Genomic DNA, 72,089 nt, shown 5'->3' with positions numbered 1-72,089 from the left:
AGCAATTAGACAGGTACTTAAAGTGCCCTAAGGTGTGAAATACGCCCTGCTCCTGTAGGAATGAAAAGTAATATATCATGCAGGGCTCATAACAAAAGAAATAATTACATCCTATCACAATAGGCCCTGCTCCTAGGATGAAGGGAAAGGGAGCAGAGCAGGCAATGCTGTGACGAGGTAAATAAAAGGGGCGAGACAAACGGAAGAAGAGGAGGGCATGTAGGTGTGTGTACAGCACTGAGACAAGAGTTTCACTTAGAGGATCAGAATCAGCAAAAAAGAGTAAGAGGATCGGGGAAAGGAAGGCGGGGAAGAGGCGAGGGAAAATCGATGGGAAGAAACTGGGAGAGACACGAGGTGAAGGGCATAGCATGCAAAAGAGAAGGATGTATTGGGGCAGAATCCATTCAAAAAAGGTTACAAGGGCGGGGGGGAGCTGGGGATCTTTGAATGAGGTGGGGCTTGAATACCTGGTTCAAAGAAAATTGAGCAAGTGAGACAGGCGAGTACGACTCCCTCTTTGGGGGTTACAAAGACATTGTACCCAGAGGATATTTCTAAAAACAGGGCTAACTGGTACAGTGTACAGCACAAATATCACACAAGTTGGATGAAAATACCAAGTTCCAAATTAAATGTGCAACAACTTGTGGTGTGCCAGGCAAGCCTTACCACTCCCAGAGGTTTGTGGGGTTCATACTTTGAAAGAGGGTGGTAGGTAGTGTTTTTAGCTCAGTTTCATTCTAAAATATCCAAACAGCTACATAGGTGATCCATTCTATCCAGTTAGCACCACTTTCCTGTGCCTCACTTTCTTTGTGTAATCATTGCAATCTAGTGTTCTGCCTTCTCCCTCCTGTAATCCCTACTTTCCTATGTGCTCCATTTCTTCTTTCAATTCCCCCACTTTCCTGGCTTCAACATTCTCCACCAGTAATCACCCCTCCCAAGTGTGTACTGTTCTGTGGTGCTCAATGATCTGCTCTCTATACGCCTTTCTCTTAGGTACACCATTTTAACCCCCTGTGTACCCTACCTGTATTGTCTCCTCTCCACCTAGGGAGCGAACCAAGAGCAAGCAGTATTTACATGTGGGTCTTAATAAAACGCTAAGGCAAAAGGGGTGAACATTGTTTTTGCACCTACTTCTATCATACCTGGGTCCAGTTTACCCTGGCCAGCGAGGATGCTGACAGTTACCTCCGTCTGGTCTGGACTCAGCATTATGTCTGTATGAGACTGGGGAATCATCCACGAATATGACATTTCAATTCACATCAAAATGCGGGTTTGAGTAGGGAATAGAACATATGTAACTGTAAGTTGCAATGGTCGGCAGCTCACATGGTTCAATCCTGACAAAACCAACTCAGCCACTCTCCCTTCACTACTGAGAAATAGAATAGTTTAAAAGGCTAAGACTATAACATATTTAATACAAGTAAAAGTGTGATATTAAGCACTATATAAAAATTGTTGTTCAATTTCCTTCTCTTTGCAAATGAATGAAGTATCGGGACAGACAAGGGTAGACTGCCAGGCTAAAGTAGTTTCAGCATATCAGTATATCAGCCCGGGCGTCGAGGCAAGGGCGGAGAGGACAAGGGCAGTTTCCTTTTTGGGCCTGTTTGGGACAGGTAGGGCCTGGGCCAGAAATACTGCCCAATTCACTATGGGCCAGGATTGATTTCAGTCCCTACACATCCATCAACATGCAAACACATTTTCTGCAAAGACATCCAACTCATGCATCACAAATTGACCACAGACAGATTGCAATGTCCCATCACCCAACACAATACCCATTAAACAACACATATACACATATCCTCCACAACTACAACAGTCAAACACCTGCATTCTCACAACAAACACTACTCTGTCCACTCCCACTAACACAACCTGGCATCACCCACACGACACAAAACCACGGTATACATTTCTCTCAGTCTCAGCCTTCCGGATACACACTCTCTGCTCATACTAACCAACAACACTATCCGCTGTTTGCTCCATGTAGGAAAGTACCATCTTGCCTGGCATGTTACCCCCATATTTCACTGTATATATGTTGTTTTAGTCTATGTGTCACTGGGACCCTGCCAGGCATGGCCCCAGTGCTCATAAGTATGTGCCCTGTATGTGTTACCTGTGTGATGCCTAACTGTCTCACTGAGGCTCTGCTAACCACAACCTCAGTGTTTATGCTCTCTCTGCTTTCCAAATTTGTCACTAACAGGCTAGTGACTAAATTTACCAATTCACATTGGCATACTGGTACACCCATATAATTCCCTAGTATATGGTACTGAGTTGCCCAGGGTATTGGGGTTCCAGGAGATCCCTATGGGCTGCAGCATTTCTTTTGCCACCCATAGGGAGCTCTGACAATTCTTACACAGGCCTGCTAGTGCAGCCTGAGTGAAATAACGTCCACGTTATTTCACAGCCATTTACCACTGCACTTAAGTAACTTATAAGTCACCTATATGTCTAACCTTCACCTGGTTAAGGTTGGGTGCAAAGTTACTTAGTGTGAGGGCACCCTGGCACTAGCCAAGGTGCCCCCACATCGTTCAGGGCAAATTCCCCGGAGTGCGGGGACACCATTACACGCGTGCACTGTACATATGTCACTACCTATGTACAGCGTCACAATGGTAACTCCGAACATGGCCATGTAACATGTCTAAGATCATAGAATTGTCACCCCAATGCCATTCTGGCATTGGGGGGACAATTCCATGATCCCCGGGTCTCTAGCATAGAACCTGGGTACTGCCAAACTGCCTTTCCGGGGTCTTCACTGCAGCTGCTGCTGCTGCCAACCCCTCAGACAGGTTTCTGCCCTCCTGGGGTCCAGGCAGCCCTGGCCCAGGAAGGCAGAACAAAGGACTTCCTCTGAGAGAGGGTGTAACACCCTCTCCCTTTGGAAATAGGTGTGAAGGCTGGGGAGGAGTAGCCTCCCCCAGCCTCTGGAAATGCTTTGATGGGCACAGATGGTGCCCATCTCTGCATAAGCCAGTCTACACCAGTTCAGGGATCCCCCAGCCCTGCTCTGGCGTGAAACTGGACAAAGGAAAGGGGAGTGACCACTCCCCTGACCTGCACCTCCCAGGGGAGGTGCCCAGAGCTCCTCCAGTGTGTCCCAGACCTCTGCCATCTTGGAAACAGAGGTGTTTGTGGCACACTGGACTGCTCTGAGTGGCCAGTGCCAGCAGGTGACGTCAGAGGCTCCTTCTGATAGGCTCTTACCTCTCTTGGTAGCCAATCCTCCTTCCTAGGTAGACAAACCTCCTTTTCTGGCTATTCAGGGTCTCTGCTTTGGGGATCTCACCAGATAACGAATGCAAGAGCTCACCAGAGTTCCTCTGCATCTCCCTCTTCACCTTCTGCCAAAGGATCGACCGCTGACTGCTCAGGACGCCTGCAAAACCGCAACAAAGTAGCAAGACAACTACTAGCAACCTTGTATCGCTTCATCCTGCCGGCTTTCTCGACTGTTTCCAGGTGGTGCATGCTCTGGGGGTAGCCTGCCTCCTCTCTGCACCAGGAGCTCTGAAGAAATCTCCCGTGGGTCGACGGAATCTTCCCCCTGCAACCGCAGGCAACAAAAGACTGCATCACCGGTCCTCTAGGTCCCCTCTCAGCACAACGAGCCTGGTCCCTGGAACTCAGCAACTCTGTCCAAGTGACTCCCACAGTCCAGTGACTCTTCAGTCCAAGTTTGGTGGAGGTAAGTCCTTGCCTCCCCACGCTAGACTGCAATGCTGGGTACTGTGTGATTTGCAGCTGCTCTGGCTCATGTGCACTCTTCCAGGATTTCCTTTGTGCACAGCCAAGCCTGTGTCCCCGACACTGTAACCTGCAGTGCACAACCTTCTGAGTTGTCCTCCGGTGTTGTGGGACTCCCTTTTGTGACTACGGGTGGACTCCGGTTCACTTTTCTTCTAAGTGCCTGTTCAGGTACTTCTACAGGTGCTGCCTGCTTCTGTGAGGGCTCCCTACGTTGCTGGGCGCCCCTTCTGTCTCCTCATCCAAGTGGCGACATCCTGGTCCCTCCTGGGCCACAGCAGCATCCAAAAACCCTAACTGCAACCCTTGCAGCTAGCAAGGCTTGTTTGCGGTCTTTCTGCGTGGGAACACCTCTGAAAGCTTCCTCACAACGTGGGACATCCATCCTCCAAAGGGGAAGCTCCTAGTCCTCTTTGTTCTTGCAGAACACTAAGTTTCTTCCAACAGGTGGCAGCTTCCTTGCACCCTCAGCTGGCATTTCTTGGGCTCCTGCCCACACTCGACACTGTCGCGACTCTTGGACTTGGTCCCCTTGTCTTACAGGTACTCAGGTCCGGAAATCCACTGTTGTTGCATTGCTGGTGTTTGTTCTCCTTGCAGAATCCCCCTATCACAACTTCATGGCTCTCTGGGGATTGTAGGTGCACTTTACACCTACCTTTCAGGGTCTTGGGGTGGGCTATTTTTCTAACCCTCACTGTTTTCTTACAGTCCCAGCGACCCTCTACAAGCTCACATAGGTTTGGGGTCCATTCGTGGTTCGCATTCCACTTTTGGAGTATATGGTTTGTGTTGCCCCTATACCTATGTGATCCTATTGCAATCTACTGTAACTTTACATTGCTTGCATTACTTCCTTTTGCTATTACCTGCATAATTTTGGTTTGTGTACATATATCTTGTGTATATTTCTCATCCTCATACTGAGGGTACTCACTGAGATACTTTTGGCATATTGTCATAAAAACCAAGTACCTTTATTTTTAGTATATCTGTGTATTGTGTTTTCTTATGATATTGTGCATATGACACCAGTGGTATAGTAGTAACTTTACATGTCTCCTAGTTCAGCCTAAGCTGCTTTGCCATAGCTACCTTCTATCAGCCTGAGCTGCTAGAAACACCTCTTCTACACTAATAAGGGATAACTGGACCTGGCACAAGCTGGAAGTACCTCTGGTACCCACTACAAGCAAGGCCAGCCTCCTACACTCCACACAGACCACCTTTCATCATAACAATGCCAAAACCCAGCCTTCCAACACACCATCTACAAACATCCTTCCCCTCTCTTCACCAATTACACACAACCACACAATCCCCACACTTCACTCCACCACACATATTACCTCTTCCAATCATCACAACTAACACTAACTCCCCTGACACACATCCATCACCTCTTACACACCTCGTATATTAATCTCCAAAACACATCAACATCCCATCTAACACTCTAATTCCACTCACCAGCACTATTTCACATACAAATCCCTCACTAAAAACAACTACACCAATATCCCCTCTCACTATTCCACAAACACAATACAGACCACACACATCAGCACATCAAATCAATACAAACTCTCATTACACTTATCGTCACACCCACTCCCACCCTCAGGACTACACAAAGAATGCAAGTCCCATCCTACCTTTACCCCTACTTTCTCACTCTTCACAAACACCTACCACAAGCACCCCAACCCAGCAACTTTCATTCACTCGCCTCTCCTCCATTGCACAATTTAGAGCCTTACATCATGATCCACATGCTCCTTCACCACCCCTAACCCATACTCCATCCACACTAAACAGATGCAAACAAAATAAACAACATGCCACTCTTAGCAACCTCGCATCCCCTTGCTATTACATAATAAGACTACCCTACAAAAAACAGTACACTCTTCATGTCTCTCTCAGCCACCAAGTCCACCACCCACATACACAGACCCAACAAAATGCCTCCTTAACCTGCTGGAAGAGGAACACTATATTGAAAAGCAAGACTATTGTGAGCCTCAAACACCTATCACAACTAACAACACTCCTGCTTCAAGCTCATATTATACTACTTACCCTTCTCCTAAACAAAACAACACTATCACTAACACACATTTTCTAAACTGCCAGCTCATAAATGCTCAATCACTCTAAAAAAACAAGCACCACATCTACGACCTGCTCACAGGCACACAACCAGACTTACTATTCATAACTGAATCCTGGTTGGGAGATGACATGGCCCCAATGTTGCATGAAGCCGTTCCTCGGAGCTATCAACCCATCACACAAAACTGTATAGGCAAGAGAGGAGGTGGACTAGCTATTATATTCAAACAGGCAATGAACCTCAGTAAAACAGACATCATCTCCATACAAGGTTGTGAACCCCTCCTCACCAGATGCCACCCTACTCCAACTTCCTCCTGTAACTTTCTCCTCCTTTACAGACCTCCACCTAACAACTCCACATTCCCAGATGCTTTTCTAGATACAGTCCCAAACCTTATTACACTATACTCCAACCTATGCATTCTTGGGGATCTAAACATTTGGTTTGACAAACCCAATATGCCCATCCAAAAGCTATCACCACTGGCCTAGTCACATTGAACCTACATCAGATTGTACACAATCCCACACACATTGCTGGACACATCCTAGATGTCATTTTTGCTAAGCCTGAACTAGTTACCATTCATAGCATCGCGCCAATCACTTGGTCAGACCACCATTTGATAACTTTCCGACATAAAACTCCACAAATCAACACACCCCACAACTACTTACATACATGCACCTATCGACCATGGAGAAAACTCAGTTTTGATGACTTAGAAACACAACTAACAGCCAACACAGATCTAGATACAATTAATGATGTGCCAAAACGTTATGAGTGGCTACAGGAAGCTTTTGATATCCTACTAACACTCAGAAAAACTAAACACGACAAAAGAAAACCAACACCTTGGAGAAACACAGAACTTAAAAAGATAAAGCAACAAATCAGAAAGTTGCAGCAGACCTGGCTCAAAACAAACAACAGTCAAGACAAACTGCAGCTACACAAACTTAACAGAATATACAAATCATCAATCAAAAAAGCTAAAAAAACGTACTATTAAGACAGAATTCAAAATGCTAAATCTACAACCAAGGAATTTTATAAAATTCTCAATGAATTTCAAAAACCTACATGCAAGGAAGGAAGTCATCCCACTACTCAAGATTTCATAACCAAATATGGAACTCACTACACAACCAAGGCAGACACATTGGACTCCTATTTAAAACAGAAGAAAACCATCAGCACCAACCCCTTTCCTAAAATACCCTCTAAGGATAAACCAACCCAGCCTCTACAGTCCTTCCAACAAATATCCCAAGGTGAATTTATGGATTTGGTCAAAGCAAGCAGACCTTCTGGTTGCCCTTCTGACCCTTGCCCACCACAAATCTTCAAGAACCTTCTTTTATCTACTTCTGCTGCCACACCTGTAAGAAGAATCATCAACAACTCTTTAACTACAGGAACTTTTCCTGTAGGCCTGAAAAAGGCATACATATGACATTTGGTAAAGAAAACAAACCTACACCCGCAAGACCCCAACAACTACAGACCAATCATAAATGGACCTTTCCTGGGCAAATTGATAGAAAGAGCAGCATTCGCCCAGATGTCACAATTCATTGAAGACAATCCTATACTTTCAGACTTCCAAACTGGATTCAGCTTGTTCTTCCGAGTTGCTGCACTATTTCTCTTGGACCTCTTGGCTGCCTTTGATATGGTTGACCATGTCACCCTAATTCAAAGACTCCACGAAGCTGGCATACAAGGGACTGCTCTCGACTGGATTACTTTGTATCTTCAAAAAAGATCTATTATCATCTACTCTCCCCCCTTCTCGTCCAAACCCTACCTCACAAAAGCAGGGGTCCCCCAAGGATCAATCATCTCACCTTTGCTTTTCAACATCTACATGATATCATTACCAGAACTGATCAATTACTTTCATTTCACATGCTACAACTATGCAGATGATACACAAATACTACTTAAATTAGAATGCCCCAAAAACATTGAAAACTCAGAAATCTTCAGTTGCCTCAGAGATGTTGATCAGTGGATGACCTGGAGCCATCTCAAACTAAATACCTACAAAACAGAAATACTCATATGTGGTGACTGGAAAAGTTATGACCCTCTGTGCATCTGGCCTGATGATCTCGGACCACCTCCTCAATTATCCAAGGAAGTTAAAAATCTTGGAATCACCATGGCTTCCAAGTTAACTATGAATGCCCAAGTGGACACACTTAACACAAACAAGCTTCATCACCTTGAAGACTCTACAACTCATCTTCCCCCACCTCGGATTTCCACCCAAGGTGCAAGCTACTATCTTGCTTGTACTATCCAAACTGGATTATGCCAATGGCCTCTACCATGGATCATCTCTATCTATTATGAAAAAACGACAACGTAGTCAGAAGTCTGCAGCCAGGCTACTATTACATGTAAAGCCACAAGCCCACATCTCCCCTGCCTTGAGAGCACTACACTGGTTACCCGTTGCCAGAAGATGCACTTTCAAGCTGCTTTGTATCACCCACAAAGCTATACATGGAACAGGACCGCTTTTTATCAGAAACAAAATAACCAAATACATCCAACAAAGAAATCTCCGCTCAAGATTGGCACCCCACCTTAGAACACCACCATACAAGAAAAAGACTATAGGTGGTACTTCCTTCTCCGTTCAAGCAGCCAAACTATGGAATTTATTACCCCCAACTATAAGAGCCACAGATAACTTTCTTGTCTTCAGAAAACTACTCAAGAGTTGGCTCTATCCTTCATAACCACCATATTCAAACAACTATGGACTGCATATGCCTATGTTGATAAATATTTTTTTTCTGATTATGTGTCTATTTCTAGTTATGTATAGTTCTTTAGAAAATATGTATCGCTACAATGTCATAACAATAAAATACACACACACTCTTTAAACCTGTTTGACTAAGTATATTTACCCATGGTTCTAATTATATATTGTATGCACATATATGTGTGTGTATTCATGTATGTATGTATGTGTGTGTGTATGTGTGTGTATATATATATATATATATATATATATATATATATATGTGTGTATGTTGTTCTGTGCTTGGCATGTTCTTGGGTCATTGCATGGCTTCTGGGTGGGTTGTTATACTAGATATCTATGAATCCCTTCTCTCATCTTATCACACTTATCTACCCATCATCATATGTCATGTCTCTATCAATCTAGCCTCCATTCCCACTCTGACTCACCCCAAATCCATTCTACTACTTTCATCTCCTAAATAACTCTGCCTAAGCTGTTCCCTCCGCTTCCACATCTAACTCACCAAACCTCACTCTACTACCATGACCTCCCAAACAACCCTACTAAATTCTCCCTCATTTATCTCACTCTGCTACTATGATCTCCCTACCCCGTCCACAGACTCTAACCTCCTCCATACCCTTTTACTCATCCCAAGCCATTGGGGCGGTGGAAGGGGAGAGGTGGACTTAAAGGAGGAGAGCATGCAAAACAAGATAAGAGATGTGGGAGAAGAGAGTGATGATCAGCACATGGCGGTGAGAGGTGGATATATATATATTATATGGTTGAAAGAGAGACAGAACCAGATAAAGTAAAAGGTGGATGGGAATAGTGGTGAAGAGCAAGGCTTGCAGGGGGTGAGGTGTATCATAAGGTGAGAAGGTAATTGACATTCCTGTGACTTCATGTGAGGTTACAGTTTATGCAAATTATAGGGGCCTCACATGATCCTATTCTGCCCGGGGTCCCACAATTCCTGGAACCGGCCCTTCCCGGTGCAGTAAAGGCCTGGCAGTCCCTTTTGATTTCTCCTCTTCACACTGTTGATGATTGCCTGGTGTCCACATCTTCAGCACTGCAGTCGCTGGTCGACGGAAGTCCATACTGCTTGATGCACTGTTTGACTCCCCAATTCAAAGCACTGTAAGAGGACTGCATGCAGTTGGATGGCAGCGCCCTGCTCAGGTGGTCACCGTCTCCAATCGACAAGCATTTGCATTGAAGAACATGTCAAGGAAATGAAATTTGTCTAAAATGTACTTAGATATAGTGTCATTCACCCACCACAATGGCTTTGCTGGCTGACTCAAAGTTAGACATTAGGAAGGGATGGGTTTTTAGAGTAGACTAAAACAGCCAAAAAACATTATAAAGTGTTAAGGATAGTCTGACTTTTTTATTGAAATAGTTCTTTACTTTGGTGAAATACCATGCATCCTGATTTCCTAACTGACACAAGATTTGACATTGTTAAGAGTTTTTCATTTTTAGGGATGAGTGCAAAGCGCTCCATCCCTCTTCTAATCTCTCTTTAGGGGGATTTTAACCACGGCCATATTACGTCAGTCACTTTCATTGGCTCGTGGGCTTGCCTTTTAAAATCTGCTTGTTTTCATTCGTGAAAGGCATACATACGTCATGCCTTTACAGTGTTTAGCCCTCCCCGAGGGCGTCGGTAAACTACTGGAAACATTGGAGGCTCCATGTTTTCCGTCTTGTTTCTGGACTACGTTTTCTCTTTATTTCGCAGCATGATCATGCTGTGTTTTACACAGCGCAATCACATGTTTTTTTTTTCATTTAATGTGGCAAGAAATGTCCGGTTAGGGGTTAACAACGATAATAGCTCTAACTCTACGTAATGCGAGACCCGTTGCATTGCAAATACTTGTTAGACTAGCATTACGTGGAGCAAAACACTGGCAAATCAGTTTTACTAAATGAGCCGCAGAGCAAAGTTCAGAGTGCAAGATAATGGGGCCTATTCACAACCTGCATTTTGTACGATGTTTAATAGTACTACAATGGTACCACTGATGTACTACAAAATGCTATTAACAAACCTCTATGTGGAAGTTTTTGCCTCTCCTGTCTTTACCGTGCAGAGATCTCCACCCGACTACAGAGATCTCCACACACGTACACCTAAGTTATAGTAGTAACTGTAGGAGGGACAAGAGGAGTGGCTGGGAAAAGGCTCTACTTACTACTAAATGGGAGGAGTTTCGGGAGGAGTAAAGAGAGGTTTAGGGAGGGACAAAGAAGACACACAAAAGAGTATGAACATTGCTCTTCACAAACTGCACTTCTCAAGTTACTGCAGTCAAGATGGGCATAAAACAGTAGTAAATGTACTCCAGCTCAGCCTGGGAGTAAGTCCAGCACCACATATGGGCAATCACTGGTACTACACCACACTCACATAGAAAACGTTTGGGCTTTCCTGTTTTTAGTTTCTATTTGTTTTGAATGCTGAAGGTCTTTTTCAATGTTTTCCAATGCCTTAAAAATAGTGAAAATCAATTGTTATTAACGTTTACTCTTTTTTACTCTATAAAAGATCATGGGGATGGTGTTTTTCCAGTGCTTATAAAAAATGGTGTTTTTATGTCATTCCTTTGCTTGATCATTACTATTGTCCTTTCTTTCTTCTTTCGTGTTCCTAATTCTTCTCTTTTGTTCTTGAATATGCTCTTACAAGTACCTTTTCAGTAATTGCCTCACTTCCCCTCCTTTCTCAGTTCCATGCACTCGGTCTTGTTTTACCAATACTCCAATCCCACCCTAAGTCCTGGATGTGCAAGGATGGGGATATTCATGCTTCTCATTTAAATTGAATTGCAATGCTGATTTACCTTATCATGGGATGGATGTCTGTTAAGGGATTAATATAAATACTATTAGTTATGAAGTATTTTGTGAAAACAAACTTTGCTGCTGTCCAAACAAGCTGCTGAAATAGAAAAGAAATGTCAAGACTTGCTGGATTCCTTGGGTTGTTTGTCTGTACAGTTCACACAGTACATGTTTTTTATTTTACATTGTTGAACCATGCTTCTGGGATTTGGTGCTTATTTGAAGCAAGCACATCGATTTATACCAAGCATGTGGGCCATTCTTTATTTGAAATCATTTTTTTAACATGGAAAACGTAGTATAAGTTATGGCATCTTATCACATTCTGATTGTGGGACAGTAAGCAGGAAGCACTCCATAACAAATGAGCTGGAGAACATCCTGTCCATAACACAATCCATATCCCACCTGCACCCATCCACCAAAGGAGGACCTCTTCAGCAATAGTCAAATGTATCCGTTGTCACATGATGCACACATTTGTATAGCAAACAAACCATAAATCTAAAAAGAAAAACTAAGCAGCAGCAGTGGATCTCCAATGCAGCAGGTGAGAGGTGGATCAAAGGGGGTGGAGGCAAAGGGGGAGAGGAGGTGGGCCAGCAAGGGGAAAAGGAGAGAGGGAAGGACAAAGCAAAAAAGCAAAATCCTCACTCCCATGAGTCGCGATAACCAGTCGCCCGCACGCATATCTGTCCACATCCAGGGGCTTCCCTTGAGGGTGGAGGGGGAATTTCCCTACACATCCATAACAGGCTCTGCTCCTCCTGGGTGACCAGTGTGGAGGCACCCTTCAAGGGCTCTACCCTGCCACTGCCAGGCCCTTCACACCCCACCCCACAACTCCAGGTCCAGTTCTGCATTCATATCAATGTGCACCGCCCATTACCGTCCTTCTGCTGCCACTCACATTCACTCATGTCTGCCATCCATTTTTGGGAAGTCGGCAGGCCAGACTGTGCCCAGTGGATAGCTATATGTCACTTAGCTAGCACCAGCCTCAATAGAGCAATCAGTGCCTCATCGTAGCCCCTCTCTTCGGGGAACGGGAGTACCCCTGGTAGACATTGCACAACTGAGGCATCCACTGGAATACGTGAAGCCTCTCGCAGTGCCTCCAGCACCACTTCCCACTAACTCTGTAGTTTGCACCATTACCATGTCATATAGAGAAACATCTGGGACAGGTGGCTAAACATTACTTGTTGATCCTATGCAGCCTTTGAGGCATGAGATAAGTGTGATACAAGTAATAAAACTAGCTACTGCTTGGACCTGAGCGCAGGCTCTTTTACAGGCTCCCTCCGAAAGTGGTTTTAGTGAGTCCTCTGTCCATCCGCCATCCATCTTTTCTGGACTCTCGTCAAATCAACCCGTCGATCCCCTTTGAAGGCTTTGTAAATACAGGAGATCAACCCCCTAGAGGAGCTAGGGTCCAACAGGAGTTGTAGTGTTTGGGACTCCACAGCCTCTGCTGAGAAATCCGTTCAGATTTCATGTGCCACACGGGACATCTTGGTATATCGTAGGAACTGGCACTGCCACAGCCAAGTCAGATCTCAAACCTCCCCATTGTGAGGAAAGTGCCTTTTATGTACAAATCCCCAGCCATGTAGCAGGCCCATCAGACCACTGCTTCAAATTCATTACTGTCTGTATCTGCTTAAAGAGCTTCAGCCAGCTAAGGGGTAATAATTTTGCATATGGCGCCCTTCGCAGCACCCGTATGACCGATTGCTCTCACACCTTCACCTCTTGCTGAATGATAAAAGGAGAATTCTGTGGGACACCTGCATGAGCTATCGTGGAAGGACCGCCGCAGCTCCCTAGTCCACAAGCAGGTTATTTTTCCTCATTTGGACTATCCATGCACCACTGTGCCGCATACTGCAGCATACCCGCAAAATAGTACATCTGCAAATCCGGGAGCCACAGAGCCCCCAGCTCCGTGTCCAACTTCAGTATGTCTAACTTTACCCTGATCCTCTTATCATCCAACACCAGGTACACTAGCAGACTGTTCAGTTTAGTAAATGTCAACCTCTGGATAGTACACATGGCATTCTGTGGCACATACAGGCATCACAACAGCAACACCATCTTACAAGTAGCTACTCTGCCCATCACAGACAAGAGCAAGTAAATCCATAAATGGAAACAGACCTCCAGGCCCTCCAGCACCATTCCTATGTCAAGCCTGTAGCGAGCCTCTTAAGCGTGAGCTACCTATATCCCCAGGTAACTAAAATGTTCTGTCTCCCATAGAAGTCCTGTCATCAGGAGGCTAGCCTGGTCTGCATGTGCCAGTGCCCAGAGGGAAGAGCACTGTTTTGTTTTTGTTAACCGTAGGCCCGACACCACCCCAAAATCAATCATAACCTGCAGCAATACGCCCACCAACCTCTCCGGGTGAAAACGTTAGACCATGGCATTGTCTGCATAAAGCCAGAAGATGTGAGTGTTGTCCTCCACCTCTATACCCCACGCGGCAATGTCTTGGCGCAGCCAATTCACTAAAGGTTCCATCGCCAAGGCGAAAAAGATTTCCAAAAGGTAGCACCACTGTCTCCCGCCTTTTCCAATGTTTATGCACTCGGACACTTCTTGTCCTAATTAGCTACTGAGTGTAGCACGTGAGACAGTCTCCATAAGTTCATGTGGGTCCCCCTACCAGAGATAAAAAACCGCACTGGTCACTGTGCACCAGGCTAGTTACCACCCCATTCAATTGGGTCACAAGGTCCTTCACCAGGATCCTAGTGTGCATCTGGTCTAGGTTCCTTGTGATGTGCCATCTCTGGGGCAGCTTCCTTCAATTCCTGTACCTTAAGCACACCCTTCTGCTCCTCCATGACACTAGGAAGTGTCAGCCCATCCAGAAAATGTCTAGTCACTGCCAATCAGTCTCGGGTCACCTTGCTATAGACAGTTGTAAAGTGATCCCAGAGGAGGGTATTAATGCTGCTCTGCGTCCCTGTAACAGTACCATCCTGGTGTTGCAGTGAAGGGATCATTGGGGTGGGCATTCCCTTTTAAGGATCCATGCCAGGGAGCACCCCAATTTGTCCCCCTCCCCATGCAACAGCAACAGCTGGTGGTAGATTTGTCGGACCAGACAATCTAATCTGTCCCAGGTCTCCCCTACTTTTCTCTGAGGTGTCAGGCACACCTCCCGTCTCTCTCCCAGGACATGGATCTAATGTTGAAGACTTGCCATCCCCCCTTCCTCCTCAGACAATGTCACCTCCAATCGGCGTCTAGTGCCGCTGAATCAAGACATTAATTCCTCATGCCTCACCACTTTGAGCACCCCCCACTCTGTCCCCCTCCACCTCATCATTGACCAATTAGTTTCGAAGTACTCTGTTGTCATTGTCCTGAGCTCTCACAGAACATAGAGTCCGCCAGCATCTCTGGGCATAGGGGCACTCACACCCCATTCCCAGAGTGGCAGTGCATGATCCGAGAGGAACCCACCCAGTATCTGAACTCCCAGCACCTCTGTAAAAAGGATCTCGGACACTAGAAAGCGATCAAGGCAGCTATATGTGTCATGTGCCGAGGCATAACATGTACATTTCCTAACCCCTGGAGGAGTCTTATGCCATATATCCACACAATGTAGATACTCCATTACCCCTCTCAGTGTGGCCGACTTATTTGGTTTTGTGTGTGAGATGGGGGATGTCTGCTCCACTGCCCATTTAGTGTGCAGTTATAATCCTGAGCCCACAGGAAGGGCATCCCAACATAGGGCAGTAGCTCATGCTCCACCTCCATGCAGAATACCCCATCGTCTGTGTTGGGCGCATATACAATCAATAGGCAGACTTCTCTCCCATCTAATAGTCCATACAGCAAGAGGTATTGTCAGTCAATATCAGCCTTAAATCCCTGATCTTTAAAGGGGACCTGAAGGGCGATCCATATCAAAATCCTCTACTGTATGTAGAGTATGTGGCAGAGTACAGTTGCAGCCCCCACTTCCTCTGCACCTCCTGTACTTCACCCTCCATCAGGTATGTCTCCTGTAGTAGTGCAATGTGTGCTCCCTGTCTACGGAGGTATGTCTTCACCCTATACCGTTTAGTGTAGAAACTGAGTCCCCGAACATTCCATGCTACCAACGAAAAACTGGCAGTCATCTTACATCACATTGCATAAAGCCCTCCCTCAACAACCCCCACCCCAGCCACTCCCACTGCTACTACTGCATATCAAACTGCAACCAAACTCCCCATCCCACCACCTGGGTAGGCACACAAAATCAACCAGTGTCTCCCCCAACATCTCAGCCCCAATGTGCCTACCCTGTTATGAAATTCTCACACTGTACCATAACCACCAAGGCCCAAACAATATCCCACAGCCAAAATCCAACTCTCAGTCTCAGTAATAATCTGGGGAAGGCTGTTCCAATTACCCGCCACCTATAGCACTGTAACGAAACACTGCACAACCTCAAGTACACGCTCACTTGCATCAATTGAACTCTTACACCATCAACATTCTTCATCACTGTCACAGGGAGCCTCTATACACAAGCGCCACCTTCGCACACCATTAACCACAATCACTCTATAACGAAATCAAAACAAAACTACTACTACTATGGGGGAGGTGTGGCCTACCATATTTATTGGCACATGCCATTCTGCCGTGCATAGCCACATTTTACTCACTGGACTCACTGATCAGATCTCCAAGCCACTCAAGCGGGAGTTCTGCAGACCCCCAACTGTGTATCCCACACAGTAAATTCCTCATTCCACCAAGTTTGAGAGGTCCATTTGGCACCCAGCCAAAAATATGTGAGGTGGAAGGGTCAGAGGGGAGAACATCAGTGTTATCGGTTCATGTGCAATATCAAGTATTTTCTACTTCAAGGTATTCTTCCACCACAACCCCTGTGCTCTCATCCGAATCACCACTACCACCATCGCTCTCGCCTCCTCCCTCTCCAATCTTTGCAGTCTTCCAGATCAAGTGTGCCATTTTGTCGAACCAGCACTCATGAGGGAGTTTGCGAAGTTCCGCTTCCTCTGTCACCTTCACCTCCCCTCCCCACCCGCCATGGGCACCGCTGACCCTGCAATCATGCTCCAGAGCCCCGGGGAGCCAGTGCTGGGATCTGGCCATCTCCTCACATCTCCAGCTAGTCCCACACTGCCTCTGGTGCGGTAAAAAAGTGTGTATGATCATTATGTATTATTTTCATCTTCGCTGGGCAGAGGAGCATGTAACTCAGTCCCATGGCCCTCAACTTTTGTTTCACACCCCCAAATGTCATTCGAATCTACTGAGCCTTGTGTAGTCGGGAAAAATATGAATCACATGATTTTCCTATGTGTGGGTCCCCTGTTTGTCAGACCGCATGAAGGATGGCATCTCTGTCTCTATTTATTTGAAATAATTGTGGGAACTGTGATCCTTACAGGCATGGATGACAGGTGCAGATAGCACTTTACCTTCATTTTTTGTGCAGCGTTCCCTCATTTAGTATATTTCCCATCCTAGGTAAAGGACAAGCACAGATCAATATGTTTTCATTAAATATCTTCACTGTAGTTTGTACAGATGTTTTTGCCAAATGTCTAGATTTGTTTCTGCACTACAGGTTTCAAGCTTTCTTTTGACATGGAGTAAGTGGGAATAAAAGTCAAACTTAGTGATCCTGGGGCTGTATAATGAACCCATTCTACTTCTATATGCAGGCCTCGAATGGGTCTTTCCTCCTGTTTTTACTCAATTTGTGCTTTCTGCTCACCCGTAATAGGAAACACAGAGCAGTGGCTATTCTTTATGTTTCTGAGCTGCATTGTTTGCAGCTCACAAAATATCCTGTAGATTTAATGAGTTAATATAGTCTCTGCAGGCACCACAGCTATAGCAAAACTTGCATACACCCCCTTTTTTGGGGTGGTGAATGGTTGCTGAAGATGTTCATGATATGGTCCTAGTCCTTCTGTAGGAGGGGATGAGGCTCCTAGAGGCATTACACTAAGAACAAGAGTGGATACACTAGTTAAAGCAACATCCAAGTAGGACAGTAATTCCTTGTCGACTGCCGTTACTGCTATGAGAACGTTTAATCATACTGTGACTCCAAATTCGCTGCCATATTATAGGTGAGGCATGACAACCACACTTTCAAAATATATTCTACCTCAATAAACTGTAGCAACCATCAGGGTATTCAGGTTACCCTATGTGAAGCTCTATTCAACAGATTGTCAGCGGAAAGATCCCCATCCCGGACAGTGTCCCTATTGATCTGATAAAATGGAACATCGAACTCTAGGCTCTGTTGCGGTCCAATGTTTTTACCAGTCTTGGACACCTTCCGGTATCGAATTCTTGAGCTACTTCAACTATTATCCCAATATGCAAGAAAGGTAACCGGTCTTTGCCAAGTTTCTACCACCTTACTTCACTTATCAATGCAACTGTTAAACTGCTGGGTAGAGTTTTATATGACAGGATTAAGGAGTGGGTGTCAAAAAGGAAATTATACAGCCTTGCCAGTATGGATTGAGAAATTGCATAGGCATTTTTGAGCAATGTTTGATCCTAAACCTAATTATAGGGAAACACACAATAGCCAAGCAAACACATTTGTATCTTGCATTTATGGACGTGTCTACGGCGTTTGACTGTGTTAATCATTCAAAGCTGCGGCAACTTCTCTCTGTGGGGATGGACGAAGCACTCGTACACTTTCTAGCATATCTGCAAGAGAACATGAAGGCCAGAATACGATTTGCCTCAAATGGTGAAGTTTCTAATGAAATTAAAATCTGCTGGGGTGTGCATCAAGGTTGTGTACTTGCCCCCTTGCTGCTTATATTATATATGAATAAGCTTAGTCCTTTTATATCCGCCTGCACTTCGGATGTTAAAAAGGTAAATGGTGCTTTACTCCCTATATGGATGATGCAGTGCTGGCAGCTAGTATTTCAAAAGTCTTGCATCTATTGGTGCACTAATTTGTAAAATCTATGGATGCTCTTCATCTGCAAAAAATTTTTTGTCACATGGAGCTGGTTCTGACTTATAGGGGTGATCGCATTAGAGCTCGCCCCACCACCCCCGGCTCCTGTGGTTATCCATTTGGAGAACTGAGGAGGCATCTCTCACTACAGATTTCATTAATGATGTCTTGCGTGTGACAAAGGTCTTACCATTTCATGGATAGCTTATGTGAAGAAAACTTTTCAAGAGATGGGGATGCCCCATGCTTTCTCAAAGCCTACCTCGAATGGTAACCTAAATAGAAACCATATGTAAATACTATTACTCAACCAAGCTCGATCTCACAGACTAACTGCGGAAATGCTAAAAGCCATTGTCGTAGCTTATCTGTATTTGAGCCCTGACAGATCACCAACCAATTATTTGTTCAGTGCACACGGGTGTTGGGAGCGATGTCTACTATTTTGTATCAGGGCAGACACAATGAAGTACTTACTTTGCTTTCTGCTAGGTTTTCCAATGAATCCTGGAACAAGCCTATGCCCGTGTGATGGTAGATCAGGGCAAACGTTTTTGCATTTTACCTTCTTTTGTGTGATGATGAGTCTTTTATTTATGTTGGCACCTGAAGTAATCAAGGATACCGTTTCTTGAATGTTTAATCCATTTTATTAAGTATAAGTCCTGTATACAGAAGCCTCATCCTGTCAGCAAGACCTTCACCTCCAACTGCCCCAGTTAGGAACCTTGTTAGATTCCTAGCATTCCATGTTCCACATTCTTAGAACAGTCTTGCTCACAGGAATCAGAGTTTCCAATACAAACAAGTATATGCACAGTGCTTATCAACAAGTAACTTAGTACAACAATAAGAATACAATACCACATCACCTCCCTTACATTACAGACATAAAAACATAGTTCTATTGGTGACATGAAAGCAAATAAAATTACACATAGGCCCTCATTCCAACCCTGGCGGTCTCTGACCGCCAGGGCGGAGGGCAGCGGAAGCACCGCCAAGAGGCTGGTGGTGCTTCCTGGGCTAATACCGCTGCGTCAGAAAAGGGGAACCGGCGGTTTCCCACCGGTTTTCCCCTGGCCCAGGGAATCCTCCATGGCGGCGCTGCTTGCAGCGCCGCTATGGGGATTCCGACCCCCTTCCCGCCAGCCTGTTTCTGCCGGTTTTCACTGCCAGGACTAGGATGGTGGGAACGGGTGTCGTGGGGCCCCTGGGAGCCCCTGCACTGCCCATGCCACTGGCATGGGCAGTGCAGGGGCCCCCTAACAGGGCCCCACAAAGATTCTCACTGTCTGCTTAGCAGACAGTGAAAATCGCGACGGGTGCCACTGCACCCGTCGCACACCTGCAACTCCGCCGGCTCCATTCGGAGCCGGCTTCATTGTTGCAGGGGCTTTCCCGCTGGGCCGGCGGGCGCTCTTTTGGAGGGCGCCCGCCGGCCCAGCGGGAAAGTTGGAATGGCCGCCGCGGTCTTTTGACCGCGGGGCGGTCATTCGGCGGTGACCACATGGCGGGCGGCGACCGCCGCCCGCCGCGTTCAGAATGACCGCCATAGTCTCTTAGTTTCTCTGGTCTCCTTGTTGATCTTACCGGTCTGAAACCCACCTTCTTTGCTGCATCAACATGAGACCTACCATCAATTGCATCCGAAGTACTTGCCTCCGGAGTGACAGATTTACAAAACTCCTCTGATCTACTGATACCACATTTTGCCACTCTGTTTAAGTTCCATATCTTATGATCATTCGTCTTTATTGCATTTTTAAAGAGTTTCAAAACCTTAAATGGACCTATGAATTTGGTATGTGTTTTCTCCCCTCTAGGAGATTTTATCTTTATCCAATCCCCCACACTTATTCTAGTTTCTTTTACACTTTTGTGCGCATCATACCGTTTTTTCCTTAGATTCTTTTTCTCTTGTTCTTTATTCCTCCATCCATTCACGTCCCCGCAGAGAGGATGAATACACAAACGTTTCTCTTGTACCCATCCAGGAGCTACCTCATGACAAGGTAACCTTCCCTTAAATAAGGGAAAGGGTGTCACCCCTGTGGATGAATGTGGAGTCAAGCGATATTCCTGCACTTTTTTTTTTATTTCACTCTCCCACTTACTACCTTGTCTTTGTGCCAGTTGTATACTTTCTTTGATTACCTTGATGAAGTGTTCTACTACCCCATTGGATTCGCGATGATATAAAGCTGCCCTTTTATGTTTAATCCCTCTATCTTTTAGAAAGGATTCTGTAGCCTTTGATGTAAATTGGACACCATTGTCTGTAAGAACAGAAGACGGAAACCCTTCCCTCTCAAAATGTTCCTCTAGAAAGGCATATACATCCTTAGATTCCACTGAACTAACTATCTTTATCTCTGGCCATCTTGAATACATATCAATAGAAACTAGTACATACTTGTCTACTGAGCCCAACCACACTGGCCCCAAAATATCTAAGGGTATATCCATCCAAGGTCCTAAGGCATCCTCCCTTTTCACCAATGGGTTGTGTTCTGCATTTTAAGACTTTGTCTGATTGAACACACAAGCGACATTCCCTTACCTCTCTCTCTACCATGGTATCCATTGCAGGCCACCAATAAGTGCACCTAAGCCTTTCTTTGGTTTTTGAAATACCCATATGACTAGAATGAGCATGTGTCAATAATTTTCCCCTCAAAGAAAAAGGAGGAATCAACTTACTACCTCTGACTAAAAGATCATCCACAATCGCTAATTCATCCTTTACTTGCCAGAAAGGCATCAAGTTTTCTCCATAACTTCCTTTAACACCCCATCCGTTTCTAGTACATTCCATCACTTTTTGTAAGGTGATATCTTTCCGTAGTTCTTCTCTCCATTCTGATTCTTGGATAACAGCATTTGTTACCAAACATACTGTAATATCCTGATCAAAATCATCACTCACCAACCATTTATCATCAACACTATCATGCTCACTGTCTGTTTCTTCAGAAGAATAGGGCTTACATAGTCTAGAGAGACAATCAGCTTGTATGTTGAGTACTCCTGGTATATAAACTACTGTATAGTCAAACTCTTATAAGGCCACTACCCATTTGCGAATGCGGTGTGAGACTAAGTCAATTCCTTTGTTCTTGAATACTTCCTTTAGAGGTTTATGATCCGTGATGACTTCAAAGTTACAGCCCCACAAATTTTTCTCAATTTTCTTATTGCCCAATAAACACTCAGTGCTTCCTTTTCAATAACAGAATAATTGTGTTCCGCTCCTTTCAAACTTCTAGATAAAAATAAAATTGTCCTATCAACACCTTCAGCTCTTTGCATCAACACCGCACCGATGCCTTTGGAGCTGGCATCACACATCAATTTGTTTTCATCATTTGAATCATAGCTCCCTAAATTAACTGCACTGTGTAGTAAACATTTAATATCATGAAACTCGTTTGAACATTGATCATTCCAGGAGAACTCACTACCCTTCTTCAATAAACTTCTCATGTTCCTTGTTCTCTCAGCAAATTTTGGTACAAATTTATTATAAAATTCAGCCATTCCAAGAAACTTTACTAGTTCCTCTTTGTTTTCTGGAGTGGGCATATTTATGATCGTGTTAACTAAAGCCGATTCAGGGCGAATCCCTTTTCCCGAGATCTCATGTCCCAAATATTCAATAGTAGAGGTGTTAAACTTGCATTTTTCAAATTTCAGAGTTAGACCTGAGTTTTCCAATCGATGTAAAACCGTTTCCAAACTCTTATTGTGTTTAGTTAAGTCATTGCCATATACAAAAATATCATCCTGATAGATCTTAACAATTCCACCCCTCTTAATACTTTTTCAAGTGCTCTTTGAAATACAGAAGCTGCTGAGATTAAGCCAAAAGGCATCCTGAGATACTTAAAGGTACCAAAAGGGGTAATGAACATTGTGAGATCTTGAGAAGAAGGATGTAATTCTATTTAATGATATGCAGAGGAAAGATCAAGAGTAGAAAAGTGCTTAGCTCCATTAAGAGAACACAGCATTTCATTAATGTTGGGAAGAGGATGATGATCCACTACCACAGCTTTGTTTAATTCTCTGTGATCCACACAAAGTCTTACTTCTCCATTAGCCTTTTTTGTGATGACTACCGGGGCTACCCATTCAGAAGCCTCAACTTCTTGAATAATACCATTAGAGAGTAACCTATCTATCTCTTCTTTCATTTTATGTCTAACAGTAAAAGGAACTGACCTTAACTTTGCTACTTTGGGTTGAGTATCAGGTTTCAAACTAATCTCAAGTTGATAATTATTCAGACAGCCAATTTGTTTCTTAAAAACCCCAGAGAATTTGTCTATCCATGTTTTCCTTTGTTCTTCGACTTGGTCAACAGTGAGAGAATCTTTAAGAAGTACTGATGGATCCTCATTCGGGTCAAGATAGACCCGCAAGTCACGTTGGTGAAACCAGCTTATCAAGGAATCTCCTTTCAATGATACATACACTTTTGCTGGTATTATACGTCCTTTGAACTCAATTGTACCCCAAAAGTACCCAAGTAGTTTGATTGGCACACCACCGTAGCCTTTGAGAGAAATGTCAGGTTTTTGTAAGCTTAGTTTGTTTTTTAAGTGTTGATCATAAAAGCTCTTAGGGACTAAAGTTATTTTAGCACCAGAATCAAACAAAACTTTTACTCTTTCATCATTCACTAAAATCGTTTCAAGAGGACCATTCACGGAACTACACTCCTTCTGCAATATATCTACTTCATTCACCAAATCTATTTCATCACTTGTATCTTGATAATCCACTTCACTAACTTCCTTAATACCCATTTTTGACTTGCAACACTTTGTTAAGTGTCCCCTCTTACCACATGTTTTGCACAATACCCTCCAGGCAGGACATTGCTTGTTATTAGCCATATGACCTACATTGTCACACCTAAAACATTTACCCTTAAATGCTTTTACCCCTTAGGCATCATTCTTCTCTCTAACATGTTTGAATTCTGTCTTACAATCATGTACAGTTTTAACTGACCCCCTTTCTTCCACATCACAATTAAAGGTGGTTGCATTCTGATTCTTCAAAATTTGGACACAGTTCTTAGAGTGTTCACAGGTTTTAGCCATAGTGAGCACTTCATCCAAGGATGGATTATCTTTTTGCCACATGTTTTCTCCGGCCTTTTCTAAAGAGCAACCCAACATGAATTGATCTCTTAGGCGCTCTTCACAGGAAGGACCAAAAGAACAGTTGGTGGCCAGACCACGTAGTGCTGTGATGTATTGTTCAATTGTTTCATCTTGTCGTTGTAATCTCTTTCCAAATTGATAACGTTCTAAAACTGTGCAAATTTTTGGTAAATAATGCAAATCAAGTTTTTTTATACAAATTTCATATTCATTGAGTCCAGTGGAGTCACTGTCTGATAACTCAGGCAGGTTTTCAAATATTTCTTGTCCCTCTGTGCCTAGACAATGCATTAGTAAGGAAGTCTTCCTCTCAGCATTAAGAGACGTGCCACAGACTTTAGCGTAGTTCATAAACACCTTTTTCCACTTCTGCCATTTGATAGGAGGCTCCCCCGGAGATATCAAGAAGAAAGGGGCTGCTGGTACATTTTGCATGTTGGAGTTATACTGGTATGCTGGAGTTGATGTTTAAATAGTAAAAAGAAATATTCCAGTATCTGTATCTGATTAATAAAACAATTTCGGAATTAAAGAACCAATGACATATAATTATTTTGTAGTATCCGTGGAATCAAATCATGTTTTTGTAATGAGGGCTGATATTTGGTACTGAAAATTGCTTCTTCCGATCTCTAAAATTATTTTTGTTTTATCCATTCTTTAAACACAGCATGCAGGTCTCTGTAGCGTCTACACGTGCTCCTTTATTGTCTTGGAGACGCGTAGAGACGCTGAACACTGTGCGCGCGCTGAACACGGTTCTTGGTTGTCCTGGAGATGCGCAGAGACGCCGGGCACACGCAGCTCTCCGTTGTCCTGGAGACGAGTCTACACCTCGCGCTTTGTGCGCGAGCACGATTTCCAGTATCTGCGTCTCACGCTTCGTATGCAGCGTGGAGTCAAAATAGTAAAACTACAATCCTGGCTCGAAACTCACCATCAATTTAGAGATGAGATTGTTTATGTCCGTTTCTAGTGTTACGCTGGATCAGGAGCGACTCGCAGGACGAAATCAGGTAAAGAGGCAGCATCCAGTTGAGGCTTCAGGTTGCTGGGTCTTCATAAGCTCTTGTCGCCAAAATGAAGTAATCAAGGATACCGTTACTTGAAAGTTTAATCCATTTTATTAAGTATAAGTCCTGTATACAGAAGCCTCATCCTGTCAGCAAGACCTTCACCTCCAACTGCCCCAGTTAGGAACCTTGTTAGATTCCTAGCATTCCATGTTCCACATTCTTAGAACAGTCTTGCTCACAGGAATCAGAGTTTCCAATACAAACAAGTATATGCACAGTGCTTATCAACAAGTAACTTAGTACAACAATAAGAATACAATACCACAGCACCTTTTTGAGGGCCGCTGTGCGGTCACATAGCACAATGCACTTTGATGAATAATGTAGTATCCAGCCATTCTGTTATATTTGTGTATGCATGAGTTGTATTATAGTGACTGTATTTTTCATGAGATCTACTGTTTGAAATTGCACTTGAATGAATATTTATATATTTTGTTTTTTTCTTGGTTCCGTGCACTTTTATGATTGTTTTTGCACCCGAAAAAAAGTTTATTCTGATTCCGAAGAACAGAGTGTTGAATAAAGTGCTGCCTTGGAGGAAATGTAGTTTAGAGGCGTCCACGGGCACAGTGATCTTTGTTGAAACAACTTGATACCCCAGCTCTCAGAAAGCAGAGGACCATCCCATTTTCAGTGAAGGAGAATGCCATCAAGGCAGTGCCTCATGCAAGAGGCTGAAACACTGTGGATGGTCAAAAGGACATGATAAGTGGCTTGAAATTATCCTAGTGGGTCATAGTGGGAGCATCAATCACATAAAAGGGCATAGAAGTAGGGGCTGCACATACACTGCTTTGCCACTGAAGGGGAATAAAGCAGTAAAAGTGCAGCACAATCTAATGCTTTCCAATTCCTGCTGAAAAGTAAATATTACCTTTGTTGGTGTTTTATTGTGTTTTGATTGTTTTAAACCGAAAACTGGAAACTCTAAAATTAACAGGGGCAGAGATCGTCATAGCATATAATTGAGACAATATATTGAGACAATATTAACTATAGAGATATAGTGGAATATTTTAAGTCCTTTTGAATATCTCAGTTAGTGAAAGTTTGCATAAAAGTCTGTTTAAAGTTCTATTCTTTTTATAATTGACCAATGTTTGTATTTTTTAGAAGCAAATCTTGTACAATTATGTGTCAAGAGGAAAGGTTTGAGTTGATATCTTCAAATGTTTTCTTAAAAACTACTCCTGTTTAATATTAGGAAAAGGGTAACGTTTTAAAAGATGTAGTTATGTTTTTCATTTAGAAGTAAATGTTGTAGACTTATATACCAATGCTATAACATTTGCAAACCACCTAATAGTGAAAGGAATGATTGTTCTCATCGCCACCACCCATTGCCATCTGAAACACATTTCAAAACCAAGCAATCACAACCAGACTAACAACATAAGAAAGAAACCCACATACCGAAAATCTTTTCCTGCCTTTACTATGTCGGCGAACGTGTTTGTTGCTTTGCCCCTCATTTTCAGGAATATTTATTTGAGAAGGAAAGGAAGGGTTTTCAGACAAAGGATCAACATCTCTTGCATGAGCAGATAAGCTGCCATTGCCAAATACCGCTTCTTTCCTGATATGAGTGCAGGAGCTCGATTCACCTGCGGCCCACTCCCAGGCTACTACTGCCTATGTCTAAATGCTGGCCGCACTCCATTTCATGGCCACTGGATCTTTTCAGAAGGTCACCTCTGACAACATTGTCATCTCGCACGCAAGTCAGTCTCTATGCTAACATCAGGTGCTGCAGTGCTTAATTTGTAAAAGAATGAGTGCCAGTGCCCTAGCCTCTGCTCAGAAGCCCGTGGCCGCTTCAATTCAATGTTGACACAGCCAATGTGAAGGCTACCACTCTTGAATCCAACTCAAGTCTGTTTAGTCCACTACCAGAAACTTCTGGTCCCTTGATCTCAGTCTTGCAGGTTCTTGCTTTCTCCCTTCACAATGATTTTTCCATCTTTCCATGCCTTCATCTTTCTGCCTGCTTTGATTGTTTTTCCCTCTCTTGCTCTCCGTTAATGTCCTTTTCCCAAAAATAAGTGCTGGTCCCCTAAAATGTGTGCCTGTGGCCCCAACCAGCAACCACTGGCTCAAAACAAGCACTGAGTTGCTGAGATACATGAACAGAAGAGTGCACCAATTTATCGGCATGCCACAGTCACTGGTGGAAAGGCAAGAGTAAAACGGGAAGTCTGTGCCATTGATCACTTTCCCCGAGTTATAGGTGCTATTGACTGCATATATATATATATATATATATATATATATATATATATATATATATATGTGTAGGACCAATAGTGCATCGCCAGCCGATTTCTGGTGGGTTGCAAAAGAGCAGAAAATAAAGACGTCTTCACATTATGTACATCTGCTGTGCTTCAAAGACAGATGTCAAATGTCCTTGCTGCTTATTCTTTTACAAGTGGATTGGTGTTTACTTTTCTTTCTCTGTCTGCAAAGTAAGAGGAGCTTTTAAAGTGAACTATGTGACAATTTTGCTGGGGTACAGGGAGTGTGAAAGGAAATGCTGTAGGTGTCCTTTATTTGTAACACCCAACAACATTTGAACACCTCTATGTAAAATGCACATATATTTCAGAATGTATCAGCAGTTAAGAAAGAAAAAATGAATCACATTTTTTGTAATACTGACCTCTGATGGAAACAAAGATTTTAATAGCATCAAAACACATCAAGATGCTTTTACTTGGTGATGCGTAAATGATAAATATCCAATGAACCCTGATTTCCACACATTATCATTTGTGCGCTACATAGTGTTATCAGTAAAACTGTTTGTCTGTGCACATTTAGTGGCCATTTCAAAGGAAAATGTGCTGTTTGTAAACGACAGTGCGCTGCTGCGTGATGATTTAATTATATATTTGCGAAAGTGCGTTTGAAAATGCACCACCAGCCACATACTATGCCTTTACAATTTCCTGCCTAATTCATTTGCTACACTTCTTTTGATTTGTGATTCTGTCACAATCCCTATAACTTCATTGAAATTGTTCCAGTGCCACTGGTCTAAAAAACGCTGAACTATGACTGTAAGTCCAGTTTTAAAATAAACCCTTGCACGTATTCCCAAACAAGATTCCAGGTAAACCTGTACGTTTGCTGCTGTTTCTTTACTTCACAAAGCCACTTCAGCAGAAAATATGTTCTCTATTTGTGATCCTACACAATCAATCCATTTTTGTATGACTTTCACAGATAAATTAAGGAGTCTGGCTGTAGCCTAACAACCAGAGCTGCCGACTTTGGAATTGGAGAACCAGGTTTGAGTCCTAGCATTGTCCCTGGGAAAATCACTTAATCTCCTGCACTTAAAATACAATAAATCTGTTGATTTTTATAGCGCACTAATCACTCTTGAGTGTAATGTAATCTGGTGCTCACGTTAAGCATTCCAATGCCTTTGGGCAGTGTTCAAACTATATAAAACTGAAAAATGCTTCACTCAGTCTCATTTTAGCAACAAAATTGGATATAAAGCCTCATCCCGTACTCTGCTGCAGGAGGGGTTTCTTAAATTTGCTAAAGTCACTGGCATCAACACCAAGATTCTTCAGACACTTTGTGATATTAGTGAACAGATGCCATGGGCATGCTCCCCACTCTGAAACATGTTCCAGCTTCAGTGCATTTCACCATCTGCCACTTTTACAAGCAGATCAATATCTTAGCCAAAGTCCAATAAAACATTTTGAAGGGTGTGGTTAAAGTTGTGGCATTTACAAGCAATTGCTGTTAGATAGGAACACAAACATTTGTAAACAGTATGGTATTTTGGTAATTCACAGTATTTTAGAAGCATGTCTACTACTACAATTCAAAATCGCCCCTGCCTCATGTCCCTTAAAGCTAGGTGGGTCACGAAGGTTTGTCATTTTAAAAATTGGGCCGTTGGTTGTTTAGGAAGCAATGGTTTAGTTAGTTAGAAGAAGCTTTCTATATCAGAATGCAGTATTTAAATCCATTAGACTTTGAAGGTCAATAAAGAAATAGAACATTCATTACACTTTCCGATGTAGTCAGTACAACATCAAACATTCCACAGAGATGAAAGTTTGACACTGGTTTGTTATCCAAAAAGTGTACAGATATGTATTACTAAAAAATGTTCATAGTGAACGTGTTAGGGATACAATAGCAATCTGTGACAAATATAGTTTGGGAGGTTTCGACTACTACTCCACCTATGTATGGTGGTGATGAGAATGATTAAGAATGTGTTTGTGCTGTGGGCGGGTGGGTTGATGGTGTTGGGGGTTCATGTTGTTGTGTGGTGCTGGTGGTTGTGACAGAGTTGTGAGATTGGTAGATGTTGTGTCCCTCTTTACAGTAAGGTGCCTCTGTAGGCTGTCCTGTGTGTGTTACCTTGCACTTTCATCTCTGCAATGTTACCAAAGGCAATGGTCTGCCAGTCAATCATCTGAAGAAGTACTTTAAGGAAGGCAGCTATCTCACGGAGAGTAGCGCCCCATTGCATGAATATCCCAACGCTCATTAGGCTGCTGTACATAAAACTGATCCTTTCAGTGAGCTGCAGTAGACCATGACAACCCCAGCCAGCGTTTATGGTCATCTGACATGCAAGTGGGTTGTTCAACGTGGAGAAAGGTACCATCTGGATTATTGTGGCGGTGATAAATGATGATACCTGCTCCTCACTAGGGGTGATCTCTCCCTCCGATGATTGAGAGAAGACTAAATATACACCTTCATGGGAGGAGTGTATAGGAGATTGTACTGAGGTGCTAGTTGAGGACTGTGTGGAGATGACTGTTCCTTAGGCAGAGCAAGCATCCTTGGCTACTTAGATAATTCTGGGGACTGACAATCCTTGAAAGGAATTTAGGCCCGGCTGTTAAGTGGCCTTCTTGAAGATATTTTCTATTGTGGCAATAATGTCCTATTCTGCATCCAGGTCCTCCTTATCGACCAGATCCTGCTCCCCTTGTTGTTGTTGAGCAATGCTGGGTACTGACGTTGTTAGGCGAAGGATTGTATTCTACCTGACGTCCTATACTTGTAGATGGTTAAAGATCATCGTCTAAGTCAATGTTTTCAGTACCTGGAAAGAAAATATTTCAACAATATGAGAATATCTAATAAACATGTGGGTCGACATTTCAAAACAGTGCTTTAATAAACATTGTTCTGCAAATAACTAATAAAGTTAGTACCATGTGAGCACATAGAAACATGACATTAAGAGAAGATCCATGAATGGAATTATTATATCTCAACAATGTGAACTCACCAGCTCCAGCCAGATTCACTTTTTGGTCTCCCCCATGAGGTCAGTTGCTGAACCTGTGTACTTGTAGTTGGTTTTTCCAACGTATCTACAGACTTAGTAGCTATAAAGATATACATTATAATCAATGGATAGTGCCAATTTATAAACATCATCACGAGCACAAATACTGACACAATAGAGACACATACCAGAAAAGAAAACTGACATCACATTGAACACGGCTCATAACATTTGATATACTTTCAAAATAGAGATACCTGACTTATTGAAAGGACTACTGGTATGATGCAAAAGTTAAAATCATAGGTTTCCAGTCTCATCTGACCAATAAATAGCAGAGGGCCTAATAGCTGCTACCAGGATGTTCCATGTCATTGGTGTTGATGTTTTCAAGGTGGGCACCAGGGGCTGTTGTATGACATAAGCTGACACAAGAGAGAGACATATAAGCAGTACATTTACATATAGATCATGCAGATACCCTGTCAGCAATAAATTAAGAAGTTAGATCAGAAGGCAAACAGGCAGAAATTTATCTTACCAGTCTCTACCATCTGTCTGCTCTGTGGTGCCAATGTGGGTTTTGGTATATTGCTAGGAGCAGGTGTCGACGTGGAACAGGCGGTGGATGGGACCATAACACAGAACCTTAAAAAAGGATAATATAAAAGTATGAATATATTATAGTATAACAGTATATATGTCAAAGTTACAGTTGAATAAAATTAAAAGCTATTCCTAAACATTTTATCTAATATAGTGCTAGGATTTAACAAAACAAGTGATAGAAATCCTCTTTAGTGTGTTGCTAAGATTTTTAGCATAAAGACATACCTGTTTGTGTAAGTGGGGTGCTCTGCAAGACCTGCCCTGTTTGTTGCCCCACAGAAATTGCAGTGATTCCTGTCCCAGCTGAAGCAACCGATATACTCAAGATAATTGCTGTGCGAAAACAGTGTATAAAATTATAAATTGTGAAGAAATAAGAATTTATAGAGTGTGCATTAGAAGGTGTTTGTCCAGGGGCTATATGCGATGTTTGTCTTACAATGCAGGTATGAGTGAAGGAGAGATATGGATGTGTGATTGTAAGCTTTCTTCTAGTGAAAGAATGACAAGAGGATTTAGAACATTAACTGGTACAACATTAGTGTTGTCAAACAGAGACAGTGCATATAACAGGTATTGATGCACGGTGGAGAGGCTTGCCTCCTTGGGGGAGTGAGAAAGAGATGGGATCCAACTGGCCCTCTGGGAAGTATTTGGGAAAACTAAATTCTAAAGTACCTCTCCTTCACCCGCCTCTTCTCATCTTGCCCAATGTGCAGTCTTCCTGCAAAAAGGCTGCCTTCTGGGTTTGAGGGTGAATGGAGGCAGCCCTTGTAATTGGTTGTAGTATTTAAAAACAAATTTAACTACAAGGACGGTCTCCTTCTCTGTAAAATGCATATGTGGTCTACATCCTTTAGGCAGAGTGTGGTGATTTCAGGAAAAAAGCAGATCCTATGGTGTGGGTAGTATTTATTGTTGTTGGAATCAAATGAGTGCAGATGTGTCGGATTGGTTTGTGGTGTATAGAATTCTAATATCCCCTTCCATGTAGAGGTCCCGCAAAGTGGAAGGACCATAGAATATGGTTGTAAAGATACTAATAGTAGCTTTATGGTTGTAATTTACATTTGTTCTGACTCCACCCCTAAACTGGGGGTAAAGACATGTAAGTCTATACTTTGCAGTATTTGTTGAATACCCCCAAGTAGTAAATGTACTACAAAGTGTAGGAGTAAACTTACACATGTAGCTTTACTCATGTTTAAGTTTACTTTTGTGAACACCCCCTTCATCTGTAGATTTTATTTGGGGCTTCATCTTTGTTTGAGAACAAGGTGCTGTGCTTGAATTTGATGTTCATGATTTTCACAAAGAGGACCTGGCAACCATATAATTAGTCTTAAAGTCACATCTAGGCTATCAATCTTTTAATGCTAGTCAACAGATGCACAATATAATTACCTTCTTGCACCTCTTGTTTAATAAACTATGGCCCTCATTCTGACCTTGGCGGGCGGCGGAGGCCGCCCGCCAAAGTCCCGCCGTCAGGTTACCGTTCCGCGGTCGAAAGACCGCGGCGGTAATTCTGACTTTCCCGCTGGGCTGGCGGGCGGTCTCGTTCAGACCGCCAGCCAGCCCAGCGGGAAAGAGGCTTCCACGATGAAGCCGGCTCGGAATCGAGCCGGCGGAGTGGAAGCTGTGCGACGGGTGCAGTTGCACCCGTCGCGTATTTCACTGTCTGCGCAGCAGACAGTGAAATACATGTAGGGGCCCTCTTACGGGGGCCCCTGCAATGCCCATGCCAGTGGCATGGGCACTGCAGGGGCCCCCAGGGGCCCCGCGACCCCCCCCTACCGCCATCCGGATCTCGGCGGTCCGACCGCCGGGATCTGGATGGCGGTAGGGGGGGTCAGAATCCCCGCGGCGGTGCAGCAAGCTGCGCCGCCGCGGAGGATTCAATGGGGCCGCGGTACACTGGCGGGACCCCGCCAGTGGTGCCGGTCCGACCGCGGCTTTACCGCCGCGGTCGGAATCCCCATTGAAGCACCGCCGGCTTGTCGGCGGTGCTCCCGCGGTCCTCCGCCCTGGCGGTCAAAGACCGCCAGGGTCAGAATGAGGGCCTATGTGTTATTCATTTTATGAAAGATCATAATAGCCCCAAACACTGCAGTACATGAGGAACGGTAGTAGGCCATTAGCATGTTATACATTAGCATACAGACCAGAATCATCCACTGCCTAATTGTTATGACTAACAAATTAGTCCCACCCACACCCTCAAGTCTTGTGAACTTGTGAGGGCAACTTCTGGAATTATAGACTGACTCCTCCATTTTAACATACCTATTCATACCTCTGCGCCATTCAGGCACCTGAGGTCCTGTTGGATATTTCCAATCTTTGGCAAGGTCACTATGAGCCACCTCATCCCCAATACCCACCAAGATTCTCTAATATTCCTTCTAATGCCAACCTCCAGTAAATCACAAACGCGGGGCATGATCACAGCACGTGGATAAATGTAACCTCTTCTGACCCACAGTGAAAACAGTGCGGCAAGGAGAGCCTGCTGGGGTCAGGTAGTGTGTAACTATTTGAGGTGTATTCTTATAAGTCTGGTCGAGAAGATAGACTCTCAAGGGGCCATCTTTGCATCTCTTCGGTCATTATGACCCAGCAGTCTCACCCAACTCTGGTGCAGGATTCATATATTCATGAGACACCCACTTGCCCATTGGGCTGATGACCACTTTGGCCTTCAGTGGGATATATTCTGACACATCAAGTAGATCTGTTTGATGGGAGGAAAGGGCATGTTGCAATTGGAAGTATTTATAAAATTGTGCTTTATGTAAGTCAGAGTCAGCCTGCAATGTCAGGAATGGCTTTGTTTTGGGAACCATGTCACACATCATCCAATTTAGAGATGTCAATTAAATCCAACTCGCCAAAGCCAGACACCTGAGCGCTGAGTTTCAGCCACCTCACGCACCACAGTGTTGTTTCAAAGGTCTGTTTCCCATACCACCATATCTACGGCAACGCTTTGTGCCTGCACTGTCGAACATTCTAGTCACACTTAGAAGGTGCAGAGGAAAAAGGTCGCCATGCATTAGCCCAATAATCATTCTATGCACATAAATGACAGTTCTGACTGTGAAGTTCATGCCATCAAAACTGCTAAAAAACCAGTTGTTTATTACCAGTATATAGAAGCCCAATAACATAAGTGAATGCCTGTGGTACCCACCATCCAACATTAACTGCATGCACTTGTTAAAGACCGTCCAATCCATATGAAAGAGCGTGCATTTGCCTGCATTCATTAACCCATCTCTGAGGAATTTCCACAGGAAAAGATTGCAGCACATACAGCAGTTTGGGGAGTATCAACATTTTAAGGAGAGCAGTCATACCAATGATGTTTAGTGGGAGACTATGGCAACCCGCCTTCTGCACCCTAACCACTGATGAGACTAAATTAAGATTCCGGGAAAGTTTGGGATTTGTCACAATATGAATACCAATATATTTAAAGCTGTGTGCACAAACACTAAGTCGGGTCTGCCTGTTGGCAGCTTTCAGTCCACCACTAACAGTAACCAATTTTGACTTTCCCCATTTAACCTTTAACCCAGAGGACTCCCCATATAACTCAAGCATCTTGCTCAACCAGGGCCCAGATCCCTGAGGACGACCCACATAAAGCAGAACTTTGACTACTTATAGCACTGTGATAAATTGGGTTGTTGGTTGGGGGCGGAGGTCCCTACTCAAGCACCAGCCACAATTCTTATCAGGGTGAATCACAAAAAGTCACTAAATTAACCTGTGCTTAACCCTAAGGTAGTATGACACAAAAGCAGTCAGGCTTAACTTAGAGGCAATGTGTAAAGTATTTACGCAACACACAAAAAGTAATAAAGTGAAAACACAACACAAGAAAAATCCCACACCAATTAAAAAAAATATAGTCAAATTACTGTCCTGCTACCAGTGGACTACTGTGCTGCCTGAGGCCTGCCCTGCTGTCAGAGAAGGAAGACTGGGCCTGCACCCTTCATCCTAGGCTGAAGTGACTCCAACGGTCCACTGATTGACCTCTTGTTCTGAGCTACAGGGAAACAACAAGCTCCAGAGTCATCTCTGCAACTGTCCAGCTGACGTGCTGCACATGGACCTGCCTGGACCTGTAACAGGACCTGACTGAGCCCTGCTGGCCCCTGTTGAGTGAGTTCCTGATCTGCAAGAGGTGCCTCCCAGTTCCTGGATCCTTGGTGCGGCACCACCTTGAAGAAAAGCTGAAATCCTGAGGTTTTGGGCTCTTCATGATCACGAAAGGGCCTGTTCATGCCAAGATCCTGCCGCCCGCACTGACCACCAACACGAAGCTCCATTGAACCCAACTCTTTGCGCTGCAGTGACCACCGACAATGACCAGTAACACATCATCGACAGTCCAGGGTGACTTTCAAAGTGAATCTTCAGCAACTACCATCCAAGCAGGATCTTCAAACTAAAGCGACACCAAAGTGACAAAATTGCATGTCTCCATTCTACAGATTGGGTTTTTGTCATTTCAGTGTCAAATAATTTATTACATTTTACTCTATTTTTTTAAATTGGTGTGGGATTTTCTTGTGTTGTGCTTTCACTTTGTCACTGTTTGTGTGCTGAATAAATAATTTACACAGCACTCACCCTGCTGTTCAAGCTTAAGCAACAACCTTTTGCGATACTCTCTCTGCTCCTCGTGGCCTTCTCCACTGCGAACGGAACTCTTTGTGCTAGACTTTATAAGGTAATTTTTTTCAGCTGGACTAACCTGGTCCATGTACCAGGCCCACGCTCCATCATGGTCACTCAACATATCCAGATAACTGCAAGTGACTCATTGTGCATTTAGACGCTATACTTACTTGAAATCATTAAAACTGCATAGTTTTGGTTCTACTGATTGGATTTTGTCATTTTGGTGTCAAATTATTTATTAAATTTGAGTCTATTTTTCTAGATTGGTATGGGATTATTCTTGTGTTGTGCTTTCACTTTATTATTGTCTGGGAGTTGCATAAATACTTTATACATTGCCTCTAAGTTAAGTCTGACTGCTTTTGTGCCAAGCTACCAAGGGGTTACTTAGTGACTTTTTGTGATTCACCGTGACAAGGACTGTGACTGTTGCTTGAGTAGCACTTCTCCTGACCAACAACCAACTTTTTCACACTGGTGTCAAATGATGGGATAGAGTACTTGTGTTTATGAAGACACATACAGTGATTTGTGTGGCACAAAAATCCCAGTATAAATAACTTAATACCAGATTCTACCTCTTTTTAACCTCTACCTAATGGGCCTTTTTTTTTGCAAATTTACTATAGTCTACTTGACTACCTGTGCCTATGACCCTATCTGCAAGTATGGAGTTTGAGCTTAGCAACCTGAAAAGCTATACTGCAAATAAGCTCATATGATTATCCAAAGAGAGGGGACTTCCAGCCAAAAGGAACTCCTAAATGGAGGACCTTCAAAAGGCCTTCGGGCCTAGGAGGAGACCCACCAGTTACTAGGCACAACAGAGGAGGAGCAGGGAGGCTATGGGGGAGCAAGAAGAGGATCTGGGCACAGGTCATGCGCTGCAGCAGCCTGGACAGGAGGTGCTCTCTGTCACGGCAGGGAGCATTGTGTCTTCCAAATGTCTGTCCCCAGAGGAGCTGGAGGACAGTAGGAAGGAGGAGGCTGCTGCAAAGAGGGCACTTGAGGAAAATAAGTTGGCCCTGGAGAGAAGAAAAATGGCCCATGAACTAAGTCTCAGAGAGTTGAACATCAGGTTCCAAACAGGTAGAGTCCAGCAACAATGGTGTCCGCATAACTGAAGTGTTCACTGGATACAAGAGAGTCCACATCCCCAAAGGATGACATAGATAAGTGTTTCAAAGCATTTATGGACTATGCCACCTGCTACCCAGAAGCCATCCCTCTGAGAACAGGAACTGCACCTGCTGTCTTCACTCTGATCTCAAGATCTGTGATAGTCTGTGCCTTTTACTGTTTTGTACTTGAAATATGCTATGGCTCCACACCGGAGCACCACCTTCCTAGCCACCCACAGTGTGCCCTGAGAAAACACCAAATCTACATTAAATTCCTCTAAGACTTTATTTTAGTCCTCAAAGAACCACAAGGCATGCATCGCCACATGGTGCACTCTCAACTCTTATGGTAACTGATAGAAATTTCCACTGGGGAGTCATCCAAGATACCCATTGGAAGAAATAAGCCCAAGAAGTCAGTGAGGCATCTCCTTGGAACTAGACATGGATCTGTGTGCTCCACAAACATGGGTAAACTCCTTAACAGTGGGATTCTGCACAGGTCAGACAGCACATGGGGGGTCATTCTGACCCCGGCGGTGCCAGGGTCGGCGGGAGCACCGCCGACAGGCCGGCGGTGCACCGCAGGGCATTCTGACCGCGGCGGTTCGGCCGCGGTCAGATGCGGAAAACCGGCGGTCTCCCGCCGGTTTTCCGCTGCCCTTTAGAATCCTCCATGGCGGCGGAGCGCGCTCCGCCGCCATGGGAATTCTGACACCCCCTACCGCCATCCTGTTCCTGGCGGGTCTCCCGCCAGGAACAGGATGGCAGTTGTTGGTGCCGCGGGGCCCCTGGGGGCATGGGCCAATGGCATGGGCACTGCAGGGGCCCCCGTAAGAGGGCCCCACTTTGTATTTCAGTGTCTGCTATGCAGACACTGAAATACGCGACGGGTGCCACTGCACCCGTCGCACCTTCCCACTCCGCCGGCTCAATTCTGAGCCGGCGTCCTCGTGGGAAGGATGATTTGCCCTGGGCTGGCGGGCGGCCTTTTGGCGGTCGCCCGCCAGCCCAGGGCAAATCCCAAAATACCCTCAGCGGTCTTTCGACCGTGGAGCGGTATTTTGGTGGGGGAAGTCTGGCGGGCGGCCTCCGCCGCCCGCCAGACTCAGAATCACCCCCATAATCTGTTTGAGGTGGCCCAAACTGCCAGCACACCATGGCTGCTCAGTTCCCTGCCTCTCAAATCCAAAGTGTCTCAGTCTCTGTCTATAACTGTGTTGAAGGCTTCACCAAGAGCAGTCAGTGCTTTTGGGAGCCCAAATATCACTAACGTCAGGCCATGAAGAACTTTCCTCATTAGTAGAGGTGGAATAGGTGCTACTAAAATAATAGTGTAGACTACCCATTTTGCCCCCACTGAGACATAGAAACCCATGGGATCAGTCTGTACCTGTAAAACTATGACAGGAATTGATATGTGTATCAGAATAGCAATACCTTTTGAACCTCTTGTGTATCCTGCGTGGTACATACTGTTGTATGCAAGTCACCCCAGAAAGGTGCATTTATCCCAAAGAGACTGGTCTCCAGTATCGCCTCCTGCTTGATTCGGTCATTGACGTAATTCTCATTGCAAGTCATTACTTTCATAGTGATCATGGAAAATTTCCCATCATGTAGTTGGAGTCATTCCCACCCAGCTCAGGCTGTGTGCTGGCTATGAGGGCAGCTACATTCTCAGGACCATCCCCATCAGACTCTGAAGAGTCCCTGAGGTTCAGTAGTACCTCCTCTGTTCTCTTGAAGCACAAATGTTAGTTTCATTGTCTGCTTCTTCGGCGTACATGACTGTACTCCACTCGATTGCCTAAATCTCTAGACCGCTCCAATGGTCCCATAGAGTCCTTTTACTTCACCAACAAGACCATGCCAGTTCAAAAGAGTCAAGAAAGACATTCTTTGACCTGAAGATGACCTTAAGCCGTATTGGATAAACCAGCATGCACTTAAGATTCATGGCCCACATCCTTTGCTTAATAGACCTGAAATATTTCCTCTGCATGTGGACCATGTGGGTATAGCCTGGAAAAATGAGAATCAGAGAAGACTAGAATCTTAACTCTTTTTTGGCCATGGCTGTCCTAAGGACAGAGTTCCTTTTTCTGAAGTTTAGAACCCTTGCAATAAGGGGAACGAGGAGGGCCACCCGGCATTGGCCACTGTGGCAGAGCCCAATGTGCTTTCTCTAAGATGTAATAGGATGAGAGTTTTTCCATTGGCATCCAAGAGGAAATCCAGATCTCTGGGAATTTTTGGAGATCAACACTGTCCACATCCTCAAGACAACCACCAAACTGGAGGTTGTTTCCCATTGTCCTGCCCTCAGCATCTTTCTTCCTTTCTTCCAAGGTTTACGACGCTGCAGACAGGTGAATCACTGAAAGTGTGAGATCTTGAATCATGTCCTCCATCAAGAAAATGCTCTGTTTAATTTCAGTCACTGTGTCCACCAAATTATGCATTTATTTTGACTTCTCTGATCTTTGTTAAAAGGACTGTGCATGACACCTGAATGTCCTGAAGAATGGTGTCTATGGATGAATCTCCATGAGGAGACTGGGCCCTAGCCCCAGGATGTGGGGTGTCTGATGTTTTCCAAGCTAACCTGTCCATCTTGATCTACACTTCTGCCACTGCCGCTCAGTCTCTTACCATGTGACAGGATTTCCAAGCAGGGTCCACAAAAAGGCCCCATTCACCACAAGGCCAGACCAGTATAAGGACAGTAACGTTGGAGGTAGACCAGCATAGAGTAGATGCTCTAAAGACAAACCTGTTACAATGTTCACAAGAACAGATCCACAAACAATGCAGATACATTTAGTAGTGCAGTTTGTTAATCTGGCAAAAGATAAAAGAAGTAGGGTCCAGGTTCATCCCACCTCCAGTCAGAACTACTAACTGACAGACATGAGAGAGTTCTCTTTCTCAATTTTGATGGAGTGACCTTACTATTATGGCTCCTCAGCTAGAGCTGGCTAAGGTGAGAAGGGAGGAAGAGAAAGACAAAATTGTTATGGAAAAAGAGAGAAGTGCTATGGTGAAGAAGAAAATGCATTCAGCTCAGGAGCTGAGCTTGAAGGAGCTGGATTGTAGGAGCAGGTCCAGGGCAGATGGTGGCAGCAATTCTATAGTGCAGTTTGAGTGGAAGGTGCACATACCCAAGGATGTGGTACATGATTTTGTGATGGGCGGTGACATACAGAAGTGGTTCAGGGGTTATGAGGTGGCACTGAGGATGCACAGAGTCCCTGAGAGAGATTGGGGGGCATGCCTGTGGAAGTATTTTTCAGTTGAGGGGAGGGACACCTTGTTGGCCTTAGAAATAGAGGATTAGATGAGACACCCTGCCATGAAGGACACCCTGACTAGGAGGTATGGTCTCACCCCTGAGAGTAACAGGGTCAAGTTTACGGAGAGTTCCAAACTTTGGGTCACAAACTTCAGTGGAGTATGTAGATTCTTTCTGTAGAGCACTGGGTGGTTGGGTGAAGGAGAGCAAGATAAGAGACTATCAGGGGCCGTACAATTTGATTGCATGGGAGCACTTGTATAGTTGTTGCTTTTCAGAGCTGCACCAGCACTTGATTGATAGCAAGCTTACTGACGCCAGTTAGATTGCCATGGAGGCGGACCACTGGCTCAGCACCAGGGTCCAAAATAAGTAGTATGTCAGAGACTCAGCCAAGGTTAGGCAGGGTCCCCAACAGAAGGAGGGGGGCAAGGATAAAAGTAAGGAGTTCTCTAAAGGGCCCCAAACTAGTTCCCGGGGTAAGGATTCTCAGTCCCCTGTTGAGGAAAAGAGTTGGTTCCCTTCAAGAAAATCTGCAGGGAAGACACCCATCAAGTGCTTTGCCTATAGTCAGGAAGGGCACATCAGAGGAAGTCCCAAGTGTCCCAATCGGCCACAACCTCCCACCAGTGGGTAGTCACTTGGGATGGCCAGTGTAACATTTGGGGAGGAGGTGGCCCCGGTTAGTGGTAGGGAGCCAGTTGAGTTGACCCTAGTCTCCCTGGGTGAGGGTGAGGTGGTCCAGAGAACCCTCATGCTTGACAACACTAAGAAGTATAGGCAAGAGGTGACCATCAATGGGAGGTGCGTGGAGTCTTTTAGAGACACAGGAGCTAGTATGACAACAGTCCACTGTCATCTGGTGTCTCAAGAGCAGGTAATCCTTAATGTGGTCTACCAAGTTTTAGCAATAGACAACAGTGAGCACCAATGCTTGGTAGTTCAGGTTCCCTTTGAGTGGGGGGATCTCAGGTTCCTTGAGGCTAGCTGTGAGTCTATGCCTGTTGACTGTCTGCTAGGGAATGCCCTGGACCATACTGCCTGGAAGGAGGTGGAGCTCAGGTCCCATTTGGAAATGTTGAGATTGGCAGAGTGGGCATGCATGACCACACGGTCCATGGCAACCAGAGAGGATGATCAGGAGAACCTGGAACATGAAACAGTGGCCCAGGTGAGTGCCAGAAATGGAAGGCTCAAAGGGTGCTGGAACCCACACTTGAGATTCCCTTGGTCCTGGAGGAGACTGAACCTAAGGGGGAGGCCCAAGAACCTACAGGGGAACAAGTAGCTGAACTGGGGAACCTGCCTGAGCTGGCCCATTGGCAGCAGAAAGGAGCCCCACCAGGGAGGAGTTCTGCGCAGCGCAGAAACCATGTCCCACCCTTCAGGGTCTTTGGAAACAGGCCAAGGCCTAGGCAGCTGGTAACACCTCTAGATCCCACCTCATGTACTGGTAGAGTGATCTCCTGTATAATGAGCCTACGTTTGCTGAGCCTGGGCCAACCCATGTGTTGGTGGTACCCCAGTGTTTCAGAGCCGTCATACTGGGTCTGGCTCATGATGTGCGACTGGTCGGTCCTTTGGGGCAGGACAAGACCTTTGATAGGTTTGTCACCCACTTTTATCTGATGCAAATGAAGAAGGCCTCACATGCAGTCTGCAGGACCTGTCAGACCTGCTGGGCAAGTGGAAAATAATGGAAGAGTTGCAAGGCTCCTCTTCAACCCTTTCATGTCGCGAGCACCTCTTTTGAATAGGTGGGCATTGACATTGTAGGACCTCTGGATCCCAAGACAGCTATGAGCATCAGGTTTATCCTAGTTTTGGTGGCCCATGCCACCCGGTACCTAGAAGCTGTCGCCCTGAGGACAGTGACTATGCACACAGTGGCCAGGACATTGATGGGGATCTTTACCCCTGTGGGTTTCCCCAAGGAGGTGGTATCTGACCAGGGTACCAAATTCATGTTGCTGTACATGAAGGCCATGTGGAAGGTGTGTGGTGAAATATACAAGTTCACCATGCCTTACCACCCCCAAAGCAATGGGTTGATTGAGAGATTCAACTGCACCCTGAAGGGCATGATTATGAGTCTCTCTGAACCCATGAGGAGTAAGTGGGACATCTTGTTACCATGCCTGTTGTTTGCTTACAGGGAGGTACCACAGAAGGGGTTTGGCTTCAGTCTTTTTGAGCTTCTGTATGTGCACCCTGTGAGAGGGCCTCTCAGTTTGGCGAAGGAGGGGTGGGAGCAAGCTCCCACGAATGTATTCAGGTTCATGCTGACCTTCCGGAACTAGACAGCCCGCTTCCAGAAACTCGCCCAAGAGAATCTGGAAGCTAGCAAACAAGCCAAGAACCACTGGTATGACAAGAATATTACTCTGGGTGAGTTTCAGCCTGGTTGGAAAGTGTGGGTAATAGCCTCAGTACAATCCCGTGTCCTCCAAGCCCATTGGTCTGGGCCATTTGAGGTGAAGGAGTACAAATGTAATGTCACCTAGTTGGTGAACATGCAGATTCCTAGAAACTCTTTGAGAGTGTTACACGTGAACCGCCTCAAACTACACTTTGAGAGGTCTGAGTTGACCATGCTTACAGACGATGGTGTGGAAGAGGAGAGTGACCCTTTCACTGACCTCTTGTCTTCTAAAGTGCAGGATGGGTCAGTGGAGTATGTATACCTCTCCCCTACTCTGACCCTAGATCAGCAGAGGCACTGTCTCCAGTTGCTGAAACTGTCGCGTAGGCCAGTGGTTCCCAAACATTTTCGACCCACGGCTCCCTTGATCTATTGGCCACTGGCTGCGGCTCCCCATTATGTTACTTTTTGTTGGCGGGTGGGGGATGTAAGCCTGGCCTAGGGAGTACATCCATTTTTCTCCCTGAAAAGAATTGGGATGACGCCTATGAAGGTATTGTAATTCTATCTATAACTGTAAAAAATAAAAATGTAACAGTAGTTTAATTACAGCATGCATAGGGTTTTTTAGTACGGGGAAAATATTGGTTGACGGTAACCCTAGTAAAATGGGCAGGTCTCATTTTTATGTAGTTATAACATAACTGTTTAAATATTGTGAAATGTAGAATCCCTTTAGTTGTGTTTAACCACCAGAGGGCGCTCAAGGACAAAATTAAAAAAGAGCTGCTACAACTGAGTAGTTTTATTTTGTACGAACTGGCCCAAGGGATATAAATAGCTCAGTGGTTCCCAAACTGTGTGCGGCGCCCCTGGCTAGTTTTGATGCCGCACCAGCGAGCCGCGGCGCACAGATTGGGAACCACTGGCGTAGGCTCTCATTATTCTAATGAGGCTATGGGATTTGAGCCGCAAAATCGCCTGCGGTGTGGGAGACTGAGTCTTAACCCACTACATGTGATTCCTGTCACCCCCAATCCGGGTTTTTGGCTCCGGCTAACTAGCAGTGCCTCATCTCTACCCGGGAGCAGGGATGATTGGACAGCCAAGTGCATGACACAATTGAGTCCTCAGGGAAATCGTGGTGACTCAGATCACATCAGTTTCTCTCAGTTACATTTGTCTCACATATACAAGGACAAGCAGAGGCAGTATAGGTTTCAATAAGTTTTAAATGAAGCAACTGCATCTTATAAATAATAAAGCATGTACTACAATAACCAGGATGATAAAGCTTGACAGGATTAAAATTGTGACAAGGAGAGTAAAGCATGGAAATAACGCTACCATATTGTCACTAGAGTCAATGGACTAATTCCTACATAGGCTATATTAAAGCACAGCATGTTAAGCTCTAGTTCTGCCCTTCGGGTTCCCCTGGGAAGACATCACCCACCATACCTGAGCAAAGTCCTGCTGTCTGCATAGGCAGCTGTAGCGAAGCGTTTAGCAATCAGCTGTTGTGGTCATCTCGCAGGAATCTCCCTATAACATGTATTGGACAGTTAAGTGTTTTTATAATAAAACAGCTGATATTCTGAGAAAATGTCCCTACGTAAGGATGTGTATGTTTCTATGAATACCAGAGACAAAGCGTTCCCATGTTTACCGGCAACCTATCTTACTGCAGCCTTGAGAGAAGCACAGAGTGAAAGAAATGTCTTGTTTAAGTGCTGGCCTAGGCAAAGAACAGCTAGAAAGAGAGAAATAAAACAAGACTGCAAATGTGGCTATTGTTAAAATAATAAACCATCTGAATCAAATACTGTATATCTAGGTTAAAGTGCACAGCTGCAGGCCTGGTTTTGCTAAAATAACATGCATGGAGATACAACTAAAATGACTACACAACACCCTCCTCTTGTCGGTTTAAAGGTGGTTCAAAGCCTAATAATGTAGAAAAGCTACTAAAATTCAGCCTCATATATATATAAAATAAAAAAAGTCAATAATGACAAGTTAAAAAAGACACTGCAGCAAATATAAAAGGACAATTTAAAAATGTTAACTTGTGGCGTAAAAAGGCCGAACTTCAAAATTCTCAGTCATTTTGGAAGTTGCCAATCGAATCCGGGACAATTGAAGGCAGGAAATCTTCCACTTTGGCAGGTGGTAAAGTAGGAAATTCATCGCCAAGAAGAACCAAGGAGCATTCGTGTTCCATAGCCTGAGCGTCAGCCAAGGCAGCAGCATTCTGTGGTGTGCCCAACAAGGAGTACAGAGCTGCATCCCCCATGAAGGGCAACTCTTAAGCAGCTTCCCGTAGCAAATACACCCTTCACACGCATGTACGGTAATGAACCCATAGCGAGAACATCAACAGATCAGCGTCCAATGAAAGCAAGTGCTGCGTAGAAAGACAAACTTTCAGTGCATGTTTGAACGAGCACCAGAGGCATTAAAACACAGGCTGCAAACAATGCAAAACCGGACTTAATGACAGAGACCAGTCACACTTCAATTGCTCCAGGAGTGTTGCTCCAAAGTACTGCATCATGTGTTCACAACACAGCTGCGCTGGTGGGAGTGCTTTCATTTCTCCTTGTTGCGGCAGAACAGCCATTGCGCAGAAAATGTAGCAATAGCAAAATGCCACCTATTATAGCCAAAGTTATCGGAAATCCTCTGAAAATAATGGAGAATATTAAGTGGATGGCTGATGGTATTAAACCGAATATAGAGGAGAAGGTGTGAACGAAACCAGAACCAATAGCCTTAAAGAAATTTGTGATTCCAGTAGTACTGGACGCATTAAATATTCGCCCCACGAGCTCACCAAAGTGTCTCAGTAAGTTGGTACTTAAAAGGGACTGTATCTCTGCTGATGACTTTGCCACCTGAGGTGCGTAGGTCTCGCGTGGAGATGTGAGCGCCACATGTTTTTGGAACCTTAAAGCTAAAGCTTGAGTCTGCTCAACTTGTCAAAATTCACATTAGAAGTAGCAATATGGGGCCAAATGTCAGCAACTTCTCTTTGTCTTATGGGAGGAAAAAGTATGTTCCCGCAGCATGTAACAATCTTAGAGACCGAAACAACATAAACCATTCCGGCTCGCATCCCACAGCAGTTTTCACTACTGAGGAGGACATAGCTGCCAATTGAAAGCACCTGGAACGCATGTTTAATTAAGGGGACTGGAGCTCCCTTCAGATAACAAGCCAAGTTTGCTGCCGAAGCGTTACACGCCTGTGCAAGGACAGCTGTTTACAAACCATGGAATGGCTGACAGAAGTCTTGCATTCACTACCGCTAAGAAAGACCTCTTTCATACCACTGAGACATTTGTACGAGAAGGGCAGCTCCCACACCTCATGGATGTAGCTATCTCCCAGCCTTACATATCCACCTACTGGAATGTGTTTTAAACAGGACGTGAATTGGAGTGTTGAAATATGCAGATTAATGACCCTGTGTATTAACCATTCAGCAGATGTTATTTCTAACTTTTCAATGTTTAACATGACATAAGTCGCTTCTTTTTTAGCTATTAGTTCTTGTTGTCACGTTAAATTAAATGTAGAAAATATGTTGCATGTGCTAAAGTGTCTCCAGGGAATGCGACCTGCCTTCAATGTTTGAAGTGTCCAACACAACTGCATAATGGACTTTAGTTGACTCTGTCATGGTGTAAATAAGCCATATCACTTTGTATTATGTCTATTGCAGAAGAGATGATGTTGCTTAAGGTGTATATCCAGTTGGACAGGGTATTCATCCCATAATCTACAACAGCTAATGCCTTCTGTAAGTCGTCCTGGTCTATTTGCCTTAACCGGGCAGCAACTTCTTGTTGGGAGAGCTTCCAAATTTAATTATATACTGAATATAAGAAGCGATTGCTGCGTTTTTTCTGAGGTCTAGCAGGAAGTCCTGTAAGCCAGTGTTATTAGACAGGAGACTGAGGTGTTCTCTAACAGAATCTAGTGAGGAACTCTTCAACCATTGCTGGCATAGTTTCCCTACACTGTATATTGTTACTATACCCCCATGTTTGGATGACACATAGGGGGTCATTCCGACCCCGGCGGTCATTGACCGCCGGGGCCGGGGTCGGCGGGAGCACCGGCAACAGGCTGGCGGTGCCCCGCAGGGCATTCTGACCGCGGCGGTATGGCCGCGGTCAGAACAGGAAAACCGGCGGTGTCCCGCCGGTTTTCCGCTGCCCTGAGGAATCCCCCAGGGCGGCGCAGCTTGCTGCGCCGCCATGGGGGATTCCGACCCCCTCACCGCCATCCTGTTCCTGGCGGTTCCGACCGCCAGGAACAGGATGGCGGTGAGGGGTGTCGTGGGGCCCCTGGGGGCCCCTGCAGTGCATGGCATGGGCACTGCAGGGGCCCCCGTAAGCGGGCCCCACTTTGAATTTCAGTGTCTGCATAGCAGACACTGAAATTCGTGACGGGTGCTACTGCACCCGTCGCACCCTTCCCACTCCACCGGCTCCATTCGGAGCCGGCTTCCTCGTGGGAAGGGGTTTCCCGCTGGGCTGGCGGGCGGCCTTCTGGCGGTCGCCCGCCAGCCCAGCGGGAAACACAGAAAGGCCGCCGCGGTCTTTTGACCGCAATGCGGTCATTCGGCGGTTCCCGCCAGGCGGGCGGCTCCCGCCGCCCGCCGGGGTCTGAATGACCCCCATAGTGAGGGTCCGGCCTACTAGTTCTAAACCCCCGTGGAGTTTATAAAATATTTATGACACACACTGGTATCTATTGGCCACAATACTACCCGCCAGGACATCGCAGTGAAGCATTAAACGTGGCTTTCTGGACCCATTCATCGAGCTGATCTTCGGTTGCATTTACATATTTTTGCCATTTGTGAAATTTTGCAGGGGCAGGAATACTGGGCACATTCAATTCCTTAATGTTTGCTAAGCCTAAACAACTTGTTTGTTGTACAGTTTCATTTACAAATATCATTTGGACAGGTATCAGGCATGTTCTAAACAAAGCTTACTCGCCCTTATTTGCCAATTTCGTGTTTCCCACATACTTTTTAAGTTAATCGACTTCAGACAATATTCATAGCCTTCTATAGCCATCCGGAAAACAAAGTAAAACAAATAAATTAATTTCGTATCTGTCAATAATATGTATACATTTTCCATTGATGGCAATTTAAAATAATATGACTCAGCATTTTTAACATTGTGCCCAGAGAAATATGCAAACTTTTCTGAATATGTTTTAGAACTCCTTTGTGGTGGAGTTGGACAATGTTCCCATTGTGTGTTGTTAAAAATCGTCTTTGGGATACTTGCTCTATGAATGAAATGGTTCCCATAATAATTATAGCAAAATACATCACCATAATTTGCTTTAGATTGATAAACATCTTCGCTTTCAAATACAGTATAATACTGCAATTCAGTCATCATGAAATCAACTATTTTCACATCCCAGTCATCAGAAACAACTCCGGGTACTATTACATTGTTCATTGAAAGTTTAAACACATATGGTATTTAAATGACCTCTGTCGGGCGTATATATCAAATGTTACTCTATCCCAAACAATCCCATCAGGAATTGGTATTAGGACCTCATCCACCAGTTCAACTGTGGATCTTTCAGGGAGCAAATGACAATGTATTAAAAGAAAGAACATTATGACAAAACCAATCCTATGGAGGAAAGCTAGTACAGTCAAAGAAAGCCATAGATAGTTCCATGGGAAAATAAAGTAATTTGTTTTAAGCCAGTTTATCAGCTTATGTGTTTTTGACAGTTCTGATGTAGAAGTGCCAAATGAGTCCGAAAAGGTGTTGTGACGTCGGCGAAGCATCCAGGAGCAGTTTGTGCAAAAGCTGGAGCCGTATTTGTAGGAGAACTGGTAGGGGTCTCCTGCGGTGGTTCATAATAAATGACGCCATCCGTCTGTGTTGAAGTTGTATCAAATCGATCAGTACTTTCAGTATTGTTTGATGTAACTGATGTTAGTGGAACTAATGCAAGATCATTTTCCACCCTCCCCAAGCTCGGAGAGGTGTCAGCGATGTTGCTTAAAACTTCTAGAGGGACTTCTTGACCAGTAGTGAGAGGGATTCAGGAACTACTGGCTGTTCCTCTTGGTCTACTGTGCAGGATCGGCCACATGGTGTAGCTTGACATTGCCGATGGATACAAAATGATTTTCTTTAGCACCAGCCAATAGTGGTAGAATGACAGTTCTAATACCGTGTATTCCCAAGACTGGGACCGGTGCATGATAAGAAGGACCAAACTCCTTTATCACAGCAACTTTTTCACGCACTAGATCCCCAACCTTAGGAATCCATTCGGTGGGTGTTACTGGTACATCCTTAATTCCTGTGGAGGCAGCATTGCCAGAAGAGTTGTCATCACGGAATTGTTCTAATTCCTGCAAGACAGTGACACGTTGATTTATGTCAAAAGGTGTTTCTGCCGCCTCCACGTCAGGGCCATCAAGAACTGGAACACACATTTGAGTTCCGAACAGGCACTCGTATGAAGTACAACCCCCAGGGACCTTCTAAGCAGTGCTCTCTGGACTCCATACAGGTGATTAAGCCAACTATGACCCGTACCTAAGACTCTGGCTATTAAGGACGGCTTTAAACCATGGTTTCGGCGCTCCACGACACTATTTCCCTCAGGATGAAATGGAGACGAGTACTGGAGTTGGACTCCTAATGAAGCCATGGCGTCCCTGAATGCCCTTCAGGCGAAAGCAGGGCCCTGGTCGAAGTGGAAAGCCGCTACAGCATATGTACCGATAAAGACTCACAAATCTTTAATAACAGTCAGAGCATCAGCCGAGCATTGTTGCCACACCAATAGGAATCTGGAGCAGGAGTCGACAGCAACTAAAATGTATTTGTATGCACTATCCGGTGTTAGGGGGCCACAATAGTCCAAGTACACACATTGCAATGGTTTGTTGGAAATTAGGAGGGGTGTCTGCAGTGGACGTTTGGCTGTGGAACTCTTAATTTGTTGGCAGAAGTCACAACAAAGGACATCTGGCCCTAGGCTCTTTCCTTCACTTGATAGCTCATATCCCAAAAACAGGATGCTAAGGAAGGCTATTTTTGTTTTTTTAAATTGAATTTGTAGCCGAACTCAGCAAATCCTACAACAATGCGGGCTACCCTTCTTAAATGTTGCAGCAATTCATCATACATGAGATATATATGATCTACATAGGACAGTGCTTCAGGGTCTATGTCGTGTAATATTGAAGTCACTCGAGCTGCGAACAGACCTGGTCTGTTCTTCTACCCCTGGGGTAAATGACAGAATGTTTTATGGGAGCCTAGTGCGCTGAAACTTGTTAAGTTTCTACTCTCAGGCGCTATATTTTGGCAGCAGAAACCACTGGAAATGTCCAGCATTGATTTGTATTTTTTGCACACTATGTTGTTCATGAGTGTTGTGCTATGTGGGTTTTGTATAGCGTATGTGCGTGTATGACTGTTCAAATGTCTGTAGTCCAAGACTGCTCTGTACGAACAGTCTGGTTTAGCTACTGGGAATAATGTATTATTCAGTGGTGAGACACAGGGTTCAATTATGCCCTGGTACTCCAGTTGTGTGAGGATTTCCCTCACAGGTGCTTTTGCATCATGTTTAATTGGAAAATTGGTTGTGGTTGGGTTGATTTTTAATAGGGATTACATGATAGGGGGAACCTTTATCCCATCCTGCGTGGTTGCGATATAACGCGGGTGCCTGTGCCAATGCCCAATCGATGGCGTAGGATTCTGTGAGCTCCTCTGGAACATGGGGCGAGAAAGAAGGTTTGATAAAATTTTCCCCATGAGGGCAAGTACAGACAAATTCAGGTGGCCAATACCTTTCGGCCAGTAGTATATCATATATGTTTACGATACGGTCCCAAAAGATTGCGTCGATTGTGCGCTCAATTTCTCCTTCTAACTGTAGCGCTACTTTGTACACTCTATCAGGCATGAAGACATGCACGTCCGCAGTTTCTACTTGTAAGAAGTCGTCATCTGCTTTCACTTCCCAATGTTCTAGAAGATTCCGGCGAACTATTGTGACCTCTGCCGGACTGTCTAATAGCGCTAGTGCCCACTTCTTGTTCTTCAAGAGAGCCCTCTTCTTGAGTGGCATGTCGAACTGCAACTGCTGTCACCTTTTTCTTTTTAAATTGGGGTTTTGTTGGGGAAGTTTCTCTTCTTTTTGTAACAGAAACTTCTGTTGAGCGTTGTGATCCCTGTCTCGGTTTCACGTACTTAGTTCTCCGCTCTGACCGCCCACCTCTCTCACTGTGTTTTTCCGATGAGTCCTGAGAGATTGACGTGTATCAGTATATTGATATCTGTCAGGTGTTTTATATTATCTCTATTTCTGAGATTATATCTATTCTGTGGGGTCTCCGCAGGCGGCGATTCTCCCCTTTCTTTGTTGGGTGTTTGTTGCTTTTTATCCCAGCGTTTCTTAGTACCCTCAGGAGCTTGCTTGGTAGAATATTTATTAGATTTACCTTGAAATTGTGGTTTTGTTGGTCTGGCCCCCAGACTATCTCAACAAATACTAGAGTAGGTCTTTGCGGTAATCATTGGCAGCTGGTGTTCTTGATCCTGAGGAGGAACATCCCGGAGCTGCATGCACATCGCTAGTGCGACCGCTTCTCCTTTAAGGTTACTTAATATAATTGAGGATACTGTGGCAAAGTTGCCCATTAGTTGCATCCCCAAATCCAGGGCTGGGACAGCCCTGTATTCATCTTGAATTTGTTTCAACACTTCCGTAAATTTGCAAGTGTTGGTGTACCATGTGCGGTAGTATAGAGCGTGGCAAATACAGTGCCCCATATATTACAATTATCTACAGTGGGAACCATCCCAAATGGCAAGCACATTGTTAATATTCTGTGTTGATCCTGAGGTCCAGTATGGGGAAATACTGCTTCCATTGTGTTTATTTTTTGAGCTAACCAAAACAGAATTTCTTCTCATTTAGTAGGTACTTTACCCATTATCGAATGTACAGCCGCAGGGTTAGTGCCTGGCATTACTGCATGTGGTTGCCCTGGTGCAGCATGTGCTGGGTTCATGTTTAATGTTTGCATTACAAACTGTACTTATCGTCTGTATATTGCCGTCAGCTCAGTTAGGCCGTGTGCCAGTAAATGTGCAGTAAGGGGTGGTCGCATATTGACTGCAGTTGCTAACTGTTGAGGAACAGAAACTTCTGTTGAGTGTTGTGATCCCTGTCTCGGTTTCACGTACTTAGTTCTCCGCTCTGACCGCCCACTTCTCTCACTGTGTTTTTCTGATGAGTCCTGAGAGATTGACGTGTATCAATATATTGATATCTGTCAGGTGTTTTATATTATCTCTATTTCTGAGATTATATCTATTCTGTGGGGTCTCCGCAGGCAGAGATTCTCCCCTTTCCTTGTTGGGTGTTTGTTGCTTTTTATCCCAGCATTTCTTAGTACCATCAGGAGCTTGCTTGGTAGAATCTTTATTTGATTTACCTTGAAATTGTGGTTTTGTTGGTCTGGCCTCTGGAATATCTCAACCAATACTAGAGTAGGTCTTTGCGATAATCTTTGGCAGCTCACGTTCTTGATCCTGAGGAGGAACATCCCGGGGCTGCATGCACATTGCTAGTGCCACCGCTTCTCCTTTAAGGTTACTTAATATAATTGAGGATACTGTGGCAAAGTTGTCCATTAGTTGCATCCCCAAATTCAGGGCTGGGGCAGCCCTGTATTCATCTTGAATTTGTTTCAACACTTCCGGTAAATTGGCAAGTGCCTGTGTATCATGTGCGGTAGTATAGAGTGTGGCAAATACAGTGCCCCATACATTACAGTTATCTACAGTGGGAACCATCCCAAATGGCAAGCACATTGTTAATATTCTGTGTTGATCCTGAGGTCCAGTATGGGGAAATACTGCTTCCAGTGCGTTTATATTTTGAGCTAACCAAAATGGAATTTCTTCTCATTTGGCAGGTACTTTACCCATTATCGGATGTACAGCCGCAGGGTTAATGCCTGGCGTTACTGCATGTGGCAGCCCTGGTGCAGCACGTGCTGGGTTCGTGTTTAATGTTTGCATTACAAACTGTGCTAATCGTCTGTATATTGCCGTTAGCTCAGTTAGGCTGTATGCCAGTAAATGTGCAGTAAGGGGTGGTCGCATATTGACTGCAGTTGCTACCTGTTGAGGATTCGCCATAATGAATGGTAAATTTGTTCAGAGATAAGCACACCAAATGGGGATTATCCTTTTAGAGTTCAAGCTTGAACAACCTACAACGTTAGTTAAGTACTCCCTACTTAGTTGAGGAGGAATATCCTCAATACCACAGACGTCTCCGAGTATAGAAATGAGGTGTCTTTGTATGTAGTGATACAGAGATATTCAGTAGGACTCGAAAATTAGAGCCTCACCAAACTTTGGCAACACCATGTCGCGTAGACTCTCATTATTCTAATGAGACTACTGGATTTGAGTGGCAAAATCGCCTGCGGTGTGGATGACTGAGTCTTAACCCTCTACAGGTGACACCTGTCGCCCCAATCCGGGTTTTTTGCTCCGGCTAACTAGCAGTGCCTCATCTCTACCCAAGAGCAGGGATGATTGGGCAGCCAACCGCATGACACAATGTACTCCTCAGGGAAATCGTGGTCACTTAGATCACATCCGTTTCTCTCAGTTACATTAGTCTCACATATACAAGGAAAAGCAGAGGCAGTATATAGGTTTCAATAAGGTTTTAATGAAGCAACTGCATCTTAGATAATAAGGCATGTACTGCAATAACAGGACGATAAAGTTTGACAGGATTAAAATTGTGACAAGGAGAGTAAAGCATAGGAACATTGCTACCATATTGTCACTAGAGTCAATGGACTAATTCCTACCTAGGCTATATTAGAGCACAGGAAGTCCTGTAAGTCAGTGTTATTAGACAGGGGACTTAGGTGTTCTCTAACAGCATCTAGTGAGGAACTCTTCAACCATTGCTGGCATAGTTTCCCTACACTGTATATTGTTGCTATACCCCTATGTTCGGATGACACATAGCTAGGGTCCGGCCTACTAGTTCTAAAACCCCAGTGGAGTTTATAAAACGTTTATGAAACCCATTGGTATCTATTGGTCACAATAACCACCCGCCAGGACGTGACAGTGAAGCATTAAAGTGCCTTTCTGGACCCATTCATCGAGCTGATCTTCTGTTACATTTACATATTTTTGCCATTTGTGAAATTTTGCAGGGGCAGGAATACAGGGCGCATTCAATTCCTTAATCTTTGCTAAGCCTAAACAACTTGTTTTTTGTTCAGTTTCATTTAAAAATATCATTTGGACAGGTATCAGGCATGCTCTAAACAAAGCTTCCTTCCCCCTTATTTGCCAATTTCGTGTTCCCCACACATTTTTCAAGTCAATCGACTTGAGCCAAAATTCATAGCCTTCTATAGTCAACCGAGAAACAAAGGAATCCGAATAAAAGAATTTCGTATATGTCAATAATATGTGTGCATTTTCCATTGATGGCAATTTAAAATAATATGACTCAGCATTTTTAACATTGTGCCCAGGGAAATATGCAAACTTTTCTGAATACATTTTACAACTCCCTTGCGGTGGAGTTGGACAATGTTCCCATTGTGTATCATTTAAAAAAGTATTTGGGGTACTTGCTCTATGAGTGAAATGGTGCCTGTAATAATTATAGCAAAACATATCACCATAATTCTCCTTAAATTGATAAACATCTTCACTTTCAAATACAGTATAATACTGCAATTCAGTCATCATGGAATCAACAGTCATCAGAAACAGCTCCGGTTATTATTACATTGTTCATTGAAAGTTTAAACACATATGGTATTTGAATGACCTCTGTCGGGCCGTATATATCAAATGTTACTCTATCCCAAACAATCCCATCAGGAATTGGTATAGTGGAACTTTTCACAAAAGACAAATCTCTACGGACCTTGTGAGAAGAAAAATGGGGTTTTAGGACCTCATTCACCAGTTCAACTGGTGATCTTTCAGGACGGAAATGGCCATGTATTAATAGAAAGGATGTTATGACAAAACCAATCCAAAGGAGGAAAGCTAGTACAGTCAAGGAAAGCCATAGAGAGTTCCATGGGAAAATAAAGTAATTTTTTATAAGCCAGTTTATCAGCTTATGTGTTTTTGACAGTTCTGATGTAGAAGAGGCAAATGATTCCGAAAAGGTGTTGTTGGCGTCAGAAATGTATCAAGAAGCAGTTTGTGCAAGAGCAGGAGCTGGAAGCAGTTCGTGCAAAAGCAGGAGACATATTTGTAGGAGGAGAATGGGTAGGGGTCTCCCGCAGTGGTTCATAATAAATTACACCATCCGTCTGTGTTGAAGTTGTATCAAATCGATCAGTACTTTCAGTATTGTTTGTTGTAACTGATGTTAGTGGAACTAATGTAAGATCATTTTCCACCCTCCCCAAGCTCGGAGAGGTGTCAGCGTTGCTGCTTAAAACTTCTAGAGGGACTTATTGACCAGTAGTGAGAGGGATTCATGAACTGCTGGCTGTTCCTCTTGGTCTGCTGTGAAGGATCGGCCACATGGTGTAGCTTGTCATTGTCAACAGATACAAAACGATTTTTTTTTGGACCAGCCAATGGTGGTGGAATGACAGTTCTGGTACTGCGCATTCCCAAGACTGGGACCGGTGCACTATAAGAAGGACCAAACTCCTTTTTCACAGCAACTTTTTCACGTACTAGATCCCCAACCTTAGGAATCCAGCCCGTAGGTATTACTGGTACATCCATAATTCCTGTGGAGGCAGCATTGGCAGGAGCGTTGTCATCACAGAACTGTTGTAATTCCTGCAAGGCAGTGACATGTTCATTTATGTCCAGGGCCATCAATCTGGAACATACATTTGAGTTCCAAACAGGCACTCGTATGAAGTACGACCCCCCAGGGACCTTCTAGGCAGACTGTTAAGTGCTCTCTGGACTCCATACAGGTGATTAAGCCAACTATGACCCGTACCTAAGACTCTGGCTGTTAAGGACTGCTTTAAATCATGGTTTGTTCACTCCACAACACTATTTCCCTTGGGATGAAATGGAGACGAGTAATGGAGTTTGACCCCTAATGAAGCCATGACGTCCCTGAATGCCCTTGAGGCGAAAGCAGGGTGCTGTTCAAAGTGGAAAGCCACAACTGCTTATGTACCGATAAAGACTCGCAAATCTTCAATAACAGTCAGAGCGTCAACTGAGCGATTTGTGGCCACACCCACAGAAATCTGGAGCAGGAGCCGCCAGCAACTAAAATGTATTTGTATGCACTATCCAGTGTTAGGGGACCACAATGGTCCAAGTACACACATTACAATGGATTGTTGGAAATTAGGAGGGGTGTCTGCAGTGGGCGTTTGGCGGTGGAACTCTTAGTTTGTTGCCAGATGTCACAACAAAGGACATACTGCTTCGTATAGACCTGGCCACCAATAACGTGCTTGCAACAATTATATTGTAGCCGCCACACCATCATGGGCAGACGCTTCCCCTTCTTGCGCTGCTTTAATCAACTCTGATCTTATGTCTTTGTTGGGAACTACTCGAACCCCCAAGCCTGGTATCTTTACATTGGCATCTAGGCAGCCTCCCTTTCGGTCGGAATATTTAGCAGGAAATGTTTTTGGATATGGCGTGCCTTCGGACATAGCTTTCACGGCAGCCCATATATCATCGTCCGGTTTCGCTCCAGAGTCGGTTGCTGCAGCAACAGCAGCTGTAGCAACTGCTGATTTGGCGGCTTCATCGGCCAGTGTATTTCCAGCAACGTGTATGTCCAAGTGTATGTACAACATGGACATTTGGTAGCGTTTCCTTTAGATCCGCTACTTTTCCCCACAGAAGTCCGTGTTGAATGGTGTTGCCTTTAGAATTTCTGAACCGTGTTCTTGCACCAGTAATGTAGGTATTCATTGAAGGACTGGACACAGTAGTACGAATCGCAAACAATCAGTGTTAGCTGTACAGGATCCTTATGTTCCAGTGCCATCACCAGAGCCATTAGCTCTGCTAAATGTGCTGTGCAATCCCCTAGTGTTTGCGTGTATGTATGCTAGGGAAAAAAATGTTTATCCTCCACATAGCCACTTACGACTTCGCAATCAGCGGAGTATTGATGTTTTGTGCCAATTACAGGTTGTGCTGAACCATCGGTGTACATGACTTTTTGATATTGATCAATAGGCAGTGTATTTGCAGGAACTGTATACTCTAGTTCATATTGCAAAAATTCTTAAGTTTGTAATTTTGGGTAAAAAAATGTAGTCTACATCAGTGGCCATCAAAGACGTTGCCAATTGAATCCAACGTGGATGTAATGCTTTAGCGTTTGGAATGCTGGCTTTGGTAACAGCCTCAAGGGCTGGAATTGGAGAGATGACAATAATGAGTTTGCCTTGGGCTAGAGGTCTTTGTTTAATGAGAGTCATCTGAGCAGCAGTGAGAATTTTCTCAGTGGGAGCAAAGCATTGTTTTGCTGCTGAATACAAATGTGATTTGTGTGCAATCGGGACTGTCTCACCCTCATTGAAAGTTACCTAGGTGAAACCAATGGCACCACCAATTAATCTGATGACCAGATGTGTTTTGTTGTCCCTTGTGTGTAGGTGTTGTGCTGCAAGCATGTCTGTTTGCAAAGCTCTGAGAATACGTGTGTGTTCGACTGTCCAAAATTTACTTGAAAAGTCGGGACGTATTAAGTTGTATAAAGGTTTTATGCGTGATGTGTAATCAGGAACGTAAGTTCTGCCAAAATTTAGGAAACCTAATAGGGATTGGAGTTTTTTGATGGTATTCAGAGGTTGTTTGTGTTTACACAAGCTTTATTCGGCCAACAGACCATCAAAGCAATACAATACAAAATAAATAATCATCATAATAGAACAATACAAATCTACCATAAACCAAATTTAAGAAAGAGAGTAAAATCCATTCTACCCAAGCTTAAAAACAGTTAAAATCATTATAGATAAAAGTTGCGTATACGCCATGCCGCTACTAAAAACTTGCTTACAGCAAAAATTAACACACTTGAATTGTGGCTTTTTAGAATCCTCAAAGCTAAAGCACATTTTCTTAACTTCAGTTCCTGACAAATGTTACGGATCCATTTAGACCTTGGAGTTAAATAAGCAGGACAGAAAAACAGAAAATGCTCTACTGTTTCAGGGGAATTACCACACACAGGACAAGTATCAGACGTTGAATTGGATCCCCATCTGCTCGTCAAGGCCATTAGTGGTAATGTTCCAATGCGGAATCTGGCATACAGTCCTTTACCTAATAGGTCAGGTATTGTATCTAGGTATAATTCAAATTCCGGGTACCATTTGAAATCAAGGAAAAGATTGGTTAAACGACCACTAGATTTGCGGGAAATATAGTTGTTCTGTATGTAATACCAGTAGGCTCCCTTCAATACTTTTACATGGGATTTCTCAAGTTGATGAGGGTTCTCCCATAGATCTCTCAGTCCCAATGTGCAAATACAGCTGGATACATGTTTGATCCATGGGATAGAGGTAGAATTAGAAAATTTTAGCAATTCTAAAAGTGAGGACTTGTATACGACCAATTCGGGGATTATCCATAGCCTCACCCAGTACAACAAAGGTCGTAGAATAATTAGATCAGCCATCCGTTTTAACCCTAAGTCTAAAAATAAAGGGATTAATGGGGTGCTAATGGGTCATGCACATAAAGCCCGTGCAAAGCTATTCTCAATTTTGGTTATTCTACTACTATCTGACATGCCCCAAATCTCTGCACCATAGGCAGCTGCTCCCTGCGCCTTAGCCACATAAATCTTTATTGCTGGGGATACAGCTTTGGCAATCGTGCTCCTATAAAGGCGCAATATGGATGCTGCCCGATGTTGAAAAAGTCCGGCACTCTTGCTAACCTGTTCCTCCCAATGAAGTGAATCTGTAAGCCTCACACCCAGGTAATCGATGGAGCTAACCTGGTCCAATATAACACCATCTAGCCTTATAGTGCATTTCTTCCGAGGTCCGGAGCGGAGCACCATCAATTTAGTTTTCTTCAGGTTCAGCTCTAGATCAGAATTCCAACAAAATAAATTACATTTGTCCACAAGAATTTGTAAACCCATAGGGGTTTTTGAAATAAGTAAGGAGTCATCCGCAAAAAGGAGAATAGGAATTTTCTGTTTGACTAAAGTGGGAGCATCATTCTGACATGCCATTAATTCCTGCACCACCTCATTAATAAATAGAGAAAACAAGAGTGGTGCTAGCACACATCCCTTTCGGACGCCTCTTTTAATAGGGAATTTATTAGTCAATTCACCTTGGTTGCCCCGCCTCACTTGCGCATATGTGTCTTCATGCATGCGTTTCAATAGGAGAATTGTATGGGCTGGTATCCCTATTTTATATAGCACTTCCCAAAGCTTTTCTCTTGAAACCAGATCAAAGGCGTAACGCAAGTCAACAAAGGCAACATGTAGGGTTTGCTTTGCCAGAACTACATATTTCCAATGTAGCATAGCTAACCTAAAGGCCTGGTCTATCGTACTTATTTTAGGCCTGAACCCCGCCTGTAACGGTGAAAGAATCTGCTGTTCCGTAACCCAGCTTAATAGTCTACCTAGAAGCTGTTTGATGAAGATTTTTTGCAGATTATTAATTAAACTAACCGGTCTATAGTTGGTTGGGAGATTTGGGTTACCCTTTTTGTAGATGGGGATAATTTCGGCACCCAGAGGTTGTAACTGTGCGCATTTTACCAAGAACTGTGGCACTAGGCTCTTTCCTTCATTTAATAGCTCACATCCCAGAAACAGGACGCTAAGGAAGGCAATTTTTTTTTTTTTTAAATTGAATTTGCAGCCGAACTCGGCAAATCCCACAGCAATACGGGCTACCCATCTTAAATGTTACAGAAATTCATCATCCGTGAGATACATATCATCCACATAGGACAATGCTTGAGGGTCTATGTCGTACAATATTGAAGTCACACGAGCTGCGAACAAACCTGGACTATTCTTGTACCCCTGGGGTAAACAAAACATTTTTTTCTGGGAGCCTAGTGCGCTGAAACTTGTTAAGTCTATACTCTCAGGCGTTATATTTTGGCAGAAGAAACCATTGGAAATGTCCAGTGTTGTTTTGCATTTTTTGCTCACTATGTTGTTCATGAGTGCTGTGCTATGTGAGTTTTGTACAGCGTATGTGCGTGTATGACTGTTCAAATGTCTGTAGTCTAAGACTATTCTGTACGAATGGTCCGGTTTAGCTACTGGGAATAAGGGATTATTCATTGGTGAGACACAGGGTTTGATTACGCCCTGGTACTCCAGTTGTGTGAGGATTTCCCTCACGGGTGCTTTTGCATCATGTTTAATTGGATAATGGGTTGTGGTTGGGGTTGATTTTTAATAGGGATTACATGACAGGGGGAATCTTTATCCCATCCTACGCGGTTGTGATATAACGCGGGTGCTTGTGCCAATGCCCAATCAATGGCGTATGATTCTGCGAGCTCCTCTTGAACATGAGGCAAGAAAGAAAGTTTGATAATATGTTCCCCAAATGGGCAAGTACGGACAAATTCAGCTGGCCCATCCATTTCGACCAGTAGTATATCATGTATGTTTACGACGCGGTCCCAAAAGCTTGCGTCAATTGTGTGCTCAATGTCTCCTTCTAACTGTAGCATTACTTTGTACACCTTATCAGGCACGGAGACACACATGTCCGCAGTTTCTACTTGTAAGAAGTCATCAGTTCCTCTCACCTCCCGATACTCTAGAAGATTCCGGCGAACTATTGTGAACTCTGCCGCGCTGTTAATAGCGCAAGTGCCCACTTCTTGTTCTCCGAGAGAGCCCTCTCCTTGGGTGGCATGTCGACCTGCAACTGTTGCCACCTTTTTCTTTTTGAATTGGGTTTTTGTTGGGAAAGTTTCTCTTCTTTTTTAACACAAACTTCTGTTAAGCGTTGTGCTCCCTATCTTGGTTTCACATACTCAGTTCTAAACTCCGACCGCCCACCTCTCTCACTGCGTTTTTCCGATGAGTCCTGAAAGGAACGAGATTGGCGTGTATCAGTATATTGAAATCTGTCAGGCGTTTTATATTATCTCTATTTCTGAGATTATATCTATTCTTGGGGTCTCTGCATGCGGAGATTCTTCCCTTTCATTTTTGGGTTTTTGTTGTTTTTTATCCCAGTGTTTCTTAGTACCCTCAGGAGCTTGCTTGGTAGAATCTTAATTAGATTTACGTTGAAATTGTGGTTTTGTTGGTCTGGCCCCCAGACTATCTCGACCAATAATAGAGTAGGTCTCTGTGACAATCTTTGGCAGCTCGCGTTCTTGATCCTGTGGAGGAACATCCCGAAGCTGCATGCGCACCGCTAGTGCGACCACTTCCCCTTTAAGGTTACTTAATATAATTGAGGATACTGTGGCAAAGTTGCCCATTAGTTGTTACCCCAAATCCAAGGCCAGGGCAGTCCGGTATTCCTCTTGAATTTGTTTCAACACTTCCGGTAAATTGGCAAGTGTTGGTGTACCATGTGTGGTAGTATAGAGCGTGACAAATACTGTGCCTCATGTATCACAATTATCTACAGTGGGAACCATCCCAAATGGCAAGCACGTTGTCAATATTCTGTGTTTATCCTGAGGTCCTGTATGGCAAAATACTGCTTCCAGTGCGTTTATTTTTTGAACTAACCAAAATGGAATTTCTTCTTGTTTTGCGGGTACTTTACCAATGATCGAATGTACAGGCGCAGGGTTAATGCCTGGTGTTACTGCATGTGGTTGCGCTGGTGCAGCACATGCTGGGTTCATGTTTAATGTTTGCATTACAAACTGTACTGATTGTCTGTATATTGCTTTCAGCTCAGTTAGGCTGTGTGCCAGTAAATGTGCAGTAAGGGTTGGTCGCATATTGACTGCAATTGCTGCCTGTTGTGGATTCGCCATAATGAATGGTAAATTTGTTCAGAGATAAGCACACCAAATGGGGATTATACTTTTAGAGTTCAAGCTTGAACAACCTGCAATGTTAGTTAGGAACTCCCTACTTAGCTGAGGAGGAATCTCCTCAATACCATGGATGTCTCTGTGTATAGTACTGAGGTGTCTTTGTATATAGAGAGACAGAGATATTCAGGAGGACCCGAAAATTAGAGCCTGACCAAACGTTGGCGGCGCCATGTCGCATAGGCCCTCATTATTCTAATGAGACTACTGGATTTGAGCAGCAGAATAGCTTGCGGTGTGGGAGACTGAGTCTTAACCTATTACAGGTGACACCTGTCACCCCAATCTGGGTTTTTTGCTCCGGCTAACTAGCACTGCCTCATCTCCATCCAAGAGCAGGGATGATTGGGCAGCCGAGCGCTTAACACAATTGATTCCTCAGGGAAATCGTGGTGACTCGGATCACATCTGTTTCTCTCAGTTACATTAGTCTCACACATATACAATGACAAGCAGAGGCAGTATAGGTTTCAATAAGGTTTTAATGAAGCAACTGCATCTTAGATAATGAAGCATGTACTGCAATAACCAGGACGATAAAGCTTGACAGGATTAAAATTGTGACAAGGAGAGTAAAGCATAGAAATAACGCTACCATATTGTCACTAGAGTCAAAGGACTAATTCCTACCCAAGCTATATTAGAGCACAGCATGTTAAGCTCTAGTTATGCACTTCAGGTTCCACTGGGAAGACATCATCCTCCATACCTGAGCAAAGGCCTGATGTCTGCATAAGTAGCTGTAGTGAAGTGTTCAGCAATGAGCATACAGACGTAGTCATCTGGCTGGAATCTCCATCTAACGTGTATGGGACAGTTAAGTGTTTTTATTATAAAACAGCTGATGTTCTGAGAAAATGTCCCTGCGTAATGATGTGTATGTTTCTATGAATACCAGAGACAAAGAGTTAACACGTTTACCGGCAACCTATCTTACTGCAGCCTTGAGAGATGCACAGAGTGAGACATTCATGTTTAAGAACACAGTGCTGGCCTAGGCAAAGAACAGCTAGATAGAGAGAAAGAAAACAAGAAGCAGATGTGGCTATTGTTAAAATAACAAACACGCTGAATAAAATATATCTAGATTAAAGTGCACAGCTGCAGGTCTGTTTTTGCTAAAATAACGTGCATGGAGCTATAACTAAAATGGCTACACAACAATACAGTTTGCCTCCCTATTCTCACACTTACCCCTGTGGTCACCCACTGGTGTACCCATGACATTGATACTGGGGACAGCCTTCCTGTGAAGCACGAGTTTTACAGGTTAACTGACAGAGTGAGAAACAACATCAAGGAGGAAGTCTCTAAGATGCTGGAGTTAGGGGTGATTGAGCCCTTGGTCCAGTCCTGTAGTTTTGGTCCCCAAGGCTGCTCCAACTAGTGTCACATCTGAAATTAGGTTCTCTCTTGACTACCGAGGGCGTAATACCATCACCAGGACTGATGCACACCCCATCCCCCGAGCTGATGAGCTCATTGACTAGTGGGGAACTGCAAAGTTCCTCAGCACGTTCGATCTGATGTCTGGGTACTGGCAGATTGCCTTAACTGAGGGGGCCAATGAGAGGTCTGAGTTCTCAATACCTGAGGGGCACTACCAGTTCTGTGTCATGCCCTTTGGGTTGAAGAATGCCCCTGCCACCTTCCAGAGGCTGGTCAACCAGGTCCTAGCTGGGTTGGAGAACTTCAGTGCCACCTATTTGGACGACATTGCAGTCTTCAGCTCCAGCTGGAAGGACCACTTGCACCACCTCAAGGAAGTGTTGAAGGCCCTGCAGAATGCAGGCCTCAGTATTAAGGGCAGTAAGTGCCAAATAGGGCAGGGGTATGTGGTGTACTTGGGACACCATGTAGGGAGAGGCCAGGTGGCATCCCTACAGCTAAAGATTGACACCATTCTGTCTTGGACACCACCCAAGACCCAGACTGAGGTAAAGGCCTTCTTGAGATTTGTCAAGAGGTATGGCACCATTGTTGCTTCTTTTGATGGAGCTGACTTCCAAGAAGCAGCTGTAGATAAGCCACTTTTTCTTGCATTGTTACCGCCACTTGTTGCCTGTTTATCAGTGTGGTTAGACTGTTTTCACTGGGATCCTGCAAATCAGGACCGCAGTGATTGTGCTCTCTCCTCTAAATTTGGTTCCTTTGGTACCCTTTACACCCCACAATTGTCATACTGGTGTACCCCTGTAAGTCCCTTGTATATAGTACTTAGGTACCCAGGGCATTGGTACACCAGGGGTCCCTCATGGGCTGCAGCATGTATTATGTCACCCATGGGAGCCCATGCAAAAGGTGTCTGCAGGCCTGCCCTTGCAGCCTGTGTGAAAAGGTGCATGCACCTTTTCACTGCTGGTCACTGCACCAGATCACTATAAGTAATCCCTACGGTAGGCCCTCCTAGCCCAGAGGGCAGAGTGCAGGTCCCTATATGTGAAGGCACCCCTGCAAAACTCCAATTCCAATGCACTGGACTTTGTAAGTGTAGGGAAGCCATTTTATCTGTGTACTGGTCACAGGTCACTCACTACCTGTGGTCCAGCTGCATGATGGTAACTCTGAACCTAGGCATGTTTGGTATCAAAAGTGTCACAGTCAAATCCCAATACTAATCCCAGTATTGGTGGCATGATTCCATGCACTTTGGAGGCAACTTAGAGGACCACCAGTATTGCTCCTACCAGTCTTCCAGGGCTTGCGGGCAGCCCATACTGCAGCTGCTCCTCAGACAGGTTTCTGCTCTCCTGCTGCTTGACCAGCTCAAGCTGGAGAAGGCAGAACAAAAGATTTCCTGTGTTAGAAGAGATGCAACACCCTCTCCCTTGGAAATAGGTGTTACAAGGCTGGGGAGGAATAGCCTCCCCACGCCAACGGCTTGCTTTGAAGGGCACACTTGGTGCCCTTCTTGCATAATCCAGTTTCCACCTTTGGTCCCTGCTCTGGTGCGAAACCACACAAAGGAAAGGGGAGTGACCACTCCCCTGTCCATCACCACCCCAGGGGTGGTGCCCGGAGCTTCTCCAGGTGGCCCCTTGATTCTGCCATCTTGGAAACAAGATGTGCAGGGACCCCAGGGAGCATCTGGTTGGTCAGGACTGATGAGTGACGTCGGTGACCCCCTCTGATAGGTGGTCACCCTGCAGAGTGACCAAGCCCCTTTGAGGGCCATTTAGGGATTCCCTTGCGGGTGGGTCTCCAGATTCGGCATGCAAGACTACACCAGGACTCCTCTGCATTGACTTCTTCTGCTCCTGGCCCCTGAAACCACTGCTGGACTTAACAGGAACCAAACAAGCCAGCAACTCCTGAGACAACCTTGCTTTGCAACATTGTTTCTCCGGCTCCTTCCAGCAATTGCAACATTTCCATTGTTGTGCATCCTCTGGGGTTGGCAAGACTTCATCTGCATCAAAGAAGCAAGAGGGAATCTCCTTTGGAGTGAAGGAGACTCTCCCCTGCATCTGCAGGCACCTAAGGCAACAGTGTCTGGCTACTGGGATCTTCTGGCATCCGGCTCCAGGAAGAATCTCCAACAGAGGTGGTGGTGTGGAGGGCTCCTAAGGATCCTCTCTACCTGCTATCCAACTTGGGAGATAATGAGCCCTTGCCTCTTTATTCAGGACTGTACCTCTGTGCACCGCATCTCTTGCAGCAACCAATGCTTGTTGACTCCTGTACTGAGGGATCTTCAGGCTCCAAGTATCCCAGGCCACCAGCAGTTCATCAATGGAAGGACAGTGTGGTAAGCAAGTTGCTTTGAAGATGAAATAACAAAGTCAGAACATGTAGATCACGGTGTAAGCTTTATTCCAGTAAACAGAGGTCTCATCCAGCCAACATCCAACTGCCTGCCTCCAACTCTGTCTCCAACCTTCTCATGACCTCATCCCTGACATCACATAGTTCTGTTCTACTCCCAAGAATTCTATACTCCTATGAATACTACACACCTCCCCCTCTTAACAAAAACAAAATAACATACAACGAAAAGGAAAAAAAATAAAAATAAAATTTGTAATCAAAACACCCACAAACAGCTAATTAAACATGTTACATTTGAGAACCACCACTCAATTGAGATTCCACATCTTGGAATCCTGTGTTCTTACCGCATTGTTGAACACCTTGACCACTCTTACAGGTTTAGATTTATATATTCCTCTGCCTTTGTTCACTGGCCCGCAAATGAGTACCCAATCCCCTACCTTAACCTTAGTTACTTCTGCTGACTTCCTTGAGTCAAAATATCTCTTCTGAGCTTCTATTTTCTTTTGTTCACTCTCTCTCCAACTATCATCTGACACAACCACCCCTGTCCTTGACTCCATATCATTCACCCAACTGAGAGCTACCAAGGTAGTCAGGTGTCTGGCTCTAAGTAATTCAAATGGTGTCTTTCCCGTAGTGGAGTGTGGGGAGACCCTGTGTGCCTCAACCCTTTTAATTACTTATTTTTTCCAATTCAAACCATTATCCTTGGCCAATACTATAGTTTCCTTCAACACCGTATTGAAACGCTCTACCATGCCGTTGGTTTCTGGATGGTACAGCGCACATTTCTTGTGCCGAATGGAGCAGTCCGCTAAGAATTGTTCCATTTCTCTGGACACCAACTGTACCCCATTATCAGTGAGGATGAATTTTGGAATACCTTCTCTCCCAAACACCTCTTTCAGAAAATCAATTACATGCCTCATCTCAATGCCTCTGGTAAACTTGATCTCCGGCCACCTTGAAAAAACATCTATCAGCACCAGCAGATATACGTCACAACCCTCTCCACGAATGGGCCCCAGAATATCCAATGCAACCTCCTCCCACGGCTGAGTGGGACGATCTCTAATTTCCATGGGTTGAACCTTGAGTTTGACTGTTTTCTCGCTCATCACGCACTACATACACTCCCTACTAGTCCTCTCTACCTGTCTGTCTATTCCTGGCCACCAGTACGTCAACCGCAATCGCCCTTTGGTCTTGGATATTCCTTGATGACCCGAGTGGGCAAGAGAAATAAGCTCTTGTCCCAGAGTGATGGGGGGAACTAGCCTTGTACCCCTAAACAGCAGACCATCTTTGCTTGACAATTCCCCTCTCACATGCCAACATTTCTGTGTCTCCACACTCCCATCATTCTTGTTTTCCCAACCTCTCTCTATCAAGGAAAGCACTTCAACCATTGTATTATCCAAAACGCACTCTCTCCTCCATCTTTCTTCCGTCACAACACTGTCATCAAAACTACTTCCTTCAATTTCACATACTACTTCACCGTCCAAATCCCCGTCACTCACTTCTCCTTCTTGATCATCTCCTGTTGACTGTACCAACCTGGATAATGTGTCAGCCACCATGTTCTGCACTCCAGGAATGTATTTAACTTCAAAATCAAAATCCTACAGCGATACCACCCACTTTGTGATCCTGCTTGATATCGCATCAACTCCTTTTCCTTTATATATCTCACAAAGTGGTTTATGATCTGTCTTGACCTCAAATTTGCTGCCCCACAGCAAATTTTTCAACTTCTTCACAGCCCAATGTCCTGCCAAAGCCTTTCTCCATAACTGAGTAGTTCAACTTGGCATTTTTTAGAGCTCGCGACAAAAACAAGACCACTTGCTCAGACCTATGGTCACCTTGTTGTAGCACAGCACCAAGACCTTTTGCACTGGCGTCAGTAATCAAAACTGATGGAAGATTAGGGTTGAAATTTTTCAATTTGGGAGCACTAACTAACTTCTCCTTGATTTCTTTAAATTCTCTTTCACACTCTTTACTCCATATAAATTTTACACCTTTCCGCAACAACCTCCTCATATTTACACACATTTCTGCAAAATTCTTGATAAACTTCCCATAGTACTCAGCCATACAAATAAACTTCATAAGTTCCTCCTTATTGTAAGGAGATTGTAAATTCTTAATGGTATCTACTAACTCTCTCTTCGGAGATATACCTTCTCCAGTGACCGTATGGCCTAAATATTCAATGGAGTCCGTTTGAAATTTGCACTTCTCCATTTTTATGGTTAAGTCACATTCTCCCAGCCTCTCCAACACTCTAACTACTCTTTCTTCATGCTCAGAATCGTCCTTCCCAAATACCAAAACATGTTCTTGATATATTCTTACACCTTCAAAACCCTTCAAAACTCTCTCCAACATTCTTTGAAAGACCGAGGCTGCAGATATTAGTCCGAATGGTAATCTAGTGTACCTAAATGTTCCAAATGGAGTCACAAAAGCAGTGAGATTTTTGGACCCTTCAGTTAGTCTGATTTAATTATATGCCAATGTTAGATCTATAGTGGAGAACACCTTTGCTCCCTGAAGCAACATCAACATATCTGAAATATTCTGTAAGGGATATCTATCCACAATTACATTTTTGTTCAGTTCTCTTAAGTCCACACATAAGCGTAGTCTGCCATTCGCTTTCCTGGCTGCAACCACTGGTGCCACCCATTCAGTTCCTTCAACCTCCTCAATAATTCCTTCTTTCTGAAGTCTCTCCAGTTCTACCTTCATTTTCTCACGCAAGGCCACCGGTACACCACGAACTTTGCTGCATACTGGCTTTGCTCCCTCCTTGAGGTGTATATGATGTGCATAGTTTCGAAGACACCCCAATTTATTTTGAAAGACGAAAGGAACCCTCAATTTCAGTTTCTCCACAAAATCACCATCTTTTGTGAATTGTTGACCAATAGTCCCATCATGTTCTACAATCTCATTCACCCTTCTTGATCTTTGATCTTCACCGGAGGGTCACTATTTGGATCAAGTATCACCCCCAATTCTTTCTGATGAAACCAACTTAGGACACTGTCTCCCTTTTGGATACATAAATCTTTGCATTGGTATATTTATGTTTGAATTCCAGTAAGCCTCTAAAGTACCCTTGCAGCTTAATAGGTTCCCCACCATATGCATCAGGTTTGAATAGTTTGACTTTGTTTATGAGTTTTCCCAAGTAGAATTCTTTTGATATGATAGTTATCTTTGCTCCAGGGTCGAAAAGAACCTTAGTTATTTCACCATCCACCAAAACTTCATCATCAGGCCCTCGCCTTCCTCCACCTCCGACGTGAAGAATAATTTTGCCACACTGAAAATCATCTCCATCCTTAATGTTTGAACTATCACTAACCTCATAAATGCCACCTTTCCCAATTTTAGTCCTGCACACGCTGACAAAGTGGCCTTTCTTTTTGCACAAATTGCATGTCACCTTAATGGCCGGGTAGCTTCTATCATTCGCCATATGGCCCTGCTTGCCACAACGAAAACACTTACCTTGAAAGCTTTTCTGTTCCTTTCTGTAATTCTGTCTTACTGAGATTTCTTGTTTGTCCACATGGCTCTTGATTAGATGTACACTGTCACATTTGTTTTCTTCTTTCTTGATGGCCTCAACACATTTGAGAGAGTGTTCAATTTTCTTTGCCAGTACCACGACTTCATCTAACGTCGGATCATCTTTTTGCCAAATTTCCTCCCTGACCTTTTCTATGTTACAGCCTAGCATGAACTGATCCCTGATCCTCTCCTCCAGCAATGATCCAAATTTGCAGGATGATGCTAGTTTTCTTAGAGCTGTAACATAACTTTCCACAGTTTCACATTCTTCTTGGTTTCTCCTGCCAAAGTGGTATCTTTCGAGTATGATGCTAACCTTTGGAAGATAATGTCTATCAAGTTTTTCTATGCATGTTTCATATTCATTTAGGTTCTCGTCAAATATGTCTGGAAGATTGTCAAACACTTCCTGACCCTCTGAACCTAAACAATGTAAAAGTAACGCAGTTTTTCTTTCTACACTTAATGATGCACCACACACCTTTGCATATCTTTCAAAAACCTTCTTCCATTTCTGCCACTTTATGGGTGGTTCTCCTGGCATAGCCAAAAAGAAAGACGGTGCAGTAACATTCAGCATAATGAGGCGTATCAACAGTGCAAGAAATGACTAAGAAGTGAAGGTAATATTTGAGTCCATTAAAACAAAACAAAATATTTTTTTTTTTAGCAATGTATCTTTCCAATGTCTTTCCTTCTCCTAACAGATTTTTTCTTGTTTGTCCTTGTTCATCCAGTCTTTTAAACATCGGTCTTACTGTCTTTCTTGCTTTATTTTCAAAGAGATATGCAAAAACTTTATGTTTGAGTAGTTAGCAGGAAAAGATCTTAGATTCTTTGTACAGGGTGAGACATAGCAGGTGACGTGCGGCTAAGGTTGAAAGCAGCAGCTGAACCGCGGTGTGTAAACACAAAACAGATGACGCACGGCTCAGTTGAAAGCAGCAGCTGAACCGTGGTGTGTAAACACAAAACAGCTGACGCACGGCTAATTAGAATAATTCAAGCGTCATTGAAGAGTTGGAGCACGCGCGGCTCAAACAGCTGACGTGCAGCTAATTGAAAGAAATCAATCTTCACCGAGGAGTTGGAGCACACGCAACTCAGCTACCATGAAAATGCACGCGGCTTAGCCGGCGCGCGAAACGCTCCTTAAAAAAAATTACGAGGCGTTCAGGAAGGAAAACCAAAATTGAAACCGGGAAGGCTCACAAGAAGAATTAAATGTCTGTTTATTTGAAGACGAAAGGAGAGCTCACCTTTTCCTCGTTTTCTCTTCTGGTACACGTAACGACAAGTCCTTAGTTGGGACCTCTGTATGTCCGAAATGAAGAAATGATGAAGCAGGGTCAAAAATACTCGCATCCCATCCTTCGTCGCCAGTGTGGTAAGCAAGTGCCTTTGAAGATGAAATAATGAAGTCAGAACATGTAGATAACAGTGTAAGCTTTATTCCAGTAAACAGAGGTCCCATCCAGCCAACATCCAACTGCCTGCCTCCAACTCTGTCTCCAACCTTCTCATGACCTCATCCCTGACATCACATAGATCTGTTCTACTCCCAAGAATTATATACTCCTATGAATACTACAGTCTCTTCTTTGCTGCTCCAACAACATGGGACTCCTCTTGAGATGTGCTGATTGGGTCTCATTGCAACTTACTGTGCCTGCTGCCAGTGGGTTGGTTGTGGGGGCTTCAACTGCTTCGGCTGACTCTCCCAACTGTTGAGAGTCAGCCCGGACTCCCTTCAAGGGTTCAGTCCCCTGGACTTTGCTGGTCCTCTTCTTCTTGGCAAATCCTCTTCTGCCCAGATTTGCATTTGCCAAGGTGTGTTGGTGGTCCTCCTGACCGCTGACCATCTGTGACCTGGTGACCGACATGTGACATCATCTGAATGACTCCAAGGACCTCTCTGCAGCTCCTGGGCTCCACAACTGATCTTCATATTCACTCGTCGACATGGATCTTCATCCACAGAAGGGTGTGTAGTGGCTCCTGCCCCACCTGGAAACTCCTGTGTGGACTGGACTCTGTCCCCTTCTTTTGCATTTCCTCTTCATCCCGAAACCACTGTTGGGTTCCACTGGACTTGTCCTGTCTTGCAATCTTCCTTTTCCAAGTCCCCTTCTTAGCCTCTAGGAAGACCAGGTAACTTACCTCTGCTCTCCTGGATGCTGGGGGTCATCTAGGTACTCACCTCTTGGAGTTCCCAGTTCTCTCATCTCCCTTCTAACTATTCCACATCCTTGGATGGGGGACCTAACTTCGCATTCCACTATTTTAGTATATGGTTTGGGCCCCCTATAGGGCCCTAGATATTTTCTGCTATTTCTTGCCAATGCTTGTTATTTCCCAATGCAAATTTCTAATACTTGTTGTGTGTATATATAGTTTGTACTTATCTCCAGTTGGGGGACTGCCTATAAGTGATCTAGTTCAGTGCTACTGTAATAAAGTACCTTTTTGTTTGTAACACTGTGTGGTTTCTTTCATGTGAGATAAGTTGCTGTGTGACTGTTGTGGTATTGAAGTGCTTTACACTTCTCATAGATAAGTCTTGGCTGCTCTCCACAGCTACCACTAGAGAGCCCTGGCTTCCTAGGCAACTCTCACTATCTAACAGGAGTTGCTTGGACCTGGTATAAGGTGCAGACACCATTGGTGCTCACCACACACCAGGCCAGCTTCCTACAGCAGCCATGTCATGGGATCTGGACAGAGGTGTGCCAGATTACTTTTGACACCCTGAAGTAGGCCATGTGCATAGCACCCGTACTCAAGGCTCCTGACTTTTCCATTGAGTTTGTGTTGCAGACAGATGATTCAGAGCATGCTGTGGGAGCTGTGCTCTCACAGCTGAACGAAGAGGGCCTAGACCAACCTGCAGCCTTCATCAGTAGGTAGTTACTTTCCAGGGAACAGAAGTGGAGCACAATAGAAGGGGAAGCTTTTGCTGTGGTCTGGGCACTGAAGAAGCTAATACCCTACTTGTTTGGCACTCACTTCCAGGTTCAGACAGACCACAGGCCTCTCAGATTGCTAATGCAGATGAGGGGTGAGAATCCTAAACGGGTGAGGTGGTCTGTCTTCCTAGATTGAATGGACTTTGCGGTGGAACATCGCCCTACAACAGAACACACTAACGCTGATGGTCTTTCCAGGTTTTTTTCCCCTTATTGATGAGAACTCCCAATGGGTTGGGTAATTCTCCCCACTTTCAGCTGGAGTGAACACATATTAGACCTGCAGCTCAGTTGCCAGGCACAAACCTTCCCTTTTACTGCATGTAAGTCACCCATAAGCTAGGCCCAAGGTAGCTCCATGAGCAGGACGCAGTGTATGAAGAGGTAGGACATGCACCAGTGTGTTTTACATGTCCTGATAGTGAAATACTCCTAATTTTGTTTTTCACTAATGCAAGGGCTATTTCTCCCATAGGTTAACATGGGGATTGCCTTTAAATATCTTTTA

Source organism: Pleurodeles waltl, chromosome 5, assembly GCF_031143425.1.
Source record: "Pleurodeles waltl isolate 20211129_DDA chromosome 5, aPleWal1.hap1.20221129, whole genome shotgun sequence".
Taxonomy (NCBI): domain Eukaryota; kingdom Metazoa; phylum Chordata; class Amphibia; order Caudata; family Salamandridae; genus Pleurodeles; species Pleurodeles waltl.
The sequence above is the reverse complement of the archived record's forward strand: the minus strand, read 5'-3'. Positions refer to the sequence as shown.